At 34.1% G+C, this 61,636-nt stretch overlaps 1 protein-coding gene across 2 annotated transcripts; it reads left to right on the top strand.

The window, feature by feature from the left end:
• Nucleotides 1-4,207: 4,207 nt before the first annotated feature.
• On the top strand, nt 4,208-27,726 carry LOC129223812 (adenylate kinase-like). Of its 2 annotated transcripts, none has more exons than XM_054858169.1 (6): nt 4,208-4,293; nt 5,051-5,174; nt 6,824-6,869; nt 20,371-20,561; nt 23,701-23,868; nt 26,005-27,725. In XM_054858169.1, the coding sequence occupies exons 2-6, from the start codon at nt 5,058-5,060 to the stop codon at nt 26,227-26,229; spliced, it is 747 nt and encodes a 248-aa protein (XP_054714144.1). In that variant the 5' UTR covers nt 4,208-4,293; nt 5,051-5,057; the 3' UTR covers nt 26,230-27,725. The 2 variants fall into 2 exon arrangements, with proteins under 2 accessions (XP_054714144.1, XP_054714145.1); XM_054858170.1 differs by lacking the exon at nt 4,208-4,293 and adding an exon at nt 4,295-4,433 and having other exon boundaries at nt 26,005-27,726.
• The last annotated feature ends 33,910 nt before the right edge of the window (nt 27,727-61,636 follow it).

The raw sequence follows: 61,636 nt of genomic DNA, 5'->3' as shown, positions 1-61,636 counted from the left end.
AGGGAAACGGGGGCGGTCAGGTTTTGAGAGCGCAAAGAAAAAAAAATAAATAAATAAAATATGCTTAGGATCAAGGGCGCTAAGAAAATTCACAGGCGCATACTGCCGTGCTAAGCACAAAAGTGGTATCTACACTTTTTGTCAAAATTGAGTTATTGTCACGAGATGGTTCTTTATAACATGTTTTACCCCTATGCAATGTTTTATTGTCATTTGTGAATTGGAACTATTTTTTAAAAAAATCTAAAAAAGTGAAATCTGGATCAAATACATGGAGGCGTAAAACTTTAAATAGCAGTTTTTCGGTTTGACCCCAGCTGCAGATACGACTTTTGCGCTTAGCACGGCAGCATAAGGCTTTTGGAAATCCGTGGAGCCTCACTCACGGAGTTTGTTAAGGCAATGACCAGGGATGTTCCCATCCCATAGGGTTCCATATACGCCGTATACTCTCAAACATTTTTTTGACATATAACGTATACCCTCAAGCTTCAAAAACTTTCATATTATGACATATTGTGTATATATATATGATCGCACACACATATTGTACGTAATGGATTACTGGGAGTAGCACCCTCAGTAAAATTTATGAGAACATCACTGGCAATAACTGCTTGCAGGGGCGGATTGACCTGCGGGCCGATGCGCCCTCAGTAAGCCTTCGTTTTTTTTTCGGCGCCCTCAAACTTGTGCGACTTTCTTTCTTTCTTTCTTTTTTTTTTTTTTTTTGTTCCCTTAAACCTGTGCGCCTTTGTTTTTTTACGCACTCGAACCTGTGCACTTTTTTCCTCCTAAAAACCCCTTGAACCTCAGCTCTTTCGTTTTTTTTTTTGTGCCATCGAACCTGTGCGCCTTCTGTTATATACTTTTTTTTGTCTCCCTCGAACGCGTGTGCCTTCGCCCCCCCCCCTTTTTTTGCGCCCTCGAACCTGTGCACTTTCGTTTCTTGTTGCGCCCTCAAACCTGTGCACCCTCTTTTTTTTTGGCTTCCTCAACCTATCCGCCTCCTTTTTTATTTTGCGCCTTATTAAGAAGACAAGCTTTTATAGCCATGGTCAGAAATCGTTTGCGTTCATTCAATACTTAACTTAAGCATAAAGCTTAACTCTGCGAACTCCACCGGCCTCTGCGAGCGAGACCAAACCTCGGTGGTGGCGTATGCTCTACACACGCACACAACACACACACATGCCTAAACACACACATCTACAAACACACGGACACACGCCTATAACACATACATGCCTAAACACACACACGCCTACACAAACACACTCGTGAATTTTGATTGCGAAAAACATAATTTGAATTCAAGACGTAACAAATTCAAATTTTTTAAAAATTGTATTTTACTGAATTTGCGTCCTCAAACGTATGCGCCTTCGGTCTTTTTTTTTTTTTTTTCTTTTCTTACTCCCTCTAACCATCTGTGCGCCTTCGTGTTTTTTTTTTGTGCGCCCTTTGGTAGTAAAGGTTGGCGCATTTTGGGTTACCTAGTCCGCCCCAGACTGCTTGTCGATCTTTGTGATATTTATAATCTTCTTCAACGAAGTTGAACTCGCCCTTCTCGTCTTACTATGTCAGCTCCAGTGATAAATAATCCGCATACATGTTAGTATCCTGTATTTCGTGCTCGTGGCTGAACGAGAAAAATTTCCTGAGACATTTAGAAATTTAGAACTGAAGAGTAAAAAAACATGTTTTTGATGTTGATTTATTAGTGAGACACAATTCGCCATGCCTAGCAAAGAGCCTTAAAAAAAAAAAAAAAAAAAAAAACTTTTTTAATTTTAATGTAGTGTTACAGAATTTTGCCGCCCCTAGCAAAGTGCCGCCGCAAAGGGGCGAGTGCCCCTTTTGCCCCCCTACGCTACGCCACTGCTGTTTTTCCCTGCTTAGGAAGTAGAAATTGTTCTTCATCTAGTTGTATCCTATCCAGGGGGTGTGCAGAGAAATTTTCGCAGTCAGTCACAAATGACTTTTACGGGCCCCCTGTTCACATTGTTTACTCTTATGTGGGGCTAGGGTCAACATCCCAGTAAGCAAAATATCTTGCCTCAGTATTGCATAAAGGTTGACGTGCAAGAAAAATCATCTTGCATTAATGCTGCCTCAATGTTGTTATGTTACTCCATTTATGCTGTCAGCAGGCTGCCACAATATTGACTGACAATGTGTATGCAGCATAATATCAGGAAAATATCAAGGTATGCTGCTTTTGTAATGTTGCATACGTATTGATATGACAGGATAATATCAAGATGTTGTCATGACAGCATGAAAGCAAGGTCTATGCAAGATGATCTTGCTTTTGTAACATTGCATACGTATTGATATGACAGGAAAATGTCAGGATACATTGTCATGACAGTATGAAATCAGCACGTTTGCAAGGTGTTTTATCTATTTATTTTATTTTACTTTTTGTATTATTTTCACTTTAAAGTCGGGAATTAAGTTTCATTCTTTAATTATTTCTGTTATTCTTCAATTTAGTTTTCTAGCCTAAGAATATTTTCTTAAAGCTGACATCTGATCGGAAATTCATATAAATGTATTAATAGTACTCGCAATTTAATTTAAAAAATGAAAGTTTCTTCGTTTTGCGTAATACTTGACTTATTTTTTAAATTCATGCTTCTAATTGTATTATAAATACATAAAATGCCTAGTTAGGAATAATTGCGGAAGTTTTTATAACACATTTAGGAGTAAAGAAAGCAAAATAATAAATAAGTAAATAAATACAATAAAGTACACTTCCAAATGGATGTCAGCATTGAAAATATCCCATGGACAAAACACATGAATTTATCTTAAAAAATAACATAAATAACCATTGAATAAAATTAATCTTACTCACAGAAGTGATAATACGAAATTCTGGGCTTCATGTCCTTTGTTTCAAAGTCTAGGGACGAAAAAAGTTATTTTCGGCCATTTTTAACATTGATCGCACATCGTCTGCTATATGATTTGTTTAGTACTATATTAATAAACAAATGCAGTTATCAGTCATTCATAAGTTATTCCTAAAACAATACGATTCCACACTAATAACTAAGCAACCAACTTAACGAAGCCTAAAGAAATGCAACGCCACGTGCAGCTCCTCTGAACCGACTGAATCGAAATCGAATTAGAAAGATGTGCCAGCAAGCAAGCAATGCGACGGACGCTGGGTAGAAAGAACTGTGCGCATGCGCAAGTATCAACGAAGGTCCACCTGTTCTATTGTGTACTAATTACCTTGACGGCGACAGCATGAAATCAATATCATCTTGACGGCGTTAACATGTATGCAATGTTGTTATTGTAAGGTAATATCAATATTGATATTTTAAGATGAATGCAATGTTGCATACGTGTTGTTATTGTAATATTGCTTTTTAATCTTTATGCAAGCTTTATGCAGTATGAAACATGTCAATATTGACGCCGTCAGTATAATATCAAGATCTGTCAAGGTTGATGCAAGAAATTTTGCTAGTTCCCCGTGCACGAGCACGCCCCTAAACCTATCCACTAGGAGAAGGCTAAAGCCATTGAATTTCTCACTTGAAGAGGTTCAGCTGGTATTAGATCTTAGACGCTCACCATTTTAGTGAATTGCTATATGTTCAATTTTTAGAGCTAAGATAGTTCAAAATTTTTTAACGATATTTTTGTTTACATATTTTTAATTGTATAAGTAGAGCATTATTTTTGCACTTTTGGAAAGGAAACAGGTCACATTTCTGTGCATTTATATATGTTTTTTAATAATCATTAGAGTGTTCGATAAAGGGAAAACTAATCTCTGTAAAACTCTTTTTTGCATCGGTTCCCGACGAATATAGGGAGAAAATATTGAAAGTGTTTCCTGGTTTATTTAGTTGTTAAAAAAAAACATGCATTATTTAATAGATGTAAAAAAAAGTGGTTTGGTGTCCATATCAGTTTTTTTTTTTTTTAGTCCCAAGTACTTCGATATAACGATTTTAATTACTGTTTAATTTCATAAATACAATATAGATGGCAGCACCAAAGAGACATGGTGACGAAAGGCAATTTAAATTGTTTAATTACACTGTCATGCTGGATCAAAATATTCTTTTATCTCATATTAACAGACGTCCAGAGCTTCATTATATTTTTCAAATATATTTGCTCATATTAAATTCACGGACTCTACATTAAACCGATCTATCTGAACTTCGTGTGAAGTATTTGGCAAATGGCAACACTATGATAATCGACCTTTACCTTTGCTGGGAAGGAAGAAACGTGTCTTGTCTGTTTGATAATTAAGTATGAATATGTAATATTTTTTCGAGCAATGATTTTATTTAAGTTAATATATTAAAAAATCTTGATTCTCTTGAACTTTATGAATGTGTCACGCTCAAGATATTCTCCCTATAAAGCCTTTCAAGTTTGATTTTTAAAATGTAAACATTACTTACTTCACTTGGGTCGATCTGTTGGCATTGCTGAAAAAATAATTTTTTTTTATTGTTTGTATCACGATTTTTTGAAAAGTATTCTTCGTCTAAACTTTTTATGTTTAATTAATAATTTATTTAAGTATTTATTTATCTATTACTTAAAAACAAACCCTGGTTTATTACTTATGGGCCTCCAAACTTTTCCTTCTTAAGATAGCCGGTTAATTTTTGTCCATGCAAAAAGTGTTGGAGCCGGCCGTTGCTACTCTCAGTTCTAAATCGAAGCCTAATATCTCGTGATAGTAAAAGTTTTGCATATATTTCAGAAGGAAAAGTAGATTGCATGTATTTTAAAGTGTTTAACGTTTTGCTCCCCCCAAAAAGATATGCTCAAAAGAAACTGCATTTTTATTTGAAAAATTAAATTTTAATTTTTTTTTTCACTGTCTCAAAATTTCCATAAATTTAACATCTCTAGAGGCTTTTCCTTATTTTGAATGAATGACATTTATTTCTTTAAAAATTGATTCTGTTACTTGAAAATTTTTTAGTACATTCAGATTTTTCATTTTTTAAAAGAAGGGAATTGTAGTTTCATCATCTTATTTATTTTAATTTAGCTAAAAAATGGCTCCTGTAGCAGCTCCATTAATAGATGTTAAGGAGGATTTGGATAAAAAGTCTGAGAAAATTGGAATAAATGCTGTTTTGTTAGGTCCACCTGGAGCTGGGAAAGGTACACAAGTAAGTACTAAATCAAAAATGAAATATAGTTGGTGCTCAATTAAGGGCGGATCTATAAAATGTTCAAGGGGGGGGGGGCGATTGTTTTTTACTCTTTACTTTTTAGAACTTAAATTTCTAAAAGCTTTTGACGGAGTATACTGAACCCCATCACTTACCCATAAATAATCAAAGGTGTCCTACAATTGTGTTTCTTTCCAAAAATATCCAGGGTGAGCCTTTGAACCTATCCCTAATATCATCTAAGATAGTCTAAAATTGAGATTTTTAAACTTCGATATCAAAAAAAATCCTGTACAAAGTTCTGATCCCAATCCCCAGAGCAATAAAAGAAGCGCTATGATCGCATTTTCAAGGCTGCAGTTCCGGAAGAATTCCGGGAAAGAGCTCCTTTTCCTCTAACAGCTTGTACTATATGTAAAATTGCATTTTTTAAACTTAAGTATAGAAAATATACACAAAGGAAGTTCCTGTTTCTCAGTTCAAGTAGGAAGAATACAGATTAAATTAGTTTCCCTTTTCTTCCTTAAATGAACTTTTCAATTTGTTCAACTATTTTCAACGGTTTAATGTATTAGATATACCTCAATGAAAGGGCGGGAAACAGAGGAACCGCCTTGGGTGGCAGAAACTAGCTACGCCACTGAGTAGGGAGGTTGCAAATTTTGTCAAAATATAGCAAAAGCCTTGCCCACTTATATGTAAATTCAAAGCTGGGGATGGGGCGATTAACTCGTCTGCCTCCCTAAAAATAACTAGCCTGATTTTGGTATCACATGAACTAGTTTCCAAATTTAAATTCAGTACAATCATCCAATGTCTCTGTTGTCTTGTGAAGGTTTGCCATTTCAACTATTTGATTATATTAGGCGAGTAGCACAAATATATCAATGGTGTTTATGAGAATATGGCTGATGATTGCATCAAGAAGTTTTGTAATTTTGTCTGAAGATTTAAAAAAAGGAAAATAAGGCTGCAATGCACTCATTTGAAGAAACTTTTAATGACTGGTTCTGTCTGTCTCCCATCTCGGAACTTCCGTGGAAAGAGGCTTTTCCATGAGTAAGAGAATTGTAGTAAGTGAAAAGCCAAAGGTGAGTTTGGACAATTGAGGCAGTGAGTAGCAAAGTGACAAAATTAAAAATTTGGAGACAACCATTATAAAAGATAGGTGAACCCCTCTATCTTGAGGCAATAGAACTAATAAACCTGGTAGGTGCTGGTTTTCGCCTGATTTAGAAAGAAAATATCAATCAAAGCCTACCGAGCCGCACAACTTAGAAACTTGAAAGTGTCCACTTTCATCCCTTTGCTTCTAACTGCCTTAACTGTTGATTTTAGCGTGAAAGAAGACTCACTACCAAATAGTATAACCTTGAGGGTCACAGATCTGAATTAAATTCTAGATTTTGATCAATTCTCACTAGATATGAGCCCTGGTAAAGTGGTTTGACTGCATAGAGCATAGACCCTAGTTCTACTGCAATGGAAGTTCAATGTTATGCAACCATGCTTGGTTTCAAGGTTTAATACAGTTTAATTGTAGGAAATTATGTATATGTGTGAAAAATTTTAAAACTATTACTTTACATTTATGCAATATATGTCAATTCCTTTTCTTGTTGATATAATTATTTTTTTTTTCATAGGCTCCTTTATTAAAGAAAGAATTTTGTGTTTGCCATCTTGCTACTGGTCAGTGCCATTTATTTATATCATAAATTCTAAAATAATTATCATATTTTGTCATTTATTTTAAAAATTGGTCTGCTAAGTTTTTGATGGATTTTTTTCTGGACTCATTGGCCACTTGTTCCTTTGATATGACAAAAAAATATTATTATTATGCTTTAGATATAGAAGTAAAATTTCATTAGAAGTGAAAGATTTGCTTTTTAAATTCAAAGTAAAGCATGTAAATTATGCAAGTTTTAACTTTGGATCCTTAAAATTGTACTGTAAGGTAATTGTTTCCATAATGTGTTGCATAGGTTATTCGCAACTCCAGCGCTCGAATACGCTACCTTGCGGTGATTTATAAAACTGCCGGGAAAACTAAAACATTGCCACGTTGCGTTCCACGTGTGTCTGCTGACGTAAACACAGGCAGTTTGTTCCGAGTATTTATTAACGCAATCGATGTGTCTTAGTTTGCTTTCAGCTACGGAAATCTATTCGTCCCTTAGTTGTATTCTCGAGCTTCTCAAAATAATGTTAGTTTTCATTATTTCCTTCTAAAATATGAGTTGTTGAGAAATGGTGAAAGTGAAAATTCTGGATTAACAAACTTGGATAACGTTATACAAGGTAAAAATTTTTATTGTTTTGTATGAATTTGTAAGAATATGGGTTTTTTTTTAAATCTTAAATTAATTAACCTAACCATATTTTACAGCAGCATTTAGTTGGAATGGACAGTATGCAAAATATTTTCTTAAATATATTATCGTAGAACAAAATGAAAAATGTTTAACCGAGAAAGAATTTACTTTATTCCTTTTATTCTCAGCTCGTAAAAGGTTTCGCCAAATTTGTTTAGGGTTATAGTTTTAGTATTGTGCGAGCAAAGTCAGGGGTCTGTCCAGGATTTTTTACAGGGTCCGTTTTTTGTGAAAAATCAAATATTTTTGTGAAAAATCAATTATTTTTGTGAAAAATCAATTATTTTTGTGAAAAATCAAATAATTTTACAAAAAAAAAAAAAAAATGCTGCATCATTGACACTCAAAGTTGAGTGTTTTCTCTCTTTTCTTTTGAGAATATCATTCTTGAGTGTTTTTCTAGTATTTGGGAAGAGGGGGCGAAGGAGGCATCGCTCCCTGGGAGATGGGCACCCCACAAGTATCAATATTTATCTACCATTTTACATCATGTTATTTTATACTAGGAATGTTATTTGTATAGTATTTAAAATAACTGTAAGAAAAAATTCAGGCAGGGGTTCAGCATTTAACTTTTTAACCTAAGACACTGTTTAATAGCAGAGTTTCAAAACTTATAAACTCCGTGATTTTTACGAAAATAAAAATATATTTTATTTGTTTACCTCTTAACTAAGCGTACTAAACATCGAACATTCGAAAAATCAGATTTCCACAGCGGATGCAAAGATATTGCAATCCTCAAAGTGAAGGCATCAAAAGTATAAAAACGGCTTGTAAAGTAAATATTTTTGATAAAATTATTTTTGAATTGCATTTTAAAGTCCTATGATAAACATATCATTAATATCTGGACACAGTTGAAGCAAAAATAAATAAATAAATAAAATAAATAAACCATCGATTCAGCATTTTAATTACTGACTCATAAAAGAAAATGGAATTCCGCTTTAAAAACTTGAAATAAGCTTTGTTACAAAAATAAAGAGACTTCATTGCATACTAATAAAGCGAAGTTAGCTTGAAAAAAAAGAAAAAAATATGATTCTCATATCGGATGTAAAAAGATTGCGTTTTTCAAAATGTAGGCATCTATAGGGAAAAAAAAACAGTAAATAAAAGAGTTTATTTAAAGTTAATTATCCTTTTTAGCATCGAAAAACCAAACCCATATAATTTTCTCCCAAATTAACAGCTTAACATCGCACCGCCAGACGCTTTGTGAAAGATCCCTTTTTGTTTATCAGAATTTTGTGAAGGGTCCGTTTTGGTTGATAGGGATTTTGTGAAAGGTCCGTTTTGGTTGATCGGATTTTTGTGAAGGGTCCGTTAACGGACCCAAATTTGCTCTGGCCAGACCCCTGAAAGTAGCCTTGGCGAGATTTCGCGTTTTTAGTTAAACCATTTTTAATTTTTATCATGAGTGGAATAAAATGGTAGTAAGATTACAGAATTCGATAAGTAAAAAGAAATAATGGTCAATCAACTGAAAAGAAAACTATCACCATATATCCGTGAGAATTTTGTTGATGATTTGCATAACATGATATAATTAAATCGTAACTCAGAAATTAGAAAAATCGAAACAGAAAAATTTTAAATTAACCGATTTGGGAATTCGAGAGAAATAACTCAGCTACAAATGCAAAACAATAAGCACTAGCCAAGCAAGGCAAAAAAGTATCATCTTCTTTCGATAATAATTTGTAATGTCATATTGAATTTTCTGCCATTAATTGTTATTCTTGTCAGGCCACAATTATTATTTAGTTTTATCAAGAATTGATAAATATCGAATTCAACATTGTGGAAATAGCTGCTTAGAACTACGAACTACGTAGTTTGCACTAATCTTTGACGGTTAGTAATGCTTCTTGAATTCTCATTTCTTTCTACATGGGCCAGAATATCCACAAGACTTTGAAAATTAATTTAAAAAGAATGAAGCGAAAAAATCATACATACAAACAAAAATCACAACACTTATAGCATTTTCTTCTTTACCACATGCGTTTGTTTTAGTTTTTTCGTCCGCCATTAGACAGTGACTGCAGTGCCTCCTATAGTTCGTTGGAGTTGCGAATAGGATATGTAATTAATATTAATTGTCTTTTTAATTATTATTATGAATGTCCTGACATTAGTTTATGAAGGGATTTTATGATTTGCCATGTAATTCTTGAAACACGCAAGTGCCAGTTATTAATTATCAAAACCCAATAATGCAAAGCTAAACTAAAAAACTAACTCAATTATGCAAAAACTATTATCAAAAAAACATTCCTGTTAAAGGACAGAAAATCAATGTGCGGCAACAAATATTGACAACTCAACTTTTTGGTATTGAAATGAAGTGAAGTGCTACGTGTTGTCATTGCACCATGTTGCTCGTGGCTTGCACTTGTACAAATCACGTGTAGATAATCCGTAGCAGTTTTGCCATTTTTTCCCCTTCTTGCATTAATCAAAAAATGTTTGAATAAATGTGTTACTTTGGTGTAACTTTGTTTTCTTCATGAACATAACACTCCAAACTGCCGTAAATGTAAAATACATATGGCATATGTCTCTAATAATTTTCTACAATACAAAATGATTTTTATAAGAAAAATAACATAGTATTGCAATTTTCAGCATAATTGCTGTGCTACAAAAAAATGTCCAAAAATAAATGAATAAAGTACTTGGAAGCGCTGCACTTAAAATTGATGATTAACTCATCCATGGTGTATCAGAGTAGAAAATACCCACATAAAAACATATTAAAAAGAAAGAATTCACAGCGTATTGCGTACATCTCTATTCCCGGACTACTCTAAGATAAAATTAAGAAAAAAAGCAGAATCCTCATTTAAATCTATTCCAGATTTTTTAGACAAAAATAGAACGTTTTGCTGCAAATGGTTCGTTTTGCCGAATTTCTGTATTCCGTAGCTTTTTTTCTGTAACTAACATCAATAAAATATGTATAGATTTTTCATTTTTTGCTTCCTTATGTTCCTTATTAAGGTTTTAAATTACCTTTTTGTGTAAGAAACAAGCTTTATTTTACGTGTAATCAACTGTACAAAAAATTTGGAAACAGGGAGTTTATCTTTTTCCGCACTCTTCAAGCAGTCAGCCTTTTACATAAAGTTTTTAATTAACAAGTAGATAACATAATTGTATCAGAATGTATCAGTTTTTTGTTGTTTCGTTAAAGCAATTGGAATGAAATCAGGGGCAATAAAAAGAAAAGTCAATTGTGAAGGTCGCATTGACGGAAAGGCCTCATTTCTGAATATTTTAACTCTTAAACACGTAAACGCAGCAGCGTTTCCTCCAGAAATTATTGTAATAAAAATTAAATTTTTTGCTTAAAGAAAAAAAAAAAAATCTGGAAAAAACTTAAAATTTAGGCAGCAAAACTAAAGAAATTAAACATTTTATTCAGTAATGCAAAATTAAGATATAATTACTGCAAAATATAGGTTTAAAAAATAACCTTGGCACAAATTGCAAACTGCAAAAGGAACTTGACCGCAGTGCAAAGGTAAGATTCTATCACTAGCTGAATATTATATGAACATCAAGCAAAATGATGAGTTAACAAAAAGTAATCACAATAACGGTTTGGGGTCAAAATGTCGCCACCGAAATGTCGCGGGACAAAATGTCGCGGCCAAAATGTTGCCTGTCCAAAATGTCGCCTGTCAAATGTCGCCTGTCCAAAATGTCGCTGGTCCAAAATGTCGCCGGTCCAAAATGTTGTAGGTTCAAAATGTCGCCGGCCCAAAATGTCGCCAGTCCAAAATGTTGCCGGTCCAAAATGTCGCCGTGCCAAAATATTGCCGATCCAAAATGTCGCCGGTCCAAAATGTCGCCGGGCTAAAACATCGCCTGTCCAAAATGTCGTCAGGCCAAAATGTCGCCGATCGAAAATGTCGCTGGGCCAAAATGTCACCTGTCCAAAATGTCGTAGATCCAAAATTCGTTTATTCAGTTGGTAAGAAAAATTTAAATGTACAAAAATGATGTTTAACACCAAATTTGCAGAATAAATGGTTACTGCCTTTAATGAATGTCTCCGTTAAAAATGGGACTGGACTAACTGAGTTTCATGATAAATTCTAAAAAGATTATTCCGTTTTGATTCGCAACTCTCGGCTGTTTTTCAGCAAACAAATAGAATACAAGAGTTACGTTATCTTATTTCTTGTGACTCGCTATCTACCAACTGTAAAACGTTCTGACGGCATTCAGTTCTGACGTTCGCTAAATTATTTTAAACTTTTCTTCAAGAATAGTGTGCGTTTATATGTGACCGATTTTTTGGGGACATTCTACGTCAAAACCTGTAGTAAGAATTCGAACGATACCCGCAAGTACCCATATATTATTTAGGGCTGCGTGGTTTTTTGCGTCAATTCGTTCAAGATAGTGGAGTAACTGAACATTTTCATCGATATGCGTGACTGTCATTGCTCAAAAAATGATGAACGGAATCAAATAAAACGTTAGGAAGCAGCAGGGGGACAGATTTTGGGCTCAATAACACCAGAGAGTGGAGCAATCGAATGTTTTTTCCTTTCTTTTTTATTATCTGTGATTGATATATCTCAAAAAGTAATACAGTAGACCCTTGTTTTCAGCGGGTTTATTTTACGCGGTTTCGATTATACGCGGTTGAAGATTTGACACCTTTATTTTATTTACGCAGATGAGTTTCGGTTTTACGCAGATGCGGCAGTGCAAACAGGTAACATTTTCCTCTCTTTCAAAACCCAAGCTCCTAAAGATTGCAGATTACACGTAACTAACTGCATTTTGGCGTGCTAATAATCGAACTTGGGTCCTTGGAGACATTTTATGCGATTGGTTCCAGAGCTTTTTCCATCAGAAGTAAAGTGATTAAACTCACACAGTTCAGAACTCACTGGAAGAAGAGCTTTTAGGAGTGACAAAGGAGGTCAAAACCAACGCGGATATCGACTCCGGTGACACACAACCAAAAACACTCACATTGAAAATTTTCGAACCATCCGTAGACAATAGGAATGATCTTTCTGATTTGTTAGTGAAAGAAGATTCTATCATGGAAATGACGCAAGTGATCATGGATGAGTTAATGCTAAGCAAAGAATTGGAGGAAAAATTCTTAATGACTACCAAAAAACTATCATAGTCAGCTCTTCTTCATAAACAGAACACGAAATTAGTTTGTTTTCTTTATGCATATTGTGCATAAAAATTGATATAAGTACACATTAAACTTATTATACAATTAGTCATCACTAGAATGAAGTATTTTTTTTAATCTGCGGAACCTAATTCCTATTTTGACACTAATATTAGGTCTCAATTTACGCGGTTTCGATTTACGCAGCATTTCCGTGGAACATAACCTCCGCGTAAAACGAGGGTCTACTGTACAAGGGTTAAGACAAAATTTGGTCTACAGGTATGTCTTAAAGGGCGAGTTGCTCATTTATTTTTGGCTTCAGTCATCCCAAAAGGAAGGATCACTGAATAATTTTTATCGTTTTATGTGACTGCTATATCTCAAGAAGTAATGCGAGGATTCATACAAAAATGTAGTATACAAGTGAAATTAAACGAAAACAAGCCTTATTTTCGTTCTAAGTTGAGTTTCGTAATCGTTTACGTGAGTCAGTGTAATTAAATAAACAATGAAAAATATACTGAATTTATATATGAGAGGTTGAGCATGATATCAATAAAATCTAAATTAGCCGTGTATTCCTCTCATTTTTGTAGCACTTTAACTAGCGTGAGTGTTAAATAAAAACTGAGTTTGCAATCTTATATAATTTGCGTCGTAAAAATTCACTAAATAAAACAGCAATTTTTTCTGAGAGAGAAAAACTTATTTGTTTATTATTATTATTATCAATATTTTTTTCTTTCTGAATTACCAAGCTATATTGAGCTGGAACTATTACTTTTTGAAACTCATTTTAAAAATAAGTCTAGGTCAAAATTGATCTGAATAATCTCATTGGTATCAGTTATTTCACCCTACATTATGAAATTTTTTCTTTTCTATTTAAAATTGGAAAATGTGATTAGCTGACAAGCGCTACTTCGCATGCATGAAAGTATCCTCTTGAAAACCTTCAATAAAATAGCTGTTCTGAAATTGTCCCTTGATGTTCTATCGAATATATAAATTTCATGAATGTTGAGAATTGAAAATATTTGTCATCGCGTAGAGTCTTTTTTCAAAAATCTGAGTGAAAGACACCTGTTTTAGCAGTTACGGGTTTCATTGATTTCAAAAGATTTGACGGTGAACATTTCGACGTAATTTCAGAATTTTATTCATAAGAGATGGGAGTTCCCACGGCAGTTTTGATTTTACTTTAACCAACGTATATCTCACTGAAAAGGTAGTTTTTTTTGTATTTTTTTTTACAGTTCTTAGGGTAATTTTGATAAATCTATGAGAAAATTAAATTTCATTAAGATACTTTTCTACTTTATTTCCACCCTGGCCCGTGATTTCGAATTTTTCCAGTGAAAGGGGAGAGGGAGGATAACGGGCGTATGTATAACCAATGCACATTTCATAGGATTGCTATAAAAACCACTCCCACTTGTATATAAAAAAAATTCAAAGTCGAGGGCCATTCCGTCTGATCCCCTAAATGACTGACCTGTCGCTATCGTAATAATATGCTAGAGTGAAGGAGTTATTTGTTTTTACTTCATTACGCCAAAAAATACAAACCGTCTATTCTCTTGCCATATTCAAATTGCGCCTCACTATTCTTTCATTCGCGTTTAGAACAGTTTAGTTTTACTTCCATACCAATTTTTTGTCTGAATCCTTGCGTTACATCTTGATCCTTTATGTTACATCTTGAGTATTATTATTAATCAGATTAAACGAGAAAGAGAATTCCGTTGCAGCAGCCTTTCACATGTTTACGTTTGTAATAGTATATAGAAAAACGTATGTTTTTCTGAAAACTATTAATTTTCTGGAATTAATCTGATGTTTACGAATTAAGACAGGAGAAAACGTTTGGAATTTTTGAAGAAACTTACTTTGAAAGGCAATTAATATTCTTTCGCAACTTTTATGCTGGAAAGCATCAACGTACATTTAAATTTTTCGTACAGATTGAACTAGCGAATTTTGGACCGGCGACATTTTGGACCGGCGACCTTTTGGACCGCGACATTTTGTACCGGCGACATTTTGGACCGGCAACATTTCAGGCCGGCGACATTTTGGACGGGCGACATTTTGGACGGGCGACATTTTGGGACTGCGACATTTTGGGACGGCGACATTTTGGGCTGGCGACATTTTGGACCGGCGACATTTTGGACCGGCAACATTTCGGGCCGGCAACATTATGGACCGCCGACATTTTGGACAGGCGACATTTTGGGCCGGCGACATTTTGGCCGCGACATTTTGAGTGTATACCCACAATAACAAAGATTACAAACCTTATACAACTTAAAATTTAGTAGAAGGCAAATCATAATTAACAATTGGATGGCTGGGACTGAAATTTATCTACCAAATTCGATAGGTTCATTGTTGATTGTTGAATTCTCAATATTGATTTGTTCATTGGATAATTTGCTTATGTGCTATTGAACATTGTAACACACGATGCACTTTCCTTAATATTGGTGAATCTTGGACGTAATAATTTGGAGAACTCCAAAAGCCCAGGCTCAGAAACTTGATTTGCATTTATCGGATGTATCCAATTCAACAAACTCCAACTGTATACTTTCAAGAGCTTCATCAACAGGAAGTCCAAATGGATCTTGAAATATCTTTATTTGTATGCTTTTTAAATCAAAATATATCCATTCGAGAAGTCGCGAAAACAACAACAGGGGGTCAATTAAGAAAAAAAGTTTGTATTTATCTTTTAAAATACGCTCCCTATTCACGCTCAGTGTGATTTGTATTTTGTACTCTTTTGAAAATAATATGAAATATCATAATGCAAAAGTCAATGTTAAAAGTTTACAAAAAAATATGCCAAATTGCGAGGAATTGGTGAATTTTCAAAAGCCAAATGTTTTCTGTGTTTCAGATTTCAATCCTTTTGCATTTTGCAATTGTTTTAATATGTTTGACTGTTGGAAGTTACTTTAAGTCTTATCATAGATAAGCTTATTTATTATCGAAAAGAAAAAAGAAAATTCTCTTTATTTTTTTCATTTTTATATTTATCGATTAATTTTGCTGAGTAGCATTCATAGATTATCACTTATTGCTAATTTTTTGAAGAAATATTAAATTATAATTGAATTAGCTTTTAACTATACACTTTTTGCTCTTATCATTACCATCAGTATGTTGAGGAATAGTAATGGGGGAAAAATAATAAACTAAGATATATATATATATATATATATATATATATATATATATATATATATATATATATATATATATAATTAAGCAAACAGAATTACAAATATTAAACAAATTATAAATACCAAATGATGATAAAAAGGAAAAATGCAAACAGCTATTAAGTAGGAAAAGAAAAAGAGTGAATCCAGAGCTCATCAGTCGTGGAGGATTCATTAATTATGGTCAAAAGACCAAAAATTTTAACTATAAACTAGAAGAGAATGCTTAAGCTCCAGTACATGTAATATAGAGTAACAATGGGCAAACGCACCACTTGCTAAGCTAAAAACAATAAACTAGAGCTCAAACCTAAAACTAAAAGCAGGGGGTTTCGCCTCGACTAATTAGGAAAACAAGTTCCGATAATTAGCCTTCCACGGGACAGTACCTGCCAATAACAAAATTGTCTTACCTTGAAATCCGCGTAACCATATCCTGTCCGTTGTTCAGCCTGATAAAAAAGCCTATCCATTCGTCAACAAAACATTAAAAATATAAAAAACATGTCCGGAAAACAGTCCAAAGACGTACCAGGTCGCCTGTTTCGCACGTGTAAAACTTATCCACTACAGTGCGAAACCCCCTGCTTTTAGTTTTAGGTTTGAGCTCTAGTTTATTGTTTTTAGCTTAGCAAGTGGTGCGTTTGCCCATTGTTACTCTATATTACATGTACTGGAGCTTAAGCATTCTCTTCTAGTTTATAGTTAAAAATTTTGGTCTTTTGATCATAATTAATGAATCCTCCACGGCTGATGAGCTCTGGATTCACTCTTTTTCTTTTCCTACTTAATAGCTGTTTGCATTTTTCCTTTTTATCATCATTTGGTATTTATAATTTGTTTAATATTTGTAATTCTGTTTGCTTAATTTTATATTTACTACTACTACTTGGTACTTACTTATTATAGTAACTACTTAGCTTTTTAGTTTTGCTGCGTTGCGCATCTATGGGCTCTTGGTGTGGTCTTTTCAATATTTTTCACTTTTATTATTATTTTATATATATATATATATATATACAGTGCTCGATTTCAGGCGGAACGCGGCGGAACGGCGTTCCGGAACCTCTCTCTGTAAAAAAACTAAATTATTTGAAAACAGTTAAAATTCTTTGTCAGTGAGTAGACTCATCCGCCGCGGCGCACGTGCAGTATAGCTTCCTCCCCTCCAGGTTAGAGATAGACTCGTCCGTCTGGCGTCTATTCCCCATTTCGTTCATCACTAGATGCTCAGTTGCTCAGTCGTAGTCCCGTAGTCAGGAGTCCGTGTTGTCCTGTACTGTACTCTACTACGCGCTACCCACTTGCACACACGGTCGTCTTTTATTTATCTCTGTTACGTTACTTAGGTTAGTTGTGTTGAAGTTTATCAATGTATGCGAGTGTGATTGTTGTGAAATAAGATGAACAAAAAGTTAACCGATATTTTTTTACCCTCGGGTGATACTAAGAGACTTAAGCGAACCATTGATTGTGAAGACAACCTCACGCAACCATCTTCAACGACCTTACAACTGTCAACTAGCACTGAAAAGGTAACCAGTTCAGATTCTGACGAACATCACTCTAAAGAACAAGGACAAAAGGTTGAGTGTAACGACAATGCCTTGCCAGATTGTTGGACTAATTTTCAAAAAACTGATTTTTGCGAAAAATATGACTGGTTGTTAATTAAAAATGGAAAGTTAGGATGCAGTACTTGTAAAGAAGTAGGGATCTTATCTGTTAAGAAAAAAACAGGTATGAAAATTTCAAAAGAATGGGCAAATGTTGAAATAGACAGTTATGGTGACACTAAACAGAAAAAGCAAACGTCTTTAAGGAAAAAGATTTTTGACCACAAAGAGAGTGCTGGTCATAAGGCAGCTGCTGAAATCCTAATCGAAAGTAAAGACGGAAAACTGGAGAAAACTATTTTGAGACAGAACTCTCATGAAAAAGAAATAACGGGGAAAATTTTTCGAACGGCGTACAAGGTTGTTAAAGAAAATCAGTCTTTTAACAATTTTGAAACGGAAGTTGATTTGCAAGAATTAAATGGGATTAACATGGGTCGCATTTTACACTCAGACAAAGCCTGTGCTAAAATTGCTTTGCATATCAGTAAGGAAATGAAGAAAACCTTTGTAGATGAAATCATTAAGAATGATACAAAACTTGGTTTGATAATTGATGAATCCACGTCCTTAAGTAATAAGTCAAGTTTAATAGTATACGTTCGGTGTTCTTTGCCTAAAACCGGTATGAGTGGCTCCACTAACGTCTTTTTGGATCTAATAGAACTAGATGGCGTTACTGCTAGAGCTGTTTTTGACTCTTTGATGAACTGTCTTCGGTCTAATGGACTATCTGACGTATTTTTAAGTAATAATTTAACAAGCTTAACTTGTGATGGTGCTGCTACTATGATCGGTAAGCACAAAGGCGTTGCAACATTATTTCGTGAGAAATTTCCTTCTGTTATTGTTTGGCACTGTGCAAACCATAGACTTGAGCTGTCAGTGTCAGACGTTATTAAATCTGTTTCAGAAGTTAATAGGTTTAAATCTTTTATTGACAAACTCTATGTTGTCTATCATGCTTCACCAAAGAACAGCAGGGAACTTCGAAGCTGTGCAACTCTTTTGGATACAGAAATGTTAAAAATTGGAAGAGTCTTGAGCACCCGTTGGGTGGCATCTAGTTTTAGATCTGTGTCAGCTGTTTGGACGTCATATGAAGCATTAGTCGAACACTTTAAAGAAGCTTCAAATGACCCATCTAGAGACAGCAAAGATAAAAGTACTTTTTCCGGACTTCTTTAACAAAATCACAGAAACTAATTTCATTCTAGACCTGGGATTGATGGCAGATGCTTTGCAAGAACTTTCAGAACTAAGTGAAGCTTTACAACATCGTAATGCAGATTTGAACTATGCGAACAGAAAATTGCTAATCACAGTTGGTTTATTTGAAGAAAGAAAAACAGTTCCAGGGTCCTACTCAACAATGGCTCAAGAAGCAGTAAACAACTTGTCTTTTTTCGGAGTTCCTCTCCACACAAAAGAAGGGAGATCAGACAATCAGCCGTTGAACCCCAAAATATTTTACGAGGCCCTTAAAACTTCTATTGAAACGAGACTACTTGATGACAAAGATGTTGAGTTAGCTACAACTCTTGAAGTTATGGATACCAAAACCTGGCCGACGAAACTCCCAATAACTTTTGGGGAAAATGAAATGAGGAAACTTGCTTCCAGGTTCAAACTTAACGAAAGACAGTTAATTACAGGTTTACGCGAATATATCTACTCCAGAGAGTTACCAGAAAGCCTCAATCCTGTAAAACAATCAATTGACTCGGTTGCCATTTCATCAAGTGAATGTGAAAGAGGATTCTCTCAGATGAACTTAATAATTACACCGCTGCGATCTTCACTCAACATAAGAACAACATAAGAACGGTTTCTGGCCTGATGTTTTTGAAAATTAATGGACCTCCTCTTAGACTGTTTGATCCAGAGAAGTATGTTAACTCTTGGCTGGTTTCTGGACACCACTCGGCGCTAGCTGTAAAGAGTAAGGAAAGATCAAGAGAAGGCAAATACGAAGAAAACATGATGAAGTTTTGGAGTATATTTTAAGAACAATTTTTGAAACAGTTATGTTGTATTGTTTTACTGCTTTTCATTATGTTTATTAAAAAGTTTGAGTTCAATAAAATATTTCTTTCTTTTTAACCGAATACTCCCTTTCTTACGTGGTTGGCAGTTTGACTTGTTGATTGACTGTGTTAAAGTGTTGATGTTGCTGACTGAAATTTCTTCTTACTTGATTAGTCAAAATATTTGTTTCAAGCCTTACTTTTTGAACACTAAACTATTGTTGATTGAGAAGTAAAAACAGCCTAAAAATGCGTAATTTTAAACTGAAATTTTGAAAATTTTCCGAGAGCCCCCGGACCCCCCTTTAGCTGGGGGGGGGGGGGGTATGGATACCCCTCAGACCCCCGGTGTGTCCGCCCTTAACAGAGTTCCGGTACCTCAATTTTTAGAAATCGAGCACTGTATATATATATATATATATATATATATATATATATAAGTGAAATTTTTGATGTAACAGGCAGAGTAATATTTGGAGTTACCAAAATAAGCCATTCATCTCTAAACAAAACTGCGCTCTTCTTGAACCTAATGAAAAGTTGGGGACCCTGTATTTACTCTGGCATTGTTGACATTCACGGGCGTATGTTGATATTTACTTGATTCTGGCTTTCATAGTTACACAGCAATCTATGTGTTAGTTTCTCTCTGTATATATGTTTTATAAGTTCCAAATACCGCCCCCTTATGAAAATTTCTCCCTACATCATTAATTCTTTGATGGTTTTAAAAGGTATAAAATGTTGTATGTGATGCTTTAATTTTATTTATTTTTAATAGGTGATATGTTGCGAGCTGAAGTTTCTTCTGGCTCAGAGTTTGGAAAAAGTATTAAAAAAATTATGGATGAAGGAAAATTAGTTAGTGATTCCATTGTTGTGGATCTCATTGACCGTAATTTAGATAAAGATGAATGTCGCAATGGCTTCTTACTTGACGGCTTTCCTAGAACTGTAGCTCAAGCTGAAAAGGTACTTATAGTTTTCACCAGACTTGTTAAAAATAATAAATATTATGAAGTGTTTAAAAGATTTTTCTGTTTCAAGTTATAAAAAAAGGTTTAATTTTGGTCTAATCCATACTTTTTTTTTAAGCTTGGGTCTTTTCAGGTTTTTTTACCGGTATCTAGTTTTGTGAATTAAAAAACCACTTTTGTGAAAAACTGAAATAAATTTGACTTTTATTTATACAAATACAAATGCAGCAACAGATTCTGGGCCCAGCTAGGCTGATCCTAGTCTGTTAGTCCCCAATGAAGATCAATGGCTCTCTAAAGCTATCCACCCCCTTACTCATTACAGCCTTTTTCGATTTACTGTCCCAGGTGCCCACGACACTACTAAAGTAGTAATTCTTCCTAATTTCCAGGTAAGCCTGAGATTTTAATAGCTTAAAACAATGACCCCCTGTCCTGCTTTCCATGCAAAAATTTAACCCATCAGCATCTTTTATTTTGATAAATTTAAACAACTAAATTATGTCCCCTCTGACTCTTCTTGGCTCCATGATATCAACTTCTACAATAGTCATTAAGTCTAGGTAATCTAAATCTGAAAGTCCCCTTACTAGTCGTGTAACCCGTTTTTGAACCCTTTCCAATACAGAAACATATTTCCTCAGATAAGGAGACCAAAACTGAACAGCAGATTTCAAATGAGGTCTTACTAAACTCCTATATAAAGGCAGAAGAACCTTCTTAAAACTGTTTGAAATAGATCTATTGATAAACCCAAGCATTCTGTTGGCTTAGCTACTTACAATGCCGCATTGTTGTCAAAACTTGATATCCTGCTTTATTAAGATATCCAGATCAATAATATTTCCTGCCTAACTAACTGTCCAAACTCTGTAAATAATAATTTGTATGCTTATTTCCAGGACCTAAGTGTAACACTGACATTTCCCTACATTAACTGCCATACCCACTTATTCGGCCACTTAGTAATATAATCTTAATCCTCTTGAAGCTGTTTTACTTGTTCTTCATTTTCTATGATCCCCATAACCAGGGGCGGGCTGGCCCATCTGTTGCAGGCCGATGCTCCCTCAAGTCTGAACACCTTTTCTTATTTATAAAAAGTTCTTTTTAATTTTTTGGTTTAATTTAATTATTATTTATTTATTTATTTACTTTTTTTTTTTGCACTAACAAACCTGTGCGACTTCCCTTCACTTTTTTCCTTCTTTTCTTTAAATTCGTAAACCTGTGTAACGTCATTATTATTATTATTATTTTGTGCCCTTTGGAGGCAAAGGTTGGCATCCTCTGGCATCCCAATTGGCCCCTGCCCATGACTTTTATATCATCAGCAAAACAATTCATGTTTTGGGAAATATTTTCATGCATGTCATTCATAAAAATGATAAACAAAAGAAGCCCTAAAACTGATCCCCGAGGAATCCCGCTCAAAACATCGCTCCATTTAGAATGATTTCCCCTCACGACTACTCTTCGTTTCCTTCCAGTCAGCCAATTCCTAACCCAAAGTGAATTTTTTTCCTCCTATTACTATATCAGATACTTTGCTGAGATGAGTAACTTTCTGTACCTTATCAAACGCTTTTCGAAAATCCATATAAACAACATCCACATACTTTTTGTCATCGAAAGACAAGACAACCTCGTCATAGAAATGCAATAAATTAGTAGCACAATATTTACCTTTCCTAAAACCATTCTGGAAACTAGTCATTAGACTATTAGCCTCTAAGAATCAAATCAGAGACTGTTTTATTAAGTTTTTTTAGTTGAGGAAAGGGTGATACTGTTCAATGCAGTAGTAACATAGCTTGTTTTCAAATTTTTTAAAAGTAGAATAGTCTTTATATGTTAATAGTATTAAAGTTAAAAATAAAAAAAAATCATATGACTCCCTTTGGACTTTTAAAATTGTTTGTAATGATGGCAAAAACTGCTCATCAGTTTTTTAAAAAATTAATTGAAAATTTCTCAGCTTCTAAACAAAAGTGTTATTTTAGTTAGTTATTTATTTTAATGAGTTGTGTTACTTTTTCTTGTAAAGAAAATATCTTTTGTACAGTTTGGTATTAGGCAGGGCTGGCTTTCTGCCGGCAGAAACTAGTTTTTGCCATGCCAGTGGCAGAAACTGTTTATAACCGGTAAAAACCAGCAGAAACTGGCAAAAACTTAAAAGTGTCTTTAATAACTCAAGTAACTAGTTACTAAATGAAAACTTAATTACTAAATTATATTTGTTTAAGTAAACTAAAAAATTAAATTTTATTTCATCATTGTAAAAAATAAAATCTTATGCTAGTAACCTTGATTTAGTTCAGAAAGGGGACTTTTCAATTGCAGACGCTCATAATATTTGGATTAATCTAACAAAAGATGGTAAAACCATATATTGGAAAGAGAAGTTACACACAGAATTAAACAGGCGTTACTGATTGTAATTCCTGTGCTTCAAGAAGAAAGTGCGAGAATTTTACTTGCCAGTATTAACCTAGTTTTGTACCTAATGCCACAGCTTTGTAATACAAATTGGCCCCATTTCTTGAAACTTACATTTCTCAATCAAATTTTTACCACACCAGTTACTACATGGTGGACCAGTTTAAAAACATTGCTTGTTCCTTGATGCATTGCCTACTAGATTTTCTGTTGCAGGAATATTCTAAAGTTTCTCATTTGTGCATAATAAATGGAGAAACTTTAGATTTTTAAAACCACCTTTTCTAAAAGGCAACAGCGGGGTTCAAACAATGTAACGTTTGATTTTGAATTACACATAATATTGTAATTAATTGTGCTTTGGTTAACAATTAATATTTTCCATGCATTTTCTATTGGTTGTAAAAAATTTTTAACATTTTGTAAGTTTTTGCCAGTTTCTGCCGCAAATGTGGCAAAAAGTGGTTTTTGCCATGCCGGTTTTAACCGGTTTCTACCAGTGATTTTAACCGCCTCGGCAGAAACTTGCCAACCCTGGTATTAGGTCCATATAATTTTCAATATTTAGCTTTTTCTAAATGAAAATGACACATATATATATATATATATATATATATATATATATATATATATATATATATATATAATCTTTTTAAATGAGAAACCAAATCTAAAATAATTTAAATATTTAATAGTTGGATGAATTACTTGAAAAAAGAAAAACTCAACTTGATTCAGTCATTGAATTTGGAATTGAAGATTCATTGCTAGTACGTAGGATCACAGGCAGGTTATTTCATCCACCAAGTGGCCGATCTTATCACGAGGAATTTCATCCACCGAAAGTTACCATGACTGATGATGTGAGTATTCTACTGGTTGTTCTTGTGTGGTTTTGATTGATATTGCTATTATGGTAGACTTTTTTGATACGACATCTTTTGTGTCCAGTCAACTTTTTTCTAAAGAGTTATCACAGCCAACTCTCAATAACTTGAATATTCCTTTATCTCAAAGTTTTCATCGTGTCCCCATCTCTTGGGTAACCTGTATTAACTTCTCATATTTCGAAGGTTTTAGCCAGTCCCTTGAGACCCAAGTTGTGGAGACTATTTATGAAAGATGATAGTTGTTATTGTCTTCAGTCAAGGGCAGCTACAAGGGGTTTTGAGGCAATCCCCCTTCCCAAACCTTTGGTTTTAAGCCATATTGTCAATCATAGTATAGTAATACAGTCAAATATATTTGCAGAGTATGTTTCAAGGCATGAAAACACTTCTAATTTTTTTTCTTGGACTAGTACGAAAACAAAGACCAGAACAGTAATTAGTTCCTTAAGAAATTTAACATTCTTAGGATGAAATAGAAGATGATAGAGAAATAAAATGCCATCTATACTCGTGTATAAGTCGAGAAATTTAGTACAAAAAATGAAGTTAAAAGTTATGTGGTCAACTTATACGGGGGCAGACCTTTCGAAAATTTTTCCCGAACAATTCTTGGAAAAAGAAACACTCGAAAACATGAACATATTCCCGATTTTAGTCCAGCACTTTTAAGTAGATACTATAGAAGTAAATACCTACATATTCTGCTATAATTTTACATGGTCTGACGGTGAAATAAAGTCGAAATAATTACAGTAAACGGTCGACAACGCGAAAAGAGCAGGAATTGCCGTATTTGCGAGTTTCCCAATAATTGCGAATTAATGCTCATTTTTATTTAAAATAATGTATGATATGGCTACAGTGCAAAATTTTATTGATATTTATTCAAAATAAAAACAATAAGTTCCAAAAATCGTAACAGCAAAATTGAACCCTTTACAAAAAACGCGATTGCAGAAGTGAACCCTTTTTGTGCAAAAGAGTAATAATTTGAAGTTTTTAACATAAAAATGTTCATTGCATTTCATTTTCCTCCTTTTTACAAGGTTTATATTCAAAATTAACGCCAAAACATTCCCGATTTTTTTTGTGAAATTGGGACTCAACCTAAATGCGGGTTTTTGATTTTTTTCCTGATTTTCCTCCTAAAAATAGAGGGGTTGACTTATATGCGAGATCGACTTATAAGAGAGTATATACGGTACAATGAAACTCTGTTATGATGTCATCCAAGGACTCTGAATATTTTTAACATTTTGAGCTCAAAAGATAATCATAATTTTTGTGTATAGGCAAATAAAGGGTCTGTTTACCCTTTATTTGCCCATGGAAAACAGATTATTTTATCATTTTTTTTTGCTATGATTTGCCTGAATCTGAAAAATTTTCCTTTCCCCTAGGTGATTATTCAGATTTTTATTATGTATCTCATTAGTTTTGAAGGTTTTTGACACCTGGAGTCACAATTATCCTTGTAAAATTTTAATATGGTAAAACCTGTAAAGTTGACCACACTTGTAAGTGGACCACCTGTCTAAGTTGACCGCTATTGACAGATACAGAAATAGTCTTGGATCATAATGTATCAATAACAATTAGTTGACCGCTAAAGTATTGAACCACAGATGGTCAACTTACACAGGTTTTACTGTATTTGTAAAAAGTATTTTTACTTAGTTTCCTATTTCTTAGGAAAGATGGATCTTCTTAGTTCATTTTTGTGTAATCTTGATATAGTTTAAAAGTTTTTGTTTGTCTTTATGTAATTGTAGTAAACTGGTTAATCAGAATTCTTATTAAATATATTAGGGAAATTTAAATGTTAAAACGTCAAGTGGGGTAACTTAGCCCAGCAAATGATGATTGTATTTACAGTATCTACCCAAAAGAGTGATTGAGAGTGTTCCTAGCAATAAACTTGGATGTTCACCTGTGTCTAAATACAGCTCATAACAACCTTTTTTGTTTGCTGGGCCAATAACTCCCTCAGGGCCAATAACCCCCAGTTGACAGTTTTCCCCCCTAAAAAATCTAAAATTTTATATGATTAAAATTTCTTGCCAACAAGCAATATTTTCTTCACAATTTAATTTATAAATTGTGTTTTAGATCACTGGCGAGCCTTTGATTAAAAGGTCCGATGACACTGCGGAAACACTTAAGAAACGCCTGGCTACATACCACCTGCAGACATCACCTCTGGTTGATTATTATCGTAAAAAAGGGATTCACTCTCGTATCGATGCATCTTTAGATGCTAAGAGAGTATTTCAAGATATCCAAAGGACGTTTCTAAATGCCAAATCCAAGGACAAAATTCTGTTCTTAGGGTAAATGTGAACCAACAAAATAGGTTTTTGTAATTGAAAATTTTTTGCTCTATTGAAAGCAATTAATTATTTTAATATTACAAGTAAGAATATTAGACCCGTATCTGGGCTGAAAATTGTGATATAAAAAGGATGATTACTATACAATAATGATTTTACTAATTTTGTGCGTGTATGTTATAAAGTTTCAAGATGAGCTGAAATGTAAAGAAAATAATTTGCTTTGTAAACTTTGAGAACAACTATAAAAAAATCACAACATAAATGAAAGATAAAAAATTATTTTGTACTGTTAATTTTTACAACTGATATTAATGTTTTTAGTTTAAAGGTTTCATTTTTCATAGCAACTTTTAAATGACCAATATCATTCTAATAGCTTTTTTTTTAATCAAAAATATTGAGTGTAATGCTTAAAAGTAAATTCAATAATACAATTAGTTACAAAAAAAAAAAAAAAAAAAAAAATCAGATTGTCAATAGCCTGCACATTTTTATCTTTTCATGAAATGATAGTTTATTTTAAAATTTTATAACTTTAAGTTGTATTCTATTGGTGAACATTATTTCAAAATTGTCAAAATATTAACTGCAATTTAGAAAAGCTTTTAACTGATAGAAATCTATTCTATGCAATAAACTGAAATATTTTTGAAGAATACCAGAGGAATTAACAAATAGAATATGATAAAAATAGTTTTATCTTTTTTGGTATCTAGTACACTGTACTCAGCCTACATTATTAACTAATAAATTGCAAACTTATTAGTTGTTGAATAGTTAAGTCATTTACTAATTAAAAAAAATTATATATATATTTTTTGAATTTTTTTCACCGTTGCAACATTGATTCGTTTTGTGCTAATGCTAAAATTCTTAACGTAACATTACATTTGAGTGCAGGAAATAAATCATAACTTTCTTGGTTGAAGTCATGTAGTGTAACTGTATCATTTTAAAATTTTTCAGTGGTAAGATAGGTTTTTTGAAAAGCAAAATAAAAATATTCATTTTATGAATTCTTAAAATTAGTTTTAAAAATCTTTCATTAATAAGCAGATCTGATTGTTTACTGTGCATATTTCGTTATTTGCACCTGCTCTCTATGCACTTGGTAGTCCTTCGACATTATTTGTTTTTACATAGCAGCATCATTTGATTTTGATTATATATTTTACTCAGTTGCAATGAGTGCATTAATATTTTCTTGGTGATTTTGACCTGTTTTATAGGTCACGTATTCCTAAAATTTCCTTTATTTATCATGTTGCATTGCTTCAATCATTCTTCAAGGCTTTGTTGCCAAATTTTTAACTGTAGAATTTTTTACACAATATATTCAATGATGAAATGTAAATTCTTTTAACATATCATGTATTAAACTTGAGATTTTCTTTTTAAAATGTTTTTCCATTTCTTGAATTTGTTTTATAAACCAAAGACTCCATTTCTTATGTCCATGTTCCTACAATCTACACAAATGAAATAAATGTTGTTACTCTTAAATAAATCTTTGAAGATTTAAAGAAAAAAAAAATGTGATGAGATTTTATTTACTTTGCTTTTTTTAAAAAACTAGATTATTTCTCTGATTTTCAATTATTCCTCAGATATTTAGGTTATTCAGTCATTAGGTTTTCCTCTGTTATAAGTTGCAATTTTGATATTTTGACAACATTACTTTTTGTAAAGTAAAAGCTTTTTTTAAATCCGTTTGGTTAAGCAAAATCCCCAAAAATATATTTGTAGTTTTCTAGCCTATCAATCACTATTTTAATAACCTGTGTTTTTGCTGAATATTGCAAAATAATTTGTCAAGGGCCATGTTTACAAAACTGTCCCATAATTAACTTTTTTTGAGGAAAAGAGCATTAGTTAAATTTTTTCAAATAAGTTTTTGGCCAAAATCCCTGGCAATGCAATTTTTGAAAACTTCCAAAGTTTCATTGCGAATTAAAAGTCCAATTTCAGAACCATATGGTAGATGAAATGATTTCGTGAAGGAATTCCATACCGGAAGTCAAGTTGTTGCTTCTTAATAATACCAGGGGTATTCGTTAAAATAATAAAAATGTTAGAAAATTGTATATCAATAGGAAAAGCAAAATATACTTGAAAAAGTTTTTTTTTTACTTAATCTGAATTTATTAGTCTGGAAATTTAAAGACAGTTAAAAATATGATTGATATTTGCTACTTTAATTGGACGGGTTAGTATGATTGTGGTTAAGTCAAAAATTTTGCAAATTGAGTAAGTATGGATTTGGGTTCATCTGTAATTTTTCTATTTAATGTAGAGGTGAAAACAGTCAGGAAAAAAAAACAGAAAATTTCGGGAAAAAAATGTTTTTTTCCGAAGAGGTTTATTTCTACTCTGGAAAAATTGAAAATATGAATTTTTTCAACTTTTCAGGAATTTTTAATTGAAATTTTCAGCAAAAAGTGATTAGAAATTTCTCATACTTAAACTCTGATGCAATTTTCTCTCTCTCTCCCCCCCCCCCCCATATGTTAAAATACTGTAACTTTGATAATGCAAGTTGTTATATGATAACATAATTTGCATAGAGATAAAAAACATCTAATACTTTTTCAAAAAAATTAACCAATTTTTTTTCCCTTCTTCCTAAAACAAACAAGCATAACTTTAATCACAGAACTATGTTTCTGCTGACTGCAAATCAAATGTACAAGGTGCGGCAAAAAAACCCTTGCAAGCAATTTTCCTTGTAACTTTATTAAAAATAAATTAACAAAACACAAAAAATAATATGAGAAGACCTTTAGCCATCAGTAAATTGTTTCTAACTGGCCGCCTATTGCAGTAATACAGAGGTGCAACTGCTTAAGGACGTTTTCATTCAAGGGCTGCCAGTCCTTTAATCAAGCCCTATAAAGCAATTGGTTTAGAGAGTCCAAACTTATGTGTAGTTTTGGGTAGACTTTTTGACTCTAAAACCAGGGTTGCTTTTTTGTCCACTTTTTTGTAAAAAGTTCGTGACGCCGGAAGAAACTGTATGAAATGAAAAATAAACTGATTATACATACATAAATTTATTTTATGGTGTAATAATATTAGTATATTTTTCTAATACATTTTCTATAATGAATTAATCATTTAATTAAAATAGAATCATTAGCTTTAAATTTTCATAAATCTAAAAAAAATTTTAATTACACATTGGTGCAGCTAATTTTAGATCATAATTTACTTAAAAGTAAGAAAATTTAACAATGTGAATAAGCTATTGGGCATGATTAGACTATTATAACTGTTATATTTTTCTAGTTTTTATTGATGTCACCCCATAGTAAAATATTTATGTACTCAGCATATTTTATGGATTTGTTAATTCATACAAATTAAGAAAAAATATTATTTTAGTAGGTTTGTGTACCGGAAGAGGCTATAATAGTCAAAAGGGCAGGTAGCTTTAAAAGGGCCATTAATCTTCATTGGGGACTAATAAACTGACTAGGAACAGATTAGTCAGAGTGTTGATCATCACATTTGTATTGCAAGAACAGATTTCACTTCATGCCAACATTTCTTTTATTAGTATCAAGTAATTTTGCTTTTTTTAAAAATATAATTTTTAATGTTTTGAAACCCCAAGCTTTAAAAACTTTTTATTTCTACTTTATAATTTCATAAATGCACTTATTATGGGCAATAAACCTCCATATCAGATATCCTAAAATTTACAGCTGATGTTCTTTGTATTATAAATGCTATTGCATGCAATATAATTTATTTTAACACTCATTTGATTTATTAACACACTAACATCAACTTTAACTGATCTTACATTTTTTATTTTCATTTTAAAATATTTTACAATTAATTGTTTATATACATATTTATGTATGCTATTTTTATATTAAAATATTACTTGAATAGGAAAAATCTATATAAATATTATTTTCAAACTTCAAATTTTTAACTCAAAGCTTTCAGTTTACTGATGAAGTAAATGAAATGGACAAAATAAGATAACCCTGTCTAAAACAGGCCATACAGTGTAACAAATGTAATTGAGGTCTAGCGAGTAGAGCATTCACTCTAAAGATGATATCATGTCAAGAACAATGCGCCTTGCACCACTCTTGTCTTTTTGGCCCTATGAACTGGTGTGGAGACAAATTCATATGTCCAGTCTACATTGCTGTGCTGAAGTGCTCTTAGGTCCACAAAAGTGCAACAGCTTCTAAAATGTCCTTCTGGTTCTTTTTGATTCTTTTTATGGCCCTCATCGCAAAAAACTAGAGATTTTTGTCGTTTGTGCTGAATGACATAATTCAATCATAATTCAATCATAATTCAGAAATAAAACAGAAAAAATTTTAATTAACCAATTCTGCAATTTGAAAAAAATAACTCATCTACAAATGCAAAACAATTAGCGCTAGTCTAGCCAGATAGAGAAGTATCATCTTTTGATAATATTTCGTAATGTCATATAATTAAATTATCTATCATTAATTGTTATTCTTGTCAGTCTTATGGCCACACTGAAAGTGCAGTTCCATCAAGAATTGATAAATATTGAATTCAACTTCATGGAAATGGCTGCTTAGAACTACGAACTACATATTTCTGACGTTTAGTAATGCTTCTTGAATTCTCATTTCTTTCTACGTCGGCCAGAATATCCACTAGACTTTAAAAATTAATTTAAAAAGAATAAAGAAAAAAACTGCATACAAAACAAAAATTACTAGGCTTATTAGCATTTTATACTCCACAGCATGCATTTGTTTTACCTTTTTCATCCACCATTAGACGGTGGCTGCAATGCCCCCTAGTTTGTTGGAGTTTTGAATAACTGGTGGTTTGGCTCAACCGCCAATTATAGGCAATAATCGTTTGCTTCTGTCATCATCAGCAAGGCCAAGACCGCAGTACATAAACCCTTGGTCTTTGGCGTCCACAAATTTGGTGACAATTGGGAAAATTGCTAAAACTCCCAGTTTTCAAAATCTTCCCACAATTTCTACAATGTCCGAGGGAATTATCATAACTTGGATCGTAAAATATGCAGAACTGAGGAAAACATTTCCCCATTGCTTATAATTCTATTATTAAACATACAAAATTTCAAGCATGTAGATTTAGTTTTTGAGAAATGACGGCGTCGAAAATAACTTGAAATGGTTTGTGTACGATACACACTGGCAGATACGTCACTCGTTTATTGCCTGATTTCCAAAATTGGCTGACACACTTCTGTGTGTGTAAACACCTGTAACTGTAAGAAAATAAAATGAGAAATAAGAAACAAGTGAAGCTAAAAGTTGTAACCATGATAACCCGAATTAAAGCATCAATAACTTGAATGCAAAACAGATTTTTATAACTTCATTTAAAATAGCTTGTAACTTTTTCTAACAGATAGAAGCTTGGTTCTGCGATCGTAGGTCTGGTTTGTTCTGGGGTAAAAAGAGCCACTATTTCCAATAGTGCCAAAAAGAAAACTGGGGCAATTCGTTCAATTTTTATCGATATTTTTAATGAAGAAAGTAGTGCATGAAACCAAGCAAAGTCTTAAAAAATTAGAGGTAAAAACGCAAATAATTCCTGCCGTATTTAAGTTACAGAATGGGTACAAATTGCATAGAAGGCAGAAACATCTGCCCTTTTGAACGATATATTATGTATATAATATTAATGTGCAAGGGAATTTATATGAAAATTGGAATAAAAAAAGAACAACTTAGCAATTTTTTTTCCAATTGGTCTGCAAACCGTTTCCGGAATTTAAGAAACGGAACTAAAATTTTCAGCAAAATCAACTGGATTTGAGCGTTTAAACACACAGACGCTTTTTGGAGACTTCGTTTTATGCTATGTCGAGGTATAAACTACATAAAAGCGAACAAATTTTTAAAATAGGTAAATAAACATGACTTAAATGGGCAGCTATGTATAATGCAAAGTGAATGTGTGAACTGAATTTGAATCAGAAAAAGGTGAAGCAGGACAAAACTTGTCAGTTTTGTGAAAAATATTAGATAAATAAAATAATAAATGTGATTAAGAGAGCTTCAATTAGTAGTTGGAGGTATGATGCTTTTGCATCCTTAATGTCCTTTTTTTTATTATTTTATCATGTCACACATGTTTCTGTGTGTCGGATATATAGTTCATAGTTGCTCGAAATTGATGCAAAATTTAAACTTTTGCTGTGCAAGCTGCTCTAAATTTGCAGTTTTACTGCTCCAGGCTGTTCCCAACACACCAATTTCCTGCTTCCAGGATTGCTCCAGAAGCGACTTTTAGTCGGCGAATCCCTGTCTACACAATACTTCAGGAGTTTTTCTTTTATTTTATGACATTAGACTGCAAATCTTTTAAAATAGTGGGGCAGTTAAAAGTAGAGAAAACGTGGCGAAAAGTTCCTGAATGATTGCATATGCAGGCTCGACGAGAGGCCATGTCAGCTTAGTCAAAAATTAGGGGTCCTGGGGGGGGGGGACAGTGGCGCAAAAAAATAAAAAAAGGAAGAAAGAAAAGAAAAAAAATAAATACATTCTGAATAAGCGAAAAGTAAAGAATAAAATTCTTTCAGTTTGATTGTTCGCAAATAGGCAAATGTTCTGTACTCAATGATAATGAGGGTGAAAGTGAGCGGAATAAACAATGATCGTTCCGTGCGTGCAAATACAGTCGACTTCCGCTACGACGCGATCCCACTTATGCGAAATGGCTATAGCACAATTTTTTTCCCCAGCAAAGAATTTTAGATCTAATGCGTATTTCTCGCCTGCAACACGAAAATTTTCGGAAGGGAGTTGCAGTTAAGTATCGGGGCTTTGTTATTTTCTATTAAAATTTTTTTTTTCGTGAACATCCTTCATCCCTTTTGCATCGCTGAGAGTAGAAGTTCCCACCATAGGCGGATTGACAGGGGTGCGCCGCACCCCCAAAATTTTTGGTTGGGTTTTGAAAAAAAGATAGTGCAGCGAGTGCAGGCTTAGCTTGCCCTTTATCCGCTTTGGTTCGTTTTATAGATTTAGTAAACTCATCTGATTAATTTTAAGATCTTTTATTTACACATTTATTCTCTAATCTACTGTACAATATATACACAAGAATCAGCATAAAGCATAACACACAACATGAAACAGATCCACCACCGGTCAGAGTCAGCACGCAACACCGCTGCTCTCTACCAGACCTCATTCATCCCCCTCCCAAACCTCCCTTCTCTCCTCCGCACCCGAGCTGAAGTAATTGTGCGACCAGGAGAGAGGGGTCGAGAAATGTCACTGTTGGGGTGCCGGACACTACAAATAGTTTAGTATATTTCACTCAGAAGCGCAGTTGGGGGGAAAAAATTCATAGTTGCTATACTAGTAAATTTACTTGAATCCAGTGTATCACCACACGTCGCTAGTGCAGGAAAAACATAATTGTGCTCATATTAAGAATTAAAGTAATTTTATCTATTTGGGGGGAAAAAAACCTAATAAATAATTTCATGCAAATAAAGAAACTTCTCAAACAATTTATTGTTCAGTGCTGTGTTATTGTATAGAATAATTGCATGTTCTGTAATTGGGTATTTATTCGTATATCAATACAAATTCTTTTATTTTAAAACAACAATGGCTAATAAAGTCCAAAAAAAAAGGCTATTGCAAGAAACTTGATTAATAAAATCTTCACCAAAATCAACCGAAAACAAACAATTTTAAGGTAAATTATCAAAAATTTTTGAAGGAGGACTTCCAGACATTTTGCTGCAGTTGTGCATCCAGGGCGGAATGGCACAAGACTGGTGGCCCTCCCCACAAAATAATAGTAGATGTTAAAAAAAAAATTTCTTTATTATTGAAGAAAAGAAAAGATCTCATTTTGGGAAAACGCAGTTATTTTACGGGGAAAAAAAAAGAATGCTGGGAAAAAATCTTAATTTCTCTTTCAAAAAGAAATATTGACAAATAAATTTTTCAACAGATTCAGACTATTGGCGGCGAATTGTGTGCCTTCTTGCACAATCCTATTTCTTTCATATCTCCCTCTCCCCCCCCCCTTTTTTTTTTTCTATTTCGTTTTCATTTTTTCTATTAGTCCTCAAAATGTTTCTTTTCCAAAGCCCTTTCTCCAGTTAAAGTTATTACAAAGTACCTCAAATTTCGTTTCTTGGGCTTCACTTTCGCAAAATTTCCAAGGAAGATCTTCTAATCATCTAAATACATCGAAAATCGTTTAAAATTGCGTTTTTGGAGCTTCAGTTTTGAAAAACTGCATTGTCCCTAACGTTAACAAACATGGTCTTACACTCATGTGTTAAAGACTTGAATTTTGGAAAATATTCGAACAAGGGCCTCTGACCCCTCTTTCTCTATTATCATCAAAGAGTTAATATTTTGGTTTTGAAAACTACTATTTCGAAATATTTAAATGGGAGAATCCCCTTTTTTTAATACCATGGATTATTGCAGAAGAACTTCATTTTTAGGACTTCAATTTCGAAAATTTTCCAGGGGAGAGCTCCAGAACACCCCGTCCGGTAACAGCATCAAAATTTGTCCTCCGTAGTATTTTTGGAACTTCAATTATGAAAAGTTAAAAAGGTAGCGTGGGGGAGGGGGTTACGTATTTCTATCTGCTTTTCAAAAAATCAATTGGAGGCAGTCTATGAGTTTCATTCATAACCCAAACTATAAATATGGACTATAATCATATTTATAAGACTACAATTTCTAAAAATAGCCTTGGAGCCACACGTACCTTTCTTGCCTCTAAAATCTCACCAAGAACTGTAAAACTGTGTTTTCAAAACTACTATTTCAAATTTTTTCTAGGGCGTGAATCCCATTCCAAACCAGTAGCTAGATTTACCCATTGCTTCTAATATCGACTTTCGTTTGACTTTTTCTGCAGTTTGAAATGTTAAGAATTGCCCATCCCCTAATCTTTCTAAATATGATTTACATCGCGTTTTTTAGACTTAAAAGTGTGTCCCACCTAGAGATGTAAAATTTCCGGAAATTTTGAAATGGAGGAAAAAAGCCTGTTTTTTACCGGTTTTTTTTCGGGAAAAAATGGAAAATTTGATTTTTTTATGAATAAAATTAGGGTTTCTTAATAGCTCTGTGTTTTTTGGAATGTATAAAGAGTTAAGCATTAAGAAATGTGTGCTATCCACATACCTGCTTGACAGAAATACGCATAAAGGTAAGATTAATTAGAACAAAAAAACCAACAACTTTTTGTTTTATAATTGAGAGCTTTCATGATCAAACACCAGAAATAAGCCAAGTCGTCATTCAACCAATAATATTGGGTAATGCGTGTCTAATCGTAACAATTACATTTTCTATTTTAGATTGCTTTTGAAACTTGAAGAATTAATTGAAATTTTCAACTTTCAAACATGATTGATTTTTTTTTTTTTTTTGAAAGAAAAATAATACAATGTAACTTTACTGTCTGAAAATGAAAGCTATTGAGTTTTGATTTTTTCCAATCCAGTCTCAGACCAAATCAAAACTAAATTGGTGTTTCTTAAGCTGAACCAAAACTTAAACTACAGTTTCAGTTTATTCATACGGCCGGGCTAAGCACAGTAGTAAAAGTAGTCATACCAGCACTTTTGAACAATATTAAATTATTATAACCAAGTTAATCTCTGTTTCGTATTTTACTTAATAAATGAAATGTTTTAGGGTCATTTGATCAAGAAGTATTGTTTTGAAAAATTCTTTAAATAAAACAAAAAACGTCTGAATCAAATATATGGAAGAGCCACCTTTAAAATACAATATCTCAGCTTGAGCCCAACTGCAAATTCCCCTTTTTTGGCTTAGCACGGCAGTATACAGGTTGCGTCAAAGCAAATATCGGACAAAAATTGTATCATCGAATGGAAGAAAGGTAATATTATTTTAATGAGTGCCTAATTTATTTTTCTTTCTCACTTTATTAGAAAATAATTTACAGTATATTACCTAGTTTATGTATTGTTTTCGGTTTTCTTACAATTTTAAGCAAAATACCTGCTATTTTAAACTGTTTAACCAAGTAGAACGACAGTTCGTTTGCTTGTTGTCCCTCGACAAACAGTATTTGAAACGTCATGCCGTTTTAAGTGGCTTGGAAATGATAGTCGGGAATGTGTACAAAAACGAACAGTGAACATTTCAGTTAATCCTCAGGTCATCCAAAAGTGAGTTCAATGAAATCCTTGGGTTTCCACGAGAGCAGTCGTTTGTGGGAATTTGTGCGACTGAGGGAAAAAACAGCTCAAACAGAAGTTTTACGAGTTCCAAAAAGTTCAGGCATTCGGGGCCGGATTTGGAAGTGTGGAGGCCCCGGGGCAACGAAGGAGTGGAGGCAACTAATCAGGGTTCGAAAAGATCATCATATTTTCGAAAATATCCGATATTTTGATATATATCCGAATATTTTGATATATATGTATATATCCGATATTCTCGATCAGCACTTTAATGGTAAATACATCCTGAAGTTACTGCTATTTATTTTTTTATTATTAAAATTAATAGGGGAGAAAAAAGTAAAATTTGCTGACCTGTGAAAGTTAGGATATTTTGTGAAAATTTTATTGTGGGGGCCCCTTTGTTGTGGAGGCCCCGGGGCAGTAGCCCCGCCTACCCTCCCCTAAATCCGGCCCTGGGCATTCGTATACTCCAAAGATGCCAGAAACGTTTGAGACGGGCTGCAAGTCCACGCTCAAAGAGATACCTTTCACTGATTTACCGTTTAACCAACTCATAATCCCTAGAACGATAGCGTTTGGTCTGTCAGGGACGTAACTAGGTCATTTTCGAACAGGGGCAAGACCTCGTTTCGGCGCCCCCCCCCCCCATACAAAACAAACAAAGCAAAAAAAAAAAAAAATCCTCGAGAAACTTCATAACGTCAACATCAGGGCCCCTCAAGTACATTACAGAGAAAATACACGCTCCCTATATATATATATATATATATATATATATATATATATATATATATATATATATAATATAATATAATATAATATATATTATATATATTTATAATACAAGTGAAGAATATTGAAAAGACTAAACCAAAAGCCCATAGATGCGCAACGCAGCAAAACTAAAAAGCCAAGTAAATATATAAACTATACAAGCCAAATAACAAGTTTTAAACAATTTTTAAGAATAATACTGGTGAGAAAAAGAAAAATACAAGCAGCAATTAATAGAAAAAGTTGAAAGGTTGAATCAAGAGCTCATTAGCCGTGAAGGATTCAATAAGTATGGTAAAAAGACCAAAAAATTAAACTACAAAGTAAAAAGAAGGTGTTTAAGCTCCAGTATATGCACGACAAAATATCATATTGGGCTAAATGCACCACATGGTTAACTATATACAATAAACAAGAACTTAAACCTAAAATTAAGATCTTAAATAAATCTTAAATTTAATTCTAACTATCAAATTTCAACGCAAATGGAGCAGAATCACGGAGGAGACGGTTACATTTGAGGCAGTGAGTAGCGAAGGGATGCAAGTGGCAAAATTAAAAAGTTGGAGATAACCAGATAACCAGTACACATAGTAGGTGAGCCCCTTCTCCGTCTTGGGGCAAGAGATAGTACTAGTAGCCCTGGTAGGTGCTGCTGTATAGCATGATTTAGAAAAAAAAATCACTGAAAGCCTACCTAGGCTATACGCGTTTTACTCAAAACTTGAAAATGTCCACTTATATCCCTTTGCATCTCACTGCCTCATATGAGCCAAGGACGAATTTTACACAAAATGCATTTGCAATTTATACATGTCTTGTAATGTAACTTTTCGTTACACCGTGATGGAGTGCTCTTAACCAGTAGAACAAATAGATAAATAATATTCCATTTGGTATAATTTTTGAACCGTTTCACCACTGGAAGCCATATTTGAATTAGGCAGTAAGAAAGGAGTCCGCTGCTTATAATGCCATAAGCCTTATAAATGCCACTTTTACGTAATTATAAGTTTTTATATAACTTTATCACTGTATTGCTTTTTTAAAAATAGCGATAGGGGGGTAAAATCATTAAGTATTTTATTTATTGTTTTACATACGAAGTTATTCAAGGAATAATATTTTTGTATTTCCACAAGAGAGTAATTCACAACTCGTTTCAATATTGCTTTAAAAAAATTAATTAAAAATTATAACTTCAATAAAACAAAGATTTTCAATTATTTATTTTTCAGTATTTTAATATACTACTATGAAGAAATTCGCAAGAAAAACAACAATATTAAACTACAAAAGAGCAACATATCGCAATAATGGGTGAAATAATTTTAAATCCGATAAAAAATTTAGTAGGTTGTTTGTTTTTGTTTCTCACTTCAAATTAATTTTGAATATTACTATACTTGGCTTATCCTGACTTTAAGCTGACATCTTACTGTAGTTCAAAAGGACAGATTATCTTATTTAAACTCTATCTTAATATTTTTGTGCAACACTTTTTAAATTTTCGCAATCTGTACAGTTAAATATTAATTATTACAAAAGCTAATTTTTATAAAGGACGCACGTCCCCCAACTCTGGTATATAGTATACATCTGAGAAACAGTTAATAGAAAAACAGAAACCTAATGTGCTTGAGATCAAAACTCTTTCTGTTAACCTTAAAAAAAAAAAAAAAATGCATAAAAAGAAAATATTATATGTTTTCAGTGCGCTTCCGTTCAGGTTATTTTCATTTACAGTACAAATTCATTTTTCCGAACTAGCGGGGACCAAAGGCAATCTGGATAACGAAAATCCGGGTAATTTGTAAAACATATTCGTAAATATCTTTTATAACAGCAAAAAACGCTGTAACAAAATTACATAGGATTGTTACTCGCAAACACTTAAATAGTTCAGCTGCTGTGGTGTAGGAATGACACTCCAAATATGCCATGTTGTTTATTAGATGACTATAATTTATTGCACGTCCTATACATTAGTTGCGTATTTAATCAAAATAAAGAACAAATATTTGGTACATTGACAGTTTCGTTCCGGCTATCATAATTTAGAAGTATTTTCATTTCAGTGAATATATTTTTTAACTTTAAAAATTGGATCTGGATAAGCCGGAGATCTGGATAAACTGGAGCAAGATAAACGAGGTTCTACTGTAATTATAAATATGCATCAAAAGTACCAAAGAAAAATTCAAGTTTAGAGCCGTAAAAAATAGCTGATTTCTGGCGCATTGATTGACGTTGATGATTTAAGCATATTTAAAATATTGTGTGGGTGGAAAAAATATATATTGAAACTAAGTCGAAAATTTATCGTTTTAGTTCAATTTATTCTCAAAATAACCCTAGTATTTTCTAAAGAAATATTAGCAGCCTCCCGAACTTTAAATTGAATCTCTATTTTTATAGTGCGAGATTTTTTTTCCAAGAATGTTAAAAATTATAAAGTTCAACAAATTTGTATTACATCATTCAAATTATATAAACAATGCCTTATCTGCTCTCCTAACGTCTTTAGCATTTAACCACGATGGTAAATAAGATGAAGATTGTTAGGAGCCTCTTTTTCGTGGTCTTTCGCTCTCTTTCTGAATTCAGCTTCAGATAGTTTTTTCGACATATCTTAAAATTGATTTAAAACTATACAAGATACAAGATGAGCAAAAAATATTCTGAGAACGGAGTAAAAAGCAGAAAAAAAGTTTGTGGTACGAGCTAGAGAAGATTCTCTTTAGAGAATGGTTCTGTAAGATAAAGATAGTGGCTCCAATTCCTAAGCCATGACGGCCAAGGGAACAGTGTAATGATTTTCCCTTAGGCCCTTGGGGTGGGGTAGACAAGTTCTCGTCATTGTAAAAGCTGAGAGGAAGACATCATGTTCGTTGACAGCTTTATGACGTTTAATTGTAGAAAAAGGACATTTGAGCATTTCCGCTGTTTTGTATTGGTGTGTTCTTCCCTCAGCTTAGCTCCCATATTCCTCCTCCGAGAGGAAAATTCTTATAGATAAGATACAACAAGTACTGGTCACTCTGAGAAAACACATTCATGCTATTTACAGCACCCTCCTACTCTCTCTCTATTTCTCTCTGTCTATCTTTCCCACTCTTTATCCACATTAAACCATGCAAACTTTCTGCCAGCGCCTGCACAGCGTGATTTTTTTTTTTTGGGGGGGGGGGAGTGCCTTCTAATAACTTGATTTAAGCATTTATTTAGTCAGTTTAGCGCCCCCAAAATCTGGCGCCCGGGGCACGAGCCCCGTCTGCCCCCCTCTAGTTACGTCCCTGTGGTCTGTAGATACACCAAGCACCTTAGAAAATGTTAAAGATCGCCAAAATCCGAAGTCAGTCTTGATCTGAAATGGAATCAGTACAAGCGACGAAAAATCTCTAGTTTTTTGTGGATGAGAACTGTAAAATGAATCAAAAAGTGAACCAGAAGGACATTTTAGAGTTATTGTACTTCTGTGGGCCTAAGAGCACTTCAGCATTGTAGACTGGACATTTTCCTTTAACTCCACATCGATTTATATGGCCAAAAAGACGAGTGGTGCAAGGTGCATTGTTTTTGACATGATATCATCTTGAGAGTGGACAACCTCTATCCCATTTATTACACTGTACGGCCTGTTTCAGAGTCAAAGATCTACCCTAAACTATACATAAGTTTGGACTTTCTAAACCAATTGCTTTAAAGGGAATAGGATTGATAAAAATACTTGCTGCCTTTGAATAAAAATTTCAATAATCAGTTGCATCTCTATATTGCTGCAAAAGGCTGCTAGTTTGAAACCAATTTAATTTATTGTTTGCTAAAGGTCTTCTCTTGTTATTTTTTGTGATTTGTTAATTTATTTGTTTTTAATAGAGTTTCTTGGAAAATTGCTTGCCCGGTTTTTTTTTTTTTTTTTTTGCCACATCCTGTACATTTGGTTCGCACAATCAGCAGAAACATAGTTTTGTGATTAAAGTTATGCTTGTTTGTTTTATGAAGAAGAAAAATAAATTTTTCACTAAGGTTATTGGTTTAAGCTTTTTTGCAAAAAGTATTATTAAACATTTTTTGATCTATATGCAAATTTATTGTCATACAACGACTTGCATTAATGTTAGACATTATTTAAACATAAAGCGGGGGGGGGGGGGGGGGGATTGCATCAGAATTTAAGCGTGAGAAATTTCTAATCACTTTTTGCTGACAATTTCAATTAAAACCCTGAAAAGTTGAAAAAATTCTTTTTCTTTTCTTTTTTTTTTTTTTTTTTTTTTTCAATTTTTCCGAAGTGGAAATTTACTCCTTCGGAAAAAAACGGTTTTTTTCCGACTATTTTCATCTCTAGTCCCGCCCTAAAATTATTTTCTGATTTCGCCACTGTCTTGTTATTCCAGGAATCCCCCCTCCTCAGATCCCTGTTATTGTTGAACCCCCAAGTATTTCGGAATAAATCCGCCTATGGTTCCCACATTGTACCAGTCTGAACATCGCTTATACAAATACTCCTCATTTTCCATTTATTTTTTTCATTCCCAAGGTGAATGTTGATGAAATATTATGACACCTAAGAGCGCCGTTTCATCTTAAGTTTGTGAAGATGAAAGAAAAAGAAACTTTCTGATGATTAATGAAAAGCTAAAGGTTATGTGCATGAACAACTATGAAATGCATTGAAGGTAGCACTACAATCAGGTATGAGTGGATCTTCCATATGTACAATTAAAAGTCAAGAAAAGGAAATCCGTAAAAGTTAACCGAGTAGTATCTTAGGAAAATGCAAAAATTATGAAAATTGAAGCTGCTCTTGTATTGTGAATTTAAGAAACCAGGAAGAGGGGTATTAACATAGATGGAAACGTTATAAAAATAGTGAAGCAACTGTATTATTAAAAAATATCTATACATATAATAAAATAAGATTGTGTGTGTGTGTGTGGCGCGCTTCCCGGGAAAACGGTAAGGCCTAGAAAGATTAAATTTGGTATACAAGTACAGTTTTTGCCGAAGATGTGCACCTCGGGCTTCGATTTTTGATATTTTAATTAGAAAAAAAGTTATTTAATGTTTTATGTGTTTTTTTTGCACTTTTTAGTACTTATTACCTCACAGACCGCGAACCAATGGCACCACACAAATATTTTTTGTACTATAGTGTAGAAAATTTAATTTTAAATATGATGAATAAAAAAATTTTGAAGATTGAGCAATTTTTGTATTTTTTATGAATTTTTGAAAAAACCTTTAACTTGCATTTTTTTCTCGGTTTTATTTTTTTCTAATATCATCCTGCGAGAAGAATCAAAGCCTTATCTCTAAAATTTATGTTGGTAATAGTAAAAACATTTCGCCCTCTTCAGAAAAAAAAGTTCTTAAAAATACGCAATAGTTTTTTTTTTTTTACAATTTTTTTAATGTTGAACACTCATGTCTTTTCTAGCATCGGTCGATTCAATCTTTTATGCCTGTGACGTCACTACTTGGTTTTCGATTCGATATTTACGATGGAATCTTAATCGCAAGCAATGTTAATCTTTTTTTTTTTATTACTATATAGCTTACTTCTACATTTTATGACGTGATGACCACGTGTTTTTCCCGCAGCGCTTGCTTTTTTTCTTTCCTTTTTTGTTTTCTTTAGGGATTGCATTTATTTCTTTTTCCATTCCCCCCCCCCCCAAGCTGGACCTTTTGCTGTATCTATATATTACGTTATATTTCATAGTTGTGCGAATTTAATTCAATAAAAATAGCGAGAGAGTTTTTTTTATCTTTGCAAACGCTACTTTTTGCTCACACATACGGGGAATTTGAGCTTTTTTGCTTTTTTTTTTGCTCTACTTGTGTAAAAAGTGTTTTTTTTTTTGAGTGATCTTTGTTTTTATTAGGAAATGGGCGGAGAGTTTAAAATAAATAGAGATGGTTGAGAAAATTTAGAGCCGCCGAAGGCGGCAATCTTGGCGTAAAATTGTGAGTGGCACAAAAAAAAAGATAGAGATGGATTGATTAATACTGCTGCCAAATTTATTTAAACAGCCGCCGAAGGCGGCAAACTTGAAGTAAAAAGGTAAATGACAAGTTAGCCAAACAGGCGCCGTAGGTGGCTACTTGCACAGAAAGGCGAATGGCGTAAGAAGGCGAACCAGCTGGTCGCCGCAGGCGGCTAGTATAAGAATAAAGGTTTGATCAAGCAGTATAAATCATCATCATCTTCCCTTTATTAAGTTGCAAATATCATTACTGGATCTACAACGACTGAAGTGCATTTGTTTTTTCTTACTACATACTAGTGATGGGCATAATCGAGATCTTTTGATAATCGAGATCTCGGGAATCGAGTACTTCTGATAATCGGAGTGATTGATAATCGAGAACTTTTCAAGTCGATCACTCGAGTGATTGATAATCGAGATCTTTTGAAATCGAGAACTCGAGCGATTGACTTCTCGAGATCTTTGGAATCGAGTTCTCGAGCGATTGACTTCTCGAGATCTTTGGAATCGAGTACTCGAGCGATTGACTTCTCGAGATCTTTATAATCGAGTACTCGAGCGATTGACTTCTCGAGATCTTTATAATCGAGTACTCGAGCGATTGACTTCTCGAGATCTTTATAATCGAGTACTCGAGCGATTGACTTCTCGAGATCTTTATAATCGAGTACTCGAGCGATTGACTTCTCGAGATCTTTTGAATCGAGATGTCGAGATGTTTTTAATCGAGATCTCGAGATGTTTCAAATCGAGATCTCGAGACGTTTGAATTGAGTACTCAAGTAGTTCATTTTCTGAGCTTTTCCAGAATTGAGTTTACTGCTACAGGGGTGCTTACTAAAAGGGGGGAGGGAGCATGGTGCAGCTTGCGCCATTGGCCGGTTTTTTCAGAGTGTTTTTTATTTCATTTTCGGAAGTTTTGGGGGCATGGCACAGCCAGTGCCACTAAAATTTTGAGGTCTAGTTTTTTGAGAGGGTTCTTTAAATCTCATTTTCGGGAGGGGGGGGAGGCGTCCATGGCGCAGCCTGCGAAACTGAAATTTTTAGAAGTGATTTTTTGAGAGATTTTTTAATCTCATTTCGGGAGTTGGGGGGAGCACTTTCTAGACGGATGCCCCGTAACATTTGAAAGGGTGCGCCATATCGCCCAGCGAAAGGGGTTGGGGGATACCCTTAACTTTTGGAACAGTTGAATTCCCGAGTTGTTTTGGCAGGGGTACGCTCGAAATAGGAATGTGCCATTAAGCCTATCATTTAAGGGGATTATAAGGAGCGAACCCTCCTGGCTTTAGAAGTTATTGTATTCATTGCTTGTCAACACTACTGTTAGCTTATCAGAAACTAGGAGAGCGGCATTTGGACGACCCGGCTTGGAGTAGTATAAAATTTTATAAGTTTATGGGTGGCGGCTAAAAAACTGGCAAAGGGGCCCTTGACTCTTGGTGGCCCTCAGGGGAATTCCCCGGAGTGATTAAAATGATACGCTATCACCCCCTCTCCCTTCCATCTCAATTTGTGCAGCGGGTTGATTTCTCGATTTTTATTTATTTATTTTTTTTTTTTACGTTCATTTTGAGTGATTTATTCGAACGGCTGCATTTAAAGTAATGATTCTCAGATATCACGTGATTATTTCAAACGGTTTCGATCTCTCAAACATAAAGTTAATAATGTAAACAAGTAGGGGTATCGTTGCTCTGCGCAAAAGGACTCATTTATTCTTGTTTATTGCTTTTGCTTTTTTTTTTTGTGTGTGTGTGTGTGTTCTTGTTAGTAGAATTATATTAATCTGACTGATACATGAGGTGGGAGGGTAAAATATTTCTGGCTGCGTTTTCCAGAAGATTGGGATTCCCGGCGCATTGAAAGTTACAAGTGTGGATTGAAGTGTATTGAAATTCATGATTTTTTTTTTTCTTTCTTGATTCGCTCTTTTTTATTTTTATTTTACATTCGCTGAGTTAAATACGTAATTAAAAGTGCAGGGAGTGAAGTTGAAATGTTTCTGAATGCATTAAAAAGAAATATTGAAGATTGTCGTGTGCGATTAGTTTTAGCTTCCACTCTTTGACCCATTTTTTTTAATAAAAATTATATTTTTTGCAAATTATTGTTTTTTTTTTTTTAAAATTACATGCGCAAGATATTTGTGACTTCTTGTATGCGTAGCATTTATTTTTGCGTGCGTAGTTGAATTTAAATGTTTTTCTTGTTTTACTCGCTTCTGTTTATGTCAGATTCCTTATATTTTTAATGTCATATTCCTTATATTTTCATAAATGTTGATTAGTATATTATTTACTCAACTTAAAAATTTGGAGTCAATGTGCTGATTTTATGAGTTTTTTTTTTGTAAAGTGTGTTGAGGCAAAACTGCTGAAAATGCTTTGGTTCGCGATGGTCCATTTCGGAATTTAAGGTTTCGTAGCTGCGCTTCATTTTCCGTGCGCTGGTCCTCAAAAAGGACAAATTGATTACCAAGTTTCTCTGAAAAGCAGATTAAGTATTGGATTTTCAAATTATCCGAGACGCTCGATAACCGAACATTCGACAACAAGCAATATATTATACAAGGGTTCCCACGAGAGAGAGGGCGGGGGGGGGGGGGGGGGGGAGGATCCATGGCGCAGACCGTGCCATTAATGTTTTGAAGAGGAGAGGGTAACTTATAAGAGGGCTTTTCGTCTTATTTTAGGGGGCTCTCGTTCTGGGGGTTCTTCGTCGCATTTGAGGGATGATTGTCATCGCCAGGGGGGGGGGGATGGGCACCACTGCATTATAAACACATTGCGTTAAAACATTTCACAAACGTTTTGACATGGTTGTCACAGCGTTAACAATCGTTTTAAAACCTTTATCTCAACGAAGTGTGCTCTCTGAGTAACCCCATCCGAAAAAAAAAGCACTTCAGAAGCAATTATTTGATTCTGAAACCTTATAGAATGACAGAGGTGTTCGTCTGTTCCTGTGAGCAATGGCGCGCCTCTTATGACAATTCCACCTCCCCCTCCCCCTAAGAAACAATGATCCGAAAAAGAGCTAAGACCACCTTAAATTCTCAATTACACAGTTTGTGCAATACTAGTTCAATATATTTTTAAGTTTAACAACTCTAAAGTTTAAACCTGCTAGTGTCGCCCAAAGACCCGCCCATATTATCATTATCACTCACTTTTTAATAAAAATTGTACATATTTAATCATAATAACTGTCTAGTTCAAAACAGTATGGAAAGCGTTTCTCTACCCTTTGTTTCAAGATTTCACCGCCGAATCACACCAGGGACAGATCCAGAAAACCATTATGGGAGGGGGGGGGTCGTGTTGAAGAACCCCCCCCCCTCCCACCCCCATGAACGAAATTCCCGTTTTTGATACGAAAAATGTCTGAACGTGTTCGGGAGTCAATAAAAAGCACCAAATCGATCAGGAATAAGGCATCTAATTGGAGATAAACGTTGCAAATTAATTTCATGAGCAATGAAACGAAGTAGTAGTTCAAATATTTACTTTGAAAAATAATTAATGAAATGAAAAGATACTGTCATCGTTTACATTTTATGCATGAAGTTTTTGAACACAATGTGTACGGATACTGTAGGTTTAGGGTGGGAGGGAGGGGGTCATGACCCCCATGACCCTTCCGTTGTATCCGCCACTCACACAACGCATGCCCCTCCATAAATCCGCTCATATGATAATTAACAACTTTCGTTCGAAAAATATCGTTCGATTATTATGAAATCTCTCAATTATGCAAAATTCGACGCCAAACATTCAACTATAACCCCATTCGAATAAAGCAAGCGAAAAGCAATCATTCGATTTTAAAATCATTCCAAATCTATCCATCCCAAGAGCGAAGGCGCAACACCTATGAAACTCTTCCCCAAGAGCAATGCCCCCAAAAGAGACAAAATCTCTTAAAAATTATAATCCCACAGTTTGTGTCAAAACTTATTTGCACCCATAAGAAGGAATTACAGTTAGAAATTACAGAAGTAAAACTTGTTTTATTAAGAAATAAATTAATACCTTTGTGCCGAGGAGTAACATGAAATAACAAACGTTATGTATCCCAAATATACAGAGTACTGCAGAAACATTGTTTTGGAATTTTAAGGTGCTCTTTTTTCAACAAAATAGTAAGCTTTTGCAGGTAAGGGGCCATTCAATAGTTACGTAAGGATGATTTTGGCAATTTTTGACCCTCCCCCCCATGTAAGGGTACGGAAGATTTTTCAAACCCCTCCCCTTATTCTTACGTAAGATTCCATTTCGTTTTTCAAAATGATAAAATAACGAATCTAACATCACTGGAATCGAAATTAAATTTACTATTATTAAATTAAACTTTTTATGTAATTAAATATTTACTAGAAAGTAGGAATTTAGACTGAATGTTTTTTCGACATTTTTTTGTATATGATGCTATACTAATTAAAAATAAAACATGCCATGCAATAGTGCGATTCTTTTATTATGTTTAACATCATTCATTCTTTGTAAAACAAATTAAAAACAGCTTATCCTAATACGTTATTTATTTTCCAGACGCAAATGAAATATATAATCCCTGTCAAATCACTTGACCGCGCAATTTCAAATGTAAAACATCGACTTGGAAAATATTGCAAAAGAATGGGTTTGACCCCCCCCTCCAAATATATAGACATTTTTCCAACCCCCTCCCCCTCAGGACCCTTACGTAATTAATGAATGGTTCCTAAAGACATATAGTAATGTCCCTACATTCACAATCTCACTATTTTGCGTTGAAAAAAAAGGGTTCCTTGAAACCCCGAAACACGTGTCTGCAGTAATGTGTATATTTGGACTCCAAAACGCTTGTTAACACCTATTACACTTGTATCATTACCAAATGGTATAGTCGAAGATGGACGTAAGGGGGAAGACGTCCCCTCAGGTTTTCAACTTAAGTATTCCGCTTTTTACCTGAAATATAATTTTAATTTTGATGCCTCTCAAGTTAGAACCTTATTAGCGTCCCCAACCTTCACTTCCCCAAACATATCATTAGACTACCAAAGCATCCCAAAGGATCTTTTAATAATCAAGCATTCGACAGCATACATTCAATTATAACAATATTCGAATGAAACATTCGAGAGACAATCATTTGATAATAACACCATTTAGATCGCAAGGGTATCTATTCCTCAAGTGTGCTGGCACACCTTTTAAAATCAGGACCCCTCCCCTCAAGAAGGATACTCCCTAAAAAAGACTAACGTCCACTAAGAATTTCAATGGCGTAGTCTGTGCTATGACCCATCTCCCCTATGGGCACCGCAGCGCAGCCCGTCAGTCACTCCAAATTTTTCTGGGGGAAGGGTTCAATGCAAATTTTTTCGGAAGACAACAAAAACCATGCCCATTCATAAGTAAAATCATTAACTTTTCAAAACCAGCCCTCTGACCCCCTAAATGACGGATCCGCCCCTGAAACTGAATCACTTCAGAAGCAGGGGTACCCCCCTAAGGTCAAAGACGCACCCCCTCAATATCGCAGAGCCCCCCAAAAAATGAAAAATACCCCTTAAAACACCGCCTCTAAAAATGTCAATGGCACAGGCTACGCCATAACTCCCCCCCCCCCCTCCCTTTCTAGGTGGGAACCCCTATCAGAAGTCAACTATATTGAGAGGTTCATTCGATTATCGAATCGGTCGAAAAATACATTGCTCGAGTGATTGACACCTCAAACTCAACATCTCGAGAACTCAAGATCTCGAGAAGTTCAAAGCGAGAACTCGAGCAGTTGATCGCTCGATTACTCGGAAAGTGATATTCGAGAACTCGAGCAGTCCATCGCTCGAGAGCTCGGAAAGTGATAATCGAGAACTCGAGAAATTCATCGCTCGAGAACTCGAAAAGTGGTAATCGAGAACTCGAGAAGTTCATCGCTCGAGAACTCGAAAAGTGGTAATCGAGAACTCGAGATACGATAATCGAGAACTCGTGGTAATCGAGTTCTCGAATGATCTTGAATAATCGAGTGATTCGATTATGAGAACTCGATTATGCCCATCACTACTACATACAGTACGTACCATACTGGTTTATTTTACATCTTTTTTTCCCCCCATTATTCATTGATTTTGTGCATTGTAGCAGTATTTTGGGTTGAATAAAACGGTAAAAAAAAAAAAAATCAGTTTTTTATGTAAGAAACAGTAATGTATAGTTGAGAAATGATTTTTAACAGTTTTAGGTGGTGTTTACAAGGGTTTAAAATAATTGGGTATACTTATAAAAGTTTTTACAAACACCCTTTGCCACAACGCGAAATTTCGACTTATGCGAGGGGTCTTGGAACACATCCCTCGTGTAAGTCGGGGTTCGACTGTATGTATGTAGATTACTCCCCTCCCCCCCCCCCCCTCCAAAAAAGGACTATCATACGAAAGCATGAGAGGTTGTTGAATTGCGAATTGTGTTACTGATGTCAGTGGCATGTTTTGGGGCCCGTCTTGATGTATTTTCGCCAACCCCACCGTCTAAAACTCGAAAATAAGCTGCATTGGTTTTTAAAATAAACGTGCATAACTTTAATAATTAATAAAAGAAAAAAACAAGATTAAAGATTTTTGAAATGATTAACTAAACAGGTTAGACATTGCGTTCGACAAAGACATTTTTCTAAAAGCTAAGTTGAATTTTATGAAACTTTTGTTTCCTTTTTGAATTAATTAGCAAGTAGTATTTCTTGAATTAAAATTATGCTTGTTAGTAAAATTTACTCGCGGCACTTAAAATAGAGTTCATTGTTTTCTGGTAAGCATTTTTTATTTTTCTTTCTTTTTCTTTTCTTTTTTTTCTCTTTCTTTTTTTTTTCCTATCTTCTTTTTTAAGGGGAGCCCAGTGACAAAACAGATTAGGGCCGCTCTGCCGCCTTGACTCTCTGGGGCCCTGTGCATATGAAAAATATTTTTCGTTGTTTTGTTCAAGACACCCCCAAAAATGCATTGTGACGGGCCATCAAATCTAAATCCACTATTGGTCATACCACGACATGTTGAACATCAATGACTCTGTGCAACAAAGAAATACCTTCAAAATACTTCGACATACCTCTTGCTGGTTCTTATGTGAAATGACCGTGACCGCTTCCAAATATGACCATTGTTTTCCCCCTACACATCCCACCCACTTTTTGAAAATGGCTCCCCCATTAAAAAAAAATATAAATAAATAAAAAAGAAATCGACAATTTTATAGCCATTATTTTTATTTGGAGGGGAAGGAAGTAATATATTAGCCATTAAAACATACACTTTTGATGGGCTAGAGAGGTGAGAAGTTCGAAAGCAAGAACATTTAGAACAAGTTGAGAATTTCATGGGGATATTATTCCCTTTTAAAATGTTTCGAAAATGATCGAAACCGATCTTCTTTTTTTCTGTTGGGGTTTGTTTTACAATTTTTTCTCTTATTTTTCGGCATCAAACCAGAGCATAGGACTCACTCCTATGAACTCCATATCCAAAAAAAATTTCACGTTGTAAAAAAAATTGCAAAAATTATTGGATGCATCTGCAGTTTGCAGCGCATAGTCAGAGTCACATCGCAGATATTCAGTAAAGAACCTTCCCGTGGTATTATTCAATTTTTTTCACAGATATTAGTAAGTCTAAAATGATTTTAAGTATGCTTATAAAATAGCATTAGTGAATATTCTGAGGTATGCATTACCCCCATTATTTTCTACTATATCAAGAAGTGATAAACAATAGCCGGTGCATCCTCAGGGTGGAAAAAAATGCGATGCTTCAAATATCTTTGAAAAAATTCCTTTTACAACATAAAAAATTTTTTCGGACATGGGGCTCATAGGAGTGAGTCCTATACTCTGGGGTTTTTTTAACAGAAAAATAAGTGAAAAAATTGTAAAACCCCCAGGGATAAGTCTCCCAACTTGCTTCAAATGATCATGCTTTCGAATTTTGCACCTTTCTATCCCCTCAGAGAAGAATGTTAAAAACTAATATAAAATTCTCCCTTCCCTTCCACATACAAATAAAGGCTGTGAAACATTACAGTCGAAAAGAAAAAAAATTGGGTTGTGGTATTTCCAAAAAGTGAGACGTGTAGGGGGAAACGGTGGTCATATTTGAATTTAAGGAGTCATTTTACGTAAGAATCAGGAATCAGCAAAAGTATTTTGAAGGTATTGTTTTTGCCGCGCTTTATTTTATTGTAGTTCCCTCCGTGGAAATAAATATTCAATGAATTTTGATGCATCCAAAATAAATGTCTTCAGGCCACTCTATTGTGTATCCAAGACAGCTGTGGCAACGCGCAAAATCTTTGCCATATTTCGGTCTTTACGTATTATATGTCGCAATCATCGATCTGCATGTTCTATTACATCACTGCCCCAACGCGGTTATGCAACATTGTTCGACGTTATATAATCATAGTTTGCGACTTGAACTAGAAGAAGGAAGTTACATTTTGCTTCCAGGCAATATTTGATGTATTAGTCTTCAGACCTTGTAATCAGTCGTCAGACAAAATCCTTGAGGCTTGCGTCTTATTCGAATTCGAATCATAATAGATCATATTCTACAGTAAAAGTTGCATGGTTTAGATTTCTTCTTTGTTTTTAGACTAGTGAATTTTTCTGTTGTTTCTGATTGAGATGGAGAAAAATAAGAAGACGTTTTGCGTCATTATTTTTTTTTTCTGCCGCTGTATTTTTGTATTTATAATACAAAATACACGCCATTCAAAAAGCAAAGCAAAGCGAAGCAAAGGCACATTCAAGGGATCAAAGGTGGATCCAGGATCAGTGCTCCTAACTTCTCATGTTAGAAATTATGCGATGGAGAAAATATGCTTCTACATCAGGGCCGGATAAAGGGAGAGGGTCATGGGGGACATGACTCGTTGCTGTCGTAATTCCCTCCTAAACCGTTGATTCATTATTGTTGAATGTAATCATAATTTAAAAATTTCGTACAAGATGGACGGAAGAATATGCTCTACTTGGTCACTTGGTGCCTTATTCGTGGCAGATTCGATTTTTTGTTGACACCCAAACAATACCAGAATTATTTTGTACACATAACTTAAATTTTTTAGCATCAATCCTCTAAAATGCAAGCCTGTATCAGGGACGGACTGGGTCCGGCAAAAAGGGCAACCTTGGCCTCCAAAAGGTGCAAAAAATGGGGGGGGGGAAGGGGGAAAAAAAAGGTTCAGAGAAATGAAAGAAAGAAAAAACGATACTACACAAGTTTACAGGAAAGCAAAAAAAAAAAAAAAAAAGCGAAGTGAAGTCGCACAAGTTTGCTAGCGCAAAAAAAAAAAAAAAAAAAAAAGTGTTCAGGCTTGAGGGCGCATTATGTGGGCCAGTCCGCCTCTGGCCTGTATCCACCCCTGTCTATATTGCATTCCAATGATTAAACAGACAGTGGCGGATTTATCGTGTCGCAATTGCGATGGGCCCCCTCGACATAGGGACACTGAAAGGGATCCAAAAAGGCGCAAGAAAAATAATTTCCCTTATTCTATTCATCTCTAACTGGCTCGAAAAAAAAAATGTATCACGACGGGCCACGAAACCAAGAACGGGATCCAAAATTCGTCGCTGCCAACAGATTTGCCATTAGTTTTCAATTTAACTGACTTTTGCAATTCGATGATTACATTACAATGTCAATCGTTTCTAGTATGTGTACATTGAATTCGAGGAATCCCCGTTTTTCTTGTTGTCAATTGCACTGTGCAAATAAAGCGATTTATTTGTGTTGGATGGAATCGACATATACGTGGTTTATCTGACACCATGAAGGTAAATAAATTATCGGTTTCAATTTCATTATTTTTTTTCGAATTAAAATTTGTATTTCTATGTTAAAATGGTATTTCATTGAAGACTTAGCTGTTTTGATTTATTGCATAAACATCATCGAATAAGAGTTCACCTTTCCAAAAAAGTAAAACGTTTTGCTCTTACATATCTGACATTAAAAGAAAGTACAACACAAAGATTGAAATTTTGAAAAAGAGAAAAAGAAAAAAGGTTTTGCCTTTTTTTTTTTTTTTTTAGCACTCACTCTGTAAAAATTGCTTTAAAATCCGAAAGTTTGATCACATAAAGTTGCTGAGAACGTAGGGAAAAAAAAAAAAACCATATTTAGGGGGCCATTCATTAATTACGTTAGGATACCGAGGGGGGGGGGGGGTCAGACCCGTTCTTACGTAATATTATCCAAGTCGGTATTTTATATTAGAAATCACGAGGTCAAGTGGTTTGGCAAGGGTCATATTTCATTTGCTTCTGGAATGTAAGGAACGGTTTTTGGATGAGGTGTTTTTTACTTGCTTTTCAAAGAATGAATTGTATAAAATATAATAAAAGAACCGCACTGTGTATGGCATGTTTTATTTTTAATTGGTATCGCTGCATATACAAAAATTATTTTTCGAAAAGACATTTAGTCTAGATTCCTTTTAGTAAATATTTCTTTACACAAAAAGGTTTTTGAAAAAAATTAATACGATTCCAGAGAGAGTGATGTAAGATTCGCGATTTTATTATTTTAAAAAACGAAATGGAACCTTAAGATGGGGGGGAGGAGGGGGTATGAAAAATCTTACTTACTCTTACATGGGGGGAGGGTCGAAAATATCCAAAATCATCCTTACGTAATTAATGAATGGCCCCTTATCAATAAGAACGTTTATCTCTGCAATTTGTAAATAAATTTGTTTTCTAAATATAAATAAAAACGAGCTGATATGTGCATCACATGACTTCCTTTTACTCCAATTTAATGTCATCTTCCCATTATTGGCAATTTTAATGTGATTCAATAGCAGCGCCGTGTCCAAGGGGAGGGTTTTAGGGGTTAAACCCCTCCTTTGGGGAAAAATAAGCAAAATGGAGAAAAAATTAATTTGAATTTTGTCATCTTGAATTCAAATTATGTTTTTCGCAATCACGAGTGTGTGTTTGTATGTGTGTGTGTGGGGGGGGGGGGTATGTGTCTGTGTGCAGTCATGAGTGTGTGGGTAGTTGTGCGTATGAGTGTTTGTGTGCGTGGGGGCGGGGTATGTGTATGTGTGTGTAAGCATATGTGTTTGTGTCTGTGTGCAGGCATGAATGTGTGGGCAGTTGTGTGTATTTGTGTGTATGTGTAGGTGTCTGTATGCATGCGTGTGTGTATGTGTTTGTGTATGTGTGTAGGGGTATGTACGCATCAATTGTATCGTATCAATTGTCGTATATATAGGGACCTTAACGCGATCCGATTCAAGGTAGCTGTCTTCACTTGTGACGTCACACGATGAAACATTGTTTTAGAAATCTGACATTTACAAAAAATTAAATATTGGAAAAATTAAAGCATTTTCTGACTCCATGTTATCATTATTGTTATTATTTTGCTTATTCTATCAATTTCAGTGACTAAAAGTACTGCTTTTGACTGAAGGATATACTCACCATTCTAAAAAAGTTCAGAAATGATAAGAAAGGGACGAAATTTCAATGCACATCATGTCCCAAAAGTCGAACATTCTCGACTAACCCTGAATAAACTTCTTGTTTACTAAATCAATTGCAGGAAAAAATCAACATTTTTCTAAACAAAATAAGAAATTATAAGAAATGAATGAAATTAAATTGAGCAGCATCTTCTCCAAAAGACAAACATTTCCTTCCAAGGATAAAGGTCATGTTTTTACGAGTATGTTATAATCTTCAAAGAATCATTGTTGTCAGATTTGGTAAAGTTTGTAGACAGTTTTTTCAAATCACAAGTTCATCCTTTGTATAGAGGAAAGAATGATATATGCATGAAAGTATATCTCTGACGTTCTCCCAATTTAAATGCTTTTCACGTGGAAGACGTAAGCAGTACGTTCCATTCAACAGAAGTAAGATTATGTGTGATTTCTTTTCTTGAATGAAATTAAGTTTCTGGGAGGCTATTCTTCTATCCATTGTTTCTTTATCTCACAGATCTTTTAGCAATTTTGAAGTTTCCCCGTAGGAAAATTTTCGTTAAAATTTCATTAAATGTCTGGAGTAGAGTAAGCAGAATGTCCCGCTTAAGCAGAATAAATGTACACAAATGAAATCCTTTTTTCTTTCTTTTTTTTCTTTCTTTCTTTTTTTTTTTTTTTTGCATTACGGATTACAACGAAAGCTTTGACTACAATGTCACACTATGGGATCAGCTGCTATTTTACTGCGAAAGGTGTAAAAATGATTGTCTCGTGCTTCCCAAAGAAAGAACTAATTTTTCCGATTTTTAAAAGAAAAAAAAAAGTTTGAATTTTGAGATCTTGAAATCAAATCATGTTTTTCGCAATCAAGAATTGTGACAGGATCCTACTAGTTAGAATTCTTGTTTCTACTAATAGCTCGCAACCGTAATTTGAATTCGAAACGTCAAAACTCAAATGAATGCCAGGGGCTAGATGCAGATGTTGTGTGCTGGATGCTGTTTTTGCGTAAAAAGGATTTTCTAAAGTCGGGAAGGTCGTTTATAAATAAATCGATTCCAAAGTACATGGATGCCTGCATTTTTAGCATAAAAAAATTAAAATCACAGGACGCGGACGTCATTAAGTGGTCAAGTAAAAACAATAAGCAATTCGTGATTGCTAAAAAAAGGGCTCGCAAATATTCAGTTGGTTTTATTGTTTGCTTGCCGCTTTTGACGACCCTTTTGGCTTCTCTGTTTTCCGTTTCTCCAAAAATAAGACCAAAGAATCTATTCCAGAATAAAATAATAGTTTAATAAAAAAATTTTGAAAAAAAAAAAAAAAAAAAAAATAGAACCGATTTTAAAATTGCCCTAAAAAGTGAAAAATAATTTTATTCTTTAAACACCATCGATAATGCTTTTAAACATAATTTTTGAAGTTGGCGCAAAAACAAAACGTAAAATCCAGTGTAACCATGCTTCGTTCATATTTTTTTTCAGAAAAGCATCCAAAGTTACGAACGAAACATTTATATCGCTATTCAAATATGCTGTCATCAATGCATAATGTATGTGATAGTGAAGAAACTGGTCCTGGTTAAAATTATAGTTGTATTTGAGTTATGGCTGTGAATGATTTTATCTATCGTTTTTGCGCCAACTTCAAAAATTATGTTTAAAAGCATTATCGATAGTGTTTAAAGAATAAAATTATTTTTCACTTTTTAGAGCAATTTTGAAGTCGGTTCTATTTTTTTTTCAAAAATTTTTTATTTCATTCTTTTTAGTGTAAATGTAGGTATTTCAAAAATAATAAGAAGTTACCATCACGAAACTTCACATTTTTTTCTTAAAAATGCTCCATACTAAAAAAAAAACTATTGACACGCGTTAAACTTTAAGCGATTGGCACTAAAAACTTATCTTTGTTCCTCTCTGGAAATCATGCGTAGTTAATTTAATTATAACCATTTAAGTATTACGTTTTTCCTAACTAATTTACATTCCACAGCATCTAAGTTGCTCATGATGCAATCCTGTATTTTCTTACTTAGTCCCGATCATCTGTTATCGGCATAGATGATAATGATAAAAATACTACAGAGTAATTGAGTCAAACCTAATGGTAGCATTGTGAAGGCTAAGCAGATCCTAATCACTGCATCACCTCGCTTCCAGGTTAGGTTTACCCCTACTATGGAGCAATAGCACTGAAGAAAGGAAGATTTTGATAATTCACATAGGGTTACTATAAATCAGCAGGGTTACTAAAATAAAATTATTTACGCCAAAAATGAGACGACAGCGCCAGATTCCCCATTATCGAAATATCCCTTGAAGAAATTTGATGCTTGCTTCAGAGAAGCCTTCATTCAAAATTATCATTACAGTTACTATTACTGTTATATGGCACCAAACTTTTATAACAATGAGTTTCCTATTGTCGCGTAGATGAAGATAGCGAAGACAATGTGAAAGCCAATTATTCAGAACCACGAATGAACATTACATCTCCTTATATACAACTTGAGAAAGTGCTGGAACTTTCCAGATTTGGAAAGATACAGAAATTAATAGAAGATTCGAGAAAATACGGGAAACAGTAGAAACAAAATTTTAGTAAAATTCACTTTTTCCTAGTCGGAATTTGAACTCGGGTCGCTCGTGTGGGAGGCGAGAATTCTACCACTGAGCCACCGTTATCCGCGGACGAAAAGTGCGAACTTCGCTACAAAATCATTTAATAGGGAAATTGCATAAAATTTAGTGTTTTTTGCCCATAACTTTATTTCTAAAGAACAAATATGGTCAAACAAAGTAATGGGACCTAAGTTGAGCAATCCCCTATCCATTAAAAAAAGAATCATCAAAATCGGTTCACTAGGTGAGACGCTATGAGTGGACAAAAAAAAAAAAAAAAAAAAAAACATACATACGATATGAATTGATAACCGCCTCCTTTTTGAAGTCGGTTAAAAAACTAAAAAAAAACACGCTTTCGTAGCAAAATGAACTAAAAAGTGAAAAATAATCTTTGGATGATAGTAGTTGACCAATCACTTAATTTTAATGTAATACAAAAAACCGTGGGGTGCTGTCTATTTACAGTTTTGCTTGGACAACAAATTCAAGACAACTGATAAGAAGCCCCCCCCCCCCCCCCCATGCTTTTTTGTATTACATTAAAATTAAGTGATTGGTCAACAACTATCATCAAAAGATTATTTTTCACTTTTTAGTTCATTTTGCTGCAAAAGCGTGTTATTCAGTTTTTTAAACTATTACTTTATTTTTCTGTTTTTTAGTCTTATGTCGGAGAATTATCAGGCGACGAAATTATTTATAAAACGAGTGCGACGTAATATCTTAAAGTTAAGACAAGGGCACCCCGATGGGAAGTTACTGTGAGTCATCGATGTATGTTTGCGGAAATCATATTTCTATTACTTTGAAAATTTGAGATGCATTTGAATAAAAGTTTTGTTCAACAATGGTCTGATCAGCAATGAATTTCCAGTTGAAGGTTCACCTAAATTTTGACATGAAATTATTTAAAAACTGTTATATTTCATGTTCTAACTACCTTGGAACATTGGAACAAATTTTGTCTGATGCAGAAAAATTAAAGGTTTTTGTAGATATTTTTAAATGATGTTTTCGAGCATTTTTTAATGTATATTTTAAAATTTTTCCTTTTTCACATTGTTGGATTTATGCCAAAATATTGATTAAAACTGGAGGAAACTAACAATTAAAAGAGTTAATTATGGAATATTGCATTGTCATCGGGTCTGAGGTCTCGTGCCAAACTTCAAAAGAATCCGATCGCAGGAAGTGGGCGAAATTTGAGCTGCAAGATTCCGTTACAAGATACATACATACAGGTGAAGCTAATAAAAGCGTGTTAAAAAAAATATCGGTAGCGTTGCGCTGCGAACTAACGTCATAACTGATTCCTCAAGTCGTCTCTGTATACGAAAATTCTTTTCCGAGACGGTTTGAGACAGGAGTTGTGACGTCAATCCAAAGCGGAATGATTTCGCGTGTGTGGTAAACGGCCCTAATCAGAAATCGATATAAAACTTGAAGGAAGATGGGCAAGGGGCGGCAGTTTCAGGATTTGCAGCGGATCAGAAAAATCGAAGGTTCGGCACTGGCACCAGTAGGTATATAGTGCCTAAAAAGTGTCTCAGTTTGTTGAATAAACTTCAAAAATACATGACTGGCATCCTTTTTTTTTCTTCTTCTTGTGCCGATAGATGACGAAGTTTCACTCATGTTGAATAAACTTAATCTTTCAATCAGAATAAACAGCGACAGCTGTCCGTGATTATGCCAGGAAAGTAATAAAGAAAAATCTTATGGTGCAGAAATATAATCTATATTATGTAGTATGTACAAAATTATGTACAAGAATATGACAAATACCATTTTAAAAATGATATGATAATTGAATTGAATGGCTCGGGGCAAGAATGTGATATGCCACATGATGTGAATTTTTCAGTAGGTCAATTTCCAACTCACAGTTCTGCAATACTAAAACCAGATAAGTTTTTCTCCTAATGACATGATCCATTGTCATGTTTATTTCAATTTTAGTTTGAGAAACAAAAATTTTGACCGAAAAGTCACTCCTTGTGGCTTGTCACATTTCTACCCCGAGCGCTTCATTTATAAAAGCTAACAGGCAAGTGTGAAAAATAGTCACATCGTTGAATTTTGATGAAAGAATTTGCCTCATTCCATTGAATCTAATCCTTTATGTCCAAATGCGAGTTTTCGCTTTCGTTGGAGTAATCGGAATAGACAGCTACAGCAGCTGTCGGTGACTCAATTGTCTGTAAACTGCCTGCCGAATCAAGTTCCTCCATTTCGAATGCAAATAGAATATTGTTAATTCTATTTTCAGCTTTTGCTCTGTTGCGAGGACTCAGTTTTCGGACTTTGGCTGCAACCATTTCACCAAAAATGTCACTTTCATCTTTATTATATTTTGCCAGTTTACTCGCAGACAACTGCATTGGTTCACATGGGTCTTCTTCTCTGCGATCGTTTTTGGTTGTTTTCACGTTTCTTTTTGAGGTAGAAGGCTTCGCAAACATACACTCATTTCGAGAAGAGTCGTTGGATTGGCTGTTATCGGTATCTTCACACTTGATATTCTGAAGCAAAACAAAAGTAAATCAGTTACAAGACATTTGGAACAAACGTATTTTGAAAAGGCAATAAAGTAATCTAAAGAAATTCCTACACTGTAAAAAAAATCCGAAACGTTACTGGTTATTTCCGTGGAACGTTTCGTGATTTCAGAGGTTTTCACCTATTTCCCCAAAAAATCAAGTATCTTCGCAAAAAGGTTTCCTGAATTCCTGAAAGATGCACGAATGCAGACCTTGCACTGGTGTGAAAAATATTTATTGTTACCAGTTTAAATATTGACGGAGAGTGTTTATTAAGTGTATCGGCTTTAGATTGTATATGGCCCGTCCGGATTGACTAAGCTTCCAATGGGAGCAAATAAGTCATTGGATAGCTACAGCTTTGCGAGGCAGGAATTGCAGGCAAGGAATATGCTTGGTTCTTGCTTGCAACTTTCGCGTAGCTTGGCCGGGGTTGCTCGAATATTTCTGGAGCCTTCTTAGTAAATCAGGAAGGTTCTCATCAAATTCATTAAACCTATTTAATTTTTCTAGAAGGTTCACGACTGGTTTTAACAGGGGAGATTTCTTAATATTTCAGAAAGTTTACTGACTTTTATCAGAAAACGTTCCTGGTTTTTGTAAGACATGTTACTGACTGAAATTGGGCACATCAGCTGCCTATTATTTTCCAGGAACGTTTCTGAATCGTTTTTACAGTGTAGAGCATAATTAGCTCATTTGAATCGTATGGAACCTCGCTCGGTTAGTGTAAAATTGTAAAGGGAAGCCCACACCACCTAATATAGTGATGGTACGCACACTCAAAAGCCCCGCGCACGTGGACCTTCTCTACTCCGGAAAAAAAAAACAGCTTTCAACTGCATTCCGGTTATTTCCCGGATAAATGTGCTCCCGCTTTCGACTGGAGTAAATGCGGGTTTTTACCCAGAATGCACTTCGCGAAATGAGTTTGATTACTAGCTCAGGGTTGCCAACCTTGGAGGAACAATTTAAGGAGCATCTGTGGCGATTTTAAGGAGCAATTTGAAAATTTGAGGAGCAATTCGGTATTTTGTATAAAAATGAATAAAAATAGCTAAAACTGTTAATCTAAAATTGTTTTAGAGCTCATGTAAACGCGACTCAAGACTCAAATGCTACATAGCACCTCACCCAGGATCGAGATCCCTTAAGAAAGAGACTAAGACCCCTTAAAAAGCCGCCCACCCAATACATTTCGATGACACAGTCTGTGCAATGAACCCCCCCCCGTAGACATCTCTGCCTTTTAACCATTGTTTGTAAAATTAGATTTGTCCTTTTTTGAAAACGATAATTATATATATATATATATATATATATATATATATATATATATATATATATATATATATATATATATATATATATATATAGGAACAATTCTGGCTAATTCATTCATGATATACTTCGTATATTTTTTATTCCCTCAAAATTTTCTACGAACAGCATCTTTAGGACAAGTCTTATGTATGAATGTTACCCGCTTAATTAATACTAACTATAAACTACTGATTAATTAGGTAGGAGAAAGGGGGGGGAAGTGAAATAGGTTAACTAACTTACCTTTTTCAAAATCAAGAAATTAGAAAACAAAGAACAGTGTAACTTCAATTGAAAGGAGAAAGATCAATCGTCAATCGGGGCACTGAAAAGTCAGGGGTATTTTTTTTTTTTTTTCACTCCTGCTCACAGTTCGTGTGCAGCATCATATCCTGAATCTGATCCTTCCGCATCTTAATATAGACACCTAACCCAAAAATGCAAATCAAGGCCTTATTGGGCTATTATCTACTTTTCCAAGG

This window comes from Uloborus diversus, chromosome 6 (genome assembly GCF_026930045.1).
Source record: "Uloborus diversus isolate 005 chromosome 6, Udiv.v.3.1, whole genome shotgun sequence".
Classification (NCBI taxonomy): domain Eukaryota; kingdom Metazoa; phylum Arthropoda; class Arachnida; order Araneae; family Uloboridae; genus Uloborus; species Uloborus diversus.
This window is presented reverse-complemented; position numbering and strand designations above follow the sequence as displayed.

Coding starts and splice junctions, on each gene's coding strand:
- LOC129223812 (XM_054858170.1), top strand. CDS start 5,058: ATGGCTCCTGTAGCAGCTCCATTAATAGATGTTAAGGAGGATTTGGAT. Junction 6,870..20,370: donor TGTTTGCCATCTTGCTACTG/GTCAGTGCCATT, acceptor TATTTTTAATAG/GTGATATGTTGCGAGCTGAA. Junction 20,562..23,700: donor CTGTAGCTCAAGCTGAAAAG/GTACTTATAGTT, acceptor AATATTTAATAG/TTGGATGAATTACTTGAAAA.